This window comes from Sciurus carolinensis, chromosome X (genome assembly GCF_902686445.1).
Source record: "Sciurus carolinensis chromosome X, mSciCar1.2, whole genome shotgun sequence".
Taxonomy (NCBI): Eukaryota; Metazoa; Chordata; class Mammalia; order Rodentia; family Sciuridae; genus Sciurus; species Sciurus carolinensis.
The window spans coordinates 127891000-127963088 of record NC_062232.1 but is presented as its reverse complement, the minus strand read 5'-3'; the positions used below and the strand labels follow the sequence as shown (position 1 = coordinate 127963088).

The following is a 72089-nucleotide window of genomic DNA, read 5'->3' as shown; positions in this document are numbered from 1 at the left end:
GCTTCTTGGGACCACGAGCCATGGCTGCTCTAGGCACGGAAAGAGCTGTGCCACATTCTTAAAGATTATGTTTTAGTATTTTTTTCACTTACAGCCCTGACAGTTAATAACACCATCCTTTCACAAACCCAGCACATAGCTAAATATCAGTGCTGATTCTCATGCTTCCTGCTCTGATGCCATTTGCAAAATGAAGGATTGTGGTCACAATAACAAGAGGGATCTATTCCAATGGACTTTGTGAGTTGTCCAATTATGGAAAGGAATGTATCTCCTCATGTTCTCTACCTATCTGTACCTATTTTTGATAAGTGTGTGCATTGCTCCCAAATTGATATTCTCAAGAGTAGATTTAAATAGGGAAGGGATCAAAGCCACACCTGTGATTAAATCACTTTTCAAAAGTCACAAAGCAATTAAGTGGTCGATCATAGCATCCTACCCAGTGTTGTCTGACTTCCACAACTTGATTGACAGAGTCTTCTTCTCCCACCCTATCTGTCCCTGATTCCTCATTAGCCATACTACTTGCATATCTCTAAATCCAAAGAAGTTTGGAATAAAAAAAAGTAATAGCGTGGGCAGCTTTCTCAGAGCCCACCCAGACCTGCTGTGGGTTTTATTCCCAAGTTTTGAAGACTTATCTTCTTCCTCTGCCCCTTGACATCTCTTCTGAAATCTGAAGAGAGACCATGGCCTCTGTAGTTACTCCTTTCTGAGCCTCAGTTTCCCAGATTGTTGATTGAGGAAACTTGATTAATGATCTCAATTCCCTTCTGGCTCCGACATTCTGTGATTCTAAATGTCAAAGTAGTCAGGGCATCTGATTTGAATTTCTAAAACTAGAGAGGATTCACTGACCTGTAGAAGGCATGGATATTAGAAGATTACCTCTTGAAGAGAAAAAAAAACTGAGCAATGGACTTCAAAGATGGCAGCTGATAACTGAGGCCACCATTTGATTCAAGAGTAGGATTCAGTTTGGTCATGATCACAAATGACAAAACTACCTTTGTGCACTCAGAGCTAGCCAACCTCTTTGGCTCCTGGAAGGACTAGGTCTATTATTGATAGCTCAATGGCAAGCTGTGAAATCTTGCTTGATGGGTAGGAAAAAAACTCCATGAAGAGAAGGGTGGCATTGTCCACCTAGTCAAACTCCTTCAGAGACAGGTACCCTCATTCTTGCCCAGAGTGGCCTTTGATGAGGCCCCAGGGAAACAGGTTTTCTGTTTTGTCTGACATTCTTAAAATGGCATTCATTCTCACCAAAGCCTGAGGAATACTTCAGAGCAAAACTGAATAGGTTGATAAGATTTTCTTTGCTGCATGACTCATTCATTTCACCAGGAAACTCAAAATTAGATTACCAAAAACAAACCAGTTCCTCAAAAAGTTAAGCAGAATTAACATATGAACCAGTAATTCAGTACTAGCTACTGTAATTGAAATAAGTAATTGAAGAAAATTAAAAACACATATCCACATAAAAACATGTATGAAGAAGTCCATAATAGCATTATTCATAATAACCACAATATGGAAGAAACCCAAATATCCATTTGAATAATGATGAATGTATAAACAAAATATACTACAGTTATACAGGGGGATATTATGCAGCCATAGAAAGGAATGAGGTACTAATGCATGCTATAACATGGATTAACCCTGAAAACATTATGCTAAGTGAAAAAGTTCTGACATAAAAGACCACATATTAGATTACAAGGATTACATTTATGCAAAATACGCAAATCCATAGGAATAGAAAGTAGATCAGTGGTTACTGGTGACGGAGGAAAAGAAGACTGAGGGGTAACAATGAGTGCAGTTTCTTTTAGAAACGATGAAAATATTCTAGAACTAGAGAGTGGTGATGGCTGCACAATTGTGTGTACACAATCAAAATCACTGAAGTGCATACTTTAAACAGGTAGATTTAATGATATATGAATTGTAGCTTAATTTTTAAAATGGTCTAGAATTGCAACTCAATTTTTTTACAGTGACCAATGACATAAACTATTATTTTATTTTTAAAATAAATATTAAAATCAAATTATGTAGAATGGTTTACATTTAGTAAACTAATTTGCCCAGATTATATTAGACTTCTACATTTCAAATATCTCTCAAAATGACATCTATTGCTTGATCTGCTGCCAAATTAATTTTTTTGTTCTTTTTAGTTCTACATGACAGTAGAATGTATTTTGGCATATCATACATAAATCGAGTATAACTTCCCATTTTTGTGGTTGTTCACGAGGTGGAGTTTCACTGGTTGTATATTCACATGTGAAAATAGGAAAGTTATATCCAATTCATTCTACTGTCTTTCCTGTTCCCATCTTCCCTCCTTTCCTTCATGTACTTTTGTCTAATCCAAAGGGCTTTTATTCTTACTGTACCCCTCTTATTGTGTGTTAGCACCTGCATATTGGAAAGAATATTCAGCCTTTCATTTTGGGGGATTGGCTTATTTCACGTAGCATGAGAGTCTCCAATCACATCCATTTATGGGCAAATGCCAAAATTTCATTGTTCTTTAAGGCTGAGTAATATTCCATTGTGTATATGTACCACAATTTCTTTATGCATTCATCTGTTGAAGGGCACGTAATTTAGTTCCACAGTATAGCTATTGTGAATTGACCTACTATAAACATTGATGTGGCTGTATCTCTGTAGTATGCTGATTTTAAGTCCTTTGGGTATAGACCAAGGAGTGGGATAGCTGGGTCAAATGGTGGTTCCATTCCAAGTTTTCTGAGGAATCTCCATACTGCTTTCCAGAGTGGCTGCATCAATTTGCAACCTCATCAGCAATGTATGAGTGTACCTTTCTCCCCACATCCTCACCAACACCTGTTGTTGCTTGTATTCTTGATAATCTGCAACTCAAATTTTAAGGACTGGCCAAAGATCATCTACAGGTAAATCCAACTAAAATTCTAAATGTTGGTAAAAGGTAAGATCACCTCTACATTATAAACCATCATTTGAATCTAATTTTCAATTGTACAAAAAAGCACTTTGGAATAAAAAAGGAAAAGAGTGAAAATAACAACACAAAGTTAGCCTGAGTATCTCTACAAATATCAAAGTCCATATAATTTCTATAGCTGTTGTAATAAATCACTACCAATTTGATGAACTAAAACAATGCAAGCTTATTATCTTACAATTCTGGGAATTGGAAATACAAAATGGGTCTGTCTGGGCTAAAATGAAATCATCTATAAAGCTGTGTTTTCCCTTTACATTTTTCTTCCTCTTTCTTTCTTTCTTTCTTTCTTTCTTTCTTTCTTTCTTTCTTTCTTTCGTCTTTCTTTCTTTCTCGTGTGAAGATATAGTGGAAAACCCATTTCTCTATTCTTTCTAGTTTTTAAAGGATTCTTGTCATCATTTTCTTTTGTCCCATTACTCAATCATCAAAGTCATCAATGTTGAGCCCAGTTCTTCTCACACTGCCATCTCCCTGATCCTGTCAATGGTGCCTCCTGTTTCCACTTATAAAGACCTCTGTGGTTACATTACTTTCACCCAGATAATCCAGAATAATCTCTCCCATCTCCAGGTTAGTAACCTTATTTCCATCTATAACGTTAATTCCCCTTTGTAATACAATTAAATAGGTTTCCCAATTCATTTGATGAGGTCAAAATTTTCCTTGTACTTAAACGAAGACTTATGAGAAAAGAAAACCACAGACCAATATCCCTCATGAGTAAAAATTCAAAAGTCCTTAACAAAAAAAATAGCAAATAGAATCCAGCAACATATATTAAAGAATAATATAACATGACTAAGTGGGGTTTATGCCAGGAACATGAGATTGGTGAAGCATTCAAAAATCAATCAATTCTCCATATTAACAGAAGAAAAATAGCATAACATCCACTCCAGTTTCACAAACAACTGCATAAAATTCTGCATCTATTCCTTGTAACAGTCTATGCAAAACTAAGAATAACCTGATCAAGAACACCTAGAATATGATCTACAGCCAACATTCTCAATGCTGAAAAACTGAATGCTATCTCCCTAAGATCAGAAAAAGACAAGGATGTCCATTATCACCATTCTTATTCAACATTGTACTAGAAGTCCTGGTCAGTGAAATAAGGCAAGTAAAAGAAAGAAAGGCAAAAAGAAAAGGAAGAAATGGGATACTCTCTACTCACAAATGACATGTTTACATAGAATAATCCTAAAGAATGTACCAGAAATCCCTTAGAATTACTAAATTTTACAATTTGACAATAAAAGATCTACACATAAAATTATATTTTTCTTTCATGCATTGGTAAGGAAAAATTGGAATTAAAACTTTTTTAAAGTACCATTCATAAAAGCATCAAAATTTAAATAGTTAAATATAAGCCTAAAAAAGTATATACAAGATCCATAGACTGAAAAATCACAAAAGCTCTGATGAAATTAACAAAAGACATTCTAACTAAGTGAACTGATATACCAAGTCCATGTTTTGAAATACAATATTATCGAGAAGTCAAATTTTCCCAAAATTGATCTGTAGATGCCAAGTAACTGCAATAAAAATCCCAACAAGTTTTTAATAGGTATCAAAACCAAATTGTCATACTTATATAGATAGGCAAAGAAACTTGAATAGCCATTTTTTTAGAAAAAGAGAACAAAGTCAGAAGACTAACCTTATCTGATCTCAAGGACTCGTGGAACATATATTCAAGATGGAGTACATTCTGGACCATAAAACAAACCTTGAAATTTTAAAAATAATTCGTCATACAGTGTTTTAACAGACCAAAATGGAGTTAAACTAAATATCAATAACAGAAAGCTATAGAGAAATCTATGAATACATGGAAGCTAGACAAAACACTTCCAAATAAACCACGGGTCAAAGAGGAAGTCTTAGGGAAATTAAAAAAAAAAAAACACACACGCACACATTGAACTGAATGAAAATGAAAACACAACATATAAAAATTTATAAGACACAGCTAAACAATGGAGAGGGAAATGCATACATTAGAAAATGCATATATTAGAAAAAAGGGAAAAGTCTCAAATCAATAACCTAAGTTCCCACCTCAAGAACTTAAAAGCACTGGGGATGTATCTATGTATCTAAGTGGTAGAGCACTTGCCTAGCATATATGAGGCCCTCGGCACTGCAAATGAAAAAAAAAAAAAAAAAACTTTGGAAAAAGATCAAAATAAACCCCAAGCAAAACATAAGGAAGGAAATAATAAAAATGAGAGCAGAAATTAATGAAATTGAAAAAAGTAAAACCAGTAAAATCAATTTGAAAAAAGAATTTGTTCTTTGCAAAGATCGATAAAATTGACAAACCTCTAGCAAGACTGACCAAAAAATTAAAAAGACAGAAAACATGAATGCTCAAAAGTAGAAATTAAACAGTATATCTTGACAGGCCTGCAGACATCAAAATGATAATAAGAGAATAGCACAACTTTAGACATATACGTTTGATTATTTAGACAAATAGACCAGTTTTTTGAAAAATGCAAACTACCATGACTCGTTCAGTATAAAAGAGATAATTTTAATAGTCTCTAATACTAATAAATACATTAAATTCATAATTTTCAAACTCACATAAAAAGACATCTCCAGGCCTAGGTCATTTCACTTGAAAATTCTAATAAACTGTTAAAGAATTAACACAAATTCAATACAATCTCTTCTAGAAAATAGAAGAGGAAAAGCAAATTCTGGTTAATTTTATGAAGCTAGTTTACCAGTGAAACCCAAACCAGGCAAGGGCATTACAAGAAAAGATAACTATGAACCCATATCTCCCATGAGCAGAAATAGATTAAATTCAGCACCACATAAAAAGAATACAACACGACTAAGAAGGGAGAGAGTGAACCTATAAAGGAGGAAAACAGAATAGGGAAAGGTGTTAAAAAATAAATCTAACTACTTTTTTTTTCTTCTGCTTGTCAAAATTCTACCCTCAGTGCTATCAGATCAAGACCCGCCTTGAATATAAAGCCCCCATCAAATTGAGTTAATCTGATCACGTGAACTTGTCATCTTAATGCCTTAATTTCCACATCTGTAAAATGGAAATGATATTAGCTATTATATCACCAGGAAACTGCAAAAATTAAAGTGTTCCATCAATTGTAGTACATCCTATGAGCTAGAAATTAAGTTGAGGGTGTACTGTTCATATCGGTACAACTCACAGGACCTGTCATGGCATTAAGACTTGGAAGATACCTGCTAAATCAAACTCCATTTTATAGAACTGAAGGGAGTCCAGAGATCTAAGTTGCTGTCTGAGGTCTCACAGAGGGTTGGAGACTGAAGTGAGACTAAATGCCAGGTCTGCTATCTCCCGGTCTAGAAATGGCTTTTGCTACACATTACATACTAGGTGATGTGCACACATGTTTCTAAGAACACGACCTCTGTGCAGGGCAACATAAATATACATAAGTAAAGGTCCACCAGTACATAGAATAGGAAGGAACTTTTAGTTTCATTTGCTAGCAGAACCTCATAGCCAGGCCACTCCCACCTGCTGTTTTTCCTCCTGACAATTCTATGATCTACTAGTTTTGAAGTTTGCCTTTTAGTCTTTTAAAGTAAACTTTCATATTTTTATACATTCAATTTCATCTCACAATTCTCTATGGCTTCAGGCTAATTTAATTGTTAGAATTAGCCCCCTGAGGAGTTGACAGAGACCAGCAGTGATCAAGTTAAATTCACACTGCATGATCAGTGTTTAATTAGGTATTGTTGTGAAATCCTTGTTAATTACAATGTTGGTATCTTTACAAAATGATGATTCACTTTTTATATATCTCCGAGGAAATTAAGGCCAATGTATCTTGTGGCCTAGAGCCAGTTACAGCCCTAAATAGATAGGTTAAAGATCCAAAGAAGCCCACAGAATTATGCCCAAACTTCTTGGCAAAGGTGCAAAATTTTAACCAAAGAAATTGGACATCCCTGGGAAAAAAAATTAACATGAACCCAAACCTCACACTTTATATAAAAATCAACTCAAAATAGATCAACTCAAATAAATCAACTCAAGATAGAATTGCTTTTCATGTCTTTTGCCCATTTAAGAAAATGTGAGAAAGAAAATGTCCTTTAGTGTACTCATATGTATTTTGGCTATCAATTCTCTGTCAAAAACTTGTGCTATAGTGTGTGTGTGTGTGTGTGTGTGTGTGTGTGTGTGTGTATTAAACTCTATAAAATTTCGTCCCCTGGATGAGTACCCACAATCACCATCTAGACAGTGAACAGTCCTACGGTCCTTCCCTCACCACAAGGCTTCCTCATGTTGCCCTTATAATCACACCCACCTTCCTCCATGTTGCTGCTCTAGTCCCTGCTGGAATCCCTGGCCATCACTAAACTACTTGTCACCCTGTAATGTTGTTGTTTCAAGAATATTACATCTATAGAATCATACAGCACTGCAACTTTTCAAGATTGGCTCTCCTACTCAGAATAATTTTCTGCAGATTTTTCTGATCTAGGTTATGTATTGTTAGTTCATCCCTTGTGATTGGTGAGTAGAATTCCATGGTATGTCTGTACCTCAGTCAGCTGAGAAATGCCTACTGAACTACAAGAAACAATTTCACATCCACTAAATAGGCAAAAATGTAAAAAGACGACAATACCAGGTATTGATAGTGTAAAACTGAGTGCAAATACTTTAGCAAACAATTTGCTGACATCCAGTAAAGTAAAAGATTCATGTATTTTGTGACCTAAAAATTTCATTCCTGAATCTCTAACCTGGATAGAGGCTTAAAATTATTTTGTTTATGAGCCATTGTATGAAATCAATTTTACACTGTAACTCAATAAATGTTTATAATTAAAGCAAAAGTTCTCCAAGGACTCATATCCTGCATGCAAAGCCTTCTGATATTTTCTATTTCATTTCATTTTTAATACTTAAACATGACCAATTAAAATAATTTCATGATTTATTATTGCAGTGTTTCTCAACTTTGGCTGCATATCATAATTATCTGGGGTCATTCTAAATTCCATTATCCAAGCCATGACCGAAACAAATTAAATTAGAGTATCTAATGGTTCCTCACATGATTCCAATATGTAGCGTAAGCTGAGAATTATTGCATTAATGGGTCATAATATGAAGTCTGAAAAACAGTGTTCAAACTGCTTAAATTCCAATAAAGTCTGTAGGTTATTAGTGGTATTATGTCAATATTAGTTGGGGTTTTAAATATCATACAATAGTTATGTGATATTAATATTACAGAATGCTAAGTGACTATTTCATAGGAAATCTGTTATTTTGCAACTTTTCTCTAAGTCTAAAATTATTTCCAAATAAAAACATTTTAAGAGAAAAATGTTTAGAAAAATTTCTGCATTGAAAGACATATGAGAATATTCAGACCAAAACTTACTTATGAAGACAGAAAACAGGAAACACCAAAGTTCACCAACAGGAGATGAATGAATAGCTTGGCATGGTGGTGCATGCCTATAACCCCAGTGACTCAGGAGCCTGAGATAGGAGGATCATAAGTTCAAGTCTAGTGTCACCAACTTTGCAAGACCCTGGCTCAAAATAAAAAATAAAAAAGGGGTCGAGGATATGGCTCGGTGTTTCAGTGCCCTGGGTTAAATTCCTAGGACTTAAAAAAAATAAAAGGAGGTGAGTGGATAAACATATTATGGTAAATTTCTACAATGGAATACTATAAGGAGTTAAAATACAGGAGTCAAAAGTGCATGCATTAGCATGGATATATCTCAAGAACAAATGAGTGAATAAAGCATATTGCATAAGAATAATAAAGCCTAATTTCATTTTCTTAACCTAAAATATGTAAATAACAGGACATTTTTATGGATACACAAATATTGAACAAAAAATAGAGAGAGACATGGGAAAAAAATCACTAATTTCAGAATACCTGGAGGCAGAGGCAAGGGAATGCAATTGAGAGAGGGCAGATAGGGGCCCTCATTGCATTTGTACAGTTTAAATACTTAAGCTTGTTAGTGGGTTATGTAAGCACTGATTGCATTGCTATATATGATGAATGATATACATCATAATTAAAAATTAATACAATTGTAGCAAATGTACTATTCTTGTGGGTGATGTTGATATTAGGAAAGGTTGTACATACAAGTTGGGGAGGGAGCTTAAGGAATGTTTCTGTACTTTGCTCTTAATTGTGCTGTGAAGCTAAAACTGCCCTTTTTTTTTAAAGTTTAAGTCAAAGGACTCGTAAGCAGCTGAATTACAGAGCAAGTAAGTGGGCGCAGCATGCCACTCTTTTTCTCTAACCAACTGGGACATCTACCAATGTGCTTCACTGCGAATAGGCATGGAAGAGAACTGTGCCAAGTGAATGACATGGCCTTGGGACTAGTGTTTCATTAGTGATTGGAACAGGTGTAAGCTCAAATAGCAGTCCAGGTCTTCTCTCACTTTAAAGACAAACTCATCCATGTTGGTATTCTCTTGGCATAGGACCAAGAATAGTTAAAACATAGGAAATAAGACCCATGTATGCCATTGTCACCTTTAATTAACCACAGGCATTTCTGTAATATAACCTGAACTCTAGCGACTAAGACTGGGACAGGAGTACTGGAGGTAGCAGGAGGTAGCATAAACCGGACTGGGAGACATGCCTTCTTATTTGAATAAGAACCACCCACAAATAGGGCTGTGAACAGTCAAGTCAGACCTTTGTCATGATCATGTTTGGGATGAGCACTCACCATCCCACTGAGAGATTGAATGATGGAGAAGAGGAAGGAATTTAGGAATTTAATTTAGGATTCAGGGTCATTTTGAGAAGATGAGTCAGGGAGAAATCCAGGGTTGTGGACACCTACAATCAGTGTAAGGCCATTAAGCACCTAGGGTGCTTCAGAAAAGAATGAAGAAGGGATGGGGGAGGTACCAAAAAACTCCATTTACTTCCTAACTGAGCCTGAGGCCCTCTCCTGTTGCCCACTTTCTCCCAGATGGCACATGGGCGATGCCTTCCAAGGAGAAAGGAGTATTTTGGCTCCAACTCCATGTTCTCCTGGTGGAGTTCCAGGTTCTGGGGTGGAAGGGTACAGTATACCAGTACCATTCATCCTGCTGTCCTGCCACATGGCAAAACTTCTCCCTCCCCTTGCCCTAGACATCCCCCTTGTAAAGGAAAACGTCATTCTTCGCATCAGCTGCTGGGATGGCTCCAAGAGAATATCTACCTACAGAAACCTGGGAAGACCCACACAGCAATGAGAACATTGTGTGAATCCTGCAAAGCAAATGTGAGTCCCACATGGGTATCCCCTTGTTCAGGGCACAGTACTAAACAACTGCAGACATGAACATCAACAGGAGTGGAAGAATTGGCAAGGGATTTAGAAGATTGAGTTTACAAGTTTTGGTTACCGACATGGGAATGTTGTGAAGAAAGTTGTGGAGGATGAGAATTGAAGGATTTTTTCCAGAGCTTGGCAAGTCAATGAGATGCTAGGTAGTGGAAGGGAAGCAGGTTGGGTGGGATAGGATGATGGGTTAAGGAATTCGGGTGACAACTGAGCAGAAGGATGCCAGAGGCAGGTGGCTCCCCAGCTCTGGCATTCAGAGGAAAGGACTGGACCGAAGGCATGCATTTGGGCACTATTACCATCACAAACTGGGAAGCACACAGCAGTGCCTAGGACAGAGAACAGAAAATAACTTAGAAGACACAAAACTAGGGAACTTCTTGTTCAGTGCTCACCTTGCTACTTCTCTGTAACACTTCCTTTTTAAAAATTAGGTCTGCTTTTTAACCAATATATGCTTATATATATAAACTTAAAAATTACAGATAGCTTTGGGCTACCATGTGATGTTTGAATAAATGTATATGTTGTATAATATTTAGGTCAGGGTAATCACATGTATCTCCTCAAAAATTTATCAATTATTCATGGTGAAAACATTCAAAATTCTTTCTTCTGACTTTATGAAAAATTTAATATATTATTATCATCTATAGCCATCCTACTATGTAATGTAACTATTCTTTGAACAAAAATAACAACAAAAACAATCTTTGAAAGAAACATCAGTATTCCAATAGAAAATGAATACATTTGATTTAATTTCCAGCATATCTTTGGCACCACAACTGCTAGATATTTTGTACAAATTCAGGCAGTGGAACTTACTAAAGTGAAATTAAACTAAAAGGAATCCATGAGGAAGACACTGTACTTTGATGAGATGAAATGACATTTGTTCCCCATAACACTTTAAACAGATCTTTATCTCATTATCAGGATCAATCTTTTTAGACAAAACCTATTTTGGTCAAGTCTTTAAAAGACCCTGGATTGGAAAAGGCTCCCTAACTGATGGGCTTGAAGAGAATAATCAGATGGCAATTTTCTTGGTCCTAGTTGAAAATTGTGATGAGCTGAGCAGAGGTGCTTTGACCAACTATATACAGAGCATAATTTCATGTTCAAGCCACTGATGGCAGTACATATTTCCCATAATAGGCACTCTAGCTGCATGCAGTAATGAACTGAGAGGAGGTGAGAGGCTGTTGATGGACTAAAACCTTAGCAATAGCCAAGTGCTACTGATTAGGCAGCACGAAGAGCCTGCCTGACAGGCTTCAGCATTCTGTTCCTTAGCGCAGCCCCTCTGGCTCAGCACTGAATACCCTCCCCTTCGTGATGATAATATGTTAAGAAGCTTGTGCCAGGGAGGCACTAGTGATGTCGTGATGAATCACTGAGGTAAGGGCACTTGATGCCATCCCTATGCCAAGAAAGTGCTTACTGTCCTTTGATAAAGAAGCCCTTCATCACTAGCCTTCTCTCCCTCCTTCCACTTCTAGAACTTGTCTGAGAATAAGAGAAAAGAATGACCCCTGAGATGGAGGCTGCTTTGTCTGCTGCATAAGGTTTCTAGGGCTATTGTAACAAGGTACCACAAACTCTTGTGTGTGCATGTGTGTGTGGTATGTGTGTGTGTGGTACTGGGGACTGAACCCAGGGCCTTGTGCATGCTAGGGTGGCACCTAACCCAATATTACTGGTGTCCTTACAAAAGGGGGAATTCTCCCACAGAGAAAGACACATACACAGAGCCTAGAAAACCGATTTTAATTTGACTATTATAGACACTAACTCCAAATAAGGTCACATTCTGAGGTAATAGGGGTTTGAACTTCAGCATATCTCTGGAGGACTCATAATTCAAACCACACATCCACCAAGCATGTGATCTGGTCCCTGGGCAAAGCACCATTCCCATAGTGTAGGGACTACCCTGATAAGAAATTTTGAGGCTTATAGCCATGGACTTTCAAAGGTGCAAGGGCCAGTCCAAATTCACATAGCAGTGAGTGGCTCATTTGAGTCTACATCCCAGATTGTCAGAAGTGCCAGAAGCCTTAGGTAGAGGCCATAAGGAAGACAAGGTGAGTGCCCCTTCCTAACAACTAAATCACATAGTAGGAGCTTCCTCATGGTCTTATTCTAATGCTGTGGTATGTGGCACTCCTAGCTACATTTCTCAACAGCTCTCCTCTGTCCTCCTATTGACTCCTTCCTACTTTCAACCCATTTCTAGGTGTCCGTGAGGACTGACACAATCTGACTAGAGTGGGATTTTTGCCCATCCAAGCACATTTTAAATCCATTTCAAAACTAAAGAAAGGAAAATACAAGGAGGAAATAAAGAGATTTGGCAACACATTACAAAATGTGATTGGAAAGTGCATTCCCTTGGACACATGCTGAGCTTTCCCTTTAACAATAAAATGATCAAGTTTATTGCTCAAACTTCATGAGATTCTTTCTCTGAGGTTTGTAGACCAGTCTGATACCTCTCTTTTTTCCTTTTTTAAAAAAGTTGTGATAAATTATACATAACATAAAATTTACCATCTTAACTATGTGATTTTCTATGGTGCTGGGAGTTGAGCCCAGGGCCTCTCTAATGCTAGGCAAGTACTCTACCACTGAGCCACAACCCAGGCCCTTAGTCTTTTCCAAGTGCACTGTCAGTGGTGTTGAGCACATTCACAGTGTTGTGCAACCACAACTGCCATCCACCTCCAGAACTCGTTCATCTTGCAAAACTGAAACTGCACCCATTAAACACAACTCCTCCCAGCCCCTGGCAAACACACAAACTCCTGTTACTCCCTTCCAGCAGTCCCTGTCATTTCTTTTCTACTCACAAAAATAGATTCATAGTATGTGTCCTTTTGTGACTGGCTTATTTCAGTGAGCAAAATGTTCTCAAGTTTCATCCTTTTTATAGAATATGTCAGAATTTCCTTCCTGCTCCCCTTTATGAAAGGTTTATCTTATATACTTAGTTGTTGAGTTTTTAGTTGGAGGAGGCCACTAGAGCCAAAGATAACAGTGAGTGAAGTTTGGGCCCAGTGACCAAGGCTTGGAGAAAGGAGCAAGGAGAACTGACAAGTTAAGTGATGATCTCAGGGTGCCACTCCTCCCTGAACACTTGCATCTGTTCAGGACACAGGCCAAACATGCAGGGCAGGGCCTATTATCACTAGCCTTCTCTATTTAATTCAAGTTTAGTGAGCATTGTTAAACAAAGCTTTATTAGCCACGTAGAGAGAACTTCAGTAGCTTAAGGCAGACTACAGAAGTGAGCTTACCTAGAGAAGGCAGGAACAAAAAGGTGGGTGCTACAGTTTGAATGTTTGCTCCAAAATTCATATTGAGATTTAATTATCACTGTAACAGCATTAAGAAGTGGGTCTTTTAGAGACTGTTACATCATGAGGGCTCTGTCTTCACAAAGGGATCAATACTGTTACTGCAGCATTGATAAGAAAGGATGAGCTCGGCCCAGTTTCTTCTCTGTCTCACACATGCTCATTTGCCCTTCCACCATGCTATGGTGTACAGCACAAAGGCCTCACCAGATGCTAGTGCCATGCTGTTGGACTTCCCAACAGAAATAGGAATCAAATAAACTATTGTTCAAATTTACTCAGTTCATGGTATTGTTATAGCATCAGAAAACAGATTAAGACAGAAGAGCACCAAAGACAATTATCTATTTGGTTTTGACCTATTTTCAAGATCCTTGTGTACATGTGGCCCCCTCTCCCCAGTGTCTGGCATAATATCTTAAGAAACAGTGCTTCAAATCATCTTTGGCTACTGCAAAACTAGGTGGAGGGAAGCGACTGATGGAGGTCTTATTCACCCCCTGCCTCATTCCACAAAGGATTGAAGGGAACTATTGTGAGACATTGAATCTTTCAGTTTTCTATACCAGAGTTTCTCAGCCAGCAGATTACAAAGTAGTCACAAGCTTGTTGTAGATATTGATCTCGCCAGTCCTTCTATTGACTGAGCAGTGTCTTGGGCAGGGGCTCAGTGTGTAGGAAGAACACTTTGAACTGCAAACAGCCTCATTTATCTAACCCCAATGTACAGTACAATGTTATCATTTTCTAAGTAGATCTTTACGTGAAAAATAATTGGCAAGCCCTGAACTACATGTTGTGTTTGCTTCCTTTGACTGTCTCAAATTTATCAGTTCCTATCTCCTTGATGAAGTCTCCCTTGTCAAATCCAACCCCAAGCTCAGTACACATTGATTTCTCTCTTCTTAAAGGCTTACATGAAAATAAACTCATTAATTGCCTCTTTCTGAATGTCAGTTAGTATCCCATATAACAGAGCTTCACAGTACAAAAAATAGCCAACACTTAATTAGTACATACTAACTCTGCAGAAAAAAAAATATATACATATATGCACACACACACACACACAATCTCATGTCATCCTCACCATGGTGGTCACCATTATCAACCCCAATTGGCAATAAGAAAACTAAGGCTGAGATAATTTAGACTACCTTACCTGGGCTTAGGGCTATAACAATATAAAGGCAGAATTTGAACTCAGGGCTGTCTTGCTCCATCTCATACTTGACTGCATACCTAGCCATGTCTTCTGATTTCACCTCTTCAAGTCAGAGGATCATTCTTACCTTGGCAGCCCTCAGATTGTCTACCATGATGCTACAGCACATAGTAGGTACTTCTTGGATGCCTCTTGAACTTGTTTCTAGTTTACTGTGTCTAGCTCCTTCCTTGGGCCTGATGAGGCAGTATTGTTTTGTGGCATAACACTGTTGATATTCAATACGAGGTCAGGCTTCTCCTTACATCCAATGACTGATCTGACTTCATTTCACCAACTCTATAAGTTTCTCACTGGTTTTAATGTCTCCCAAAATGTGAGCAAAGAGTTTCAAAAATTATCAACTGAAAGTTATAGTGGAAAATTTGAAAGTTAGCACACCATATTTAGATTTGTACCCCAATTTTAACCCACTTAGTCTCATGGATCCATAATCTCTTTAATTAACTTCATGATTTTTGATTCACTTTTTGCATAAAGTTTTAAAAGATTTTTGTTTTTCACACAAAATCAGTTCATCCATTAAGAGCTCTTAAACTTTCCATGACAGTAGAGCATACAGGTATAGCCCTATTTTCTATGACATTGAAAATGTAGTGATTTCAAAATATCACACTGGCAGAAGTTGACTGACAAGACTTAAATCAAAACCTGTGGGGAATTGTGATGTTGATGACTAGAGCATTTAACCTCAAAATAAATACTTAAGCTTCATGTGAAATTAGAAGAAGAGTTGAACCTATTTTCAAGATCATCGATATTCAGAAAATCTTGAAGTATTACCAAACAAATTGGTGCTGAGAGCCTTTATCACAACGATTTCAGTAAGGCTGCTGAAGAGGAGGAAGGATGAGGCCATGAGATAAGACTCCCTGGGTGACACTGCATGAGGTCACTTCTCAGTCCACTTCTCAATCTACAAAATGAGGGGACAGTACACTAGTCAATCTCAGATGCCATCAGGCTCCAAAATTACTACTAGTTTTTTGTTGCTATTGGTTCAAGTATATTGTAATCAAGACAAGTAGTTCTCATAGTTTTGCATTCATAGTCTATTTTTCTTATTGTAGCATTTGTGACATAGCTTAGGGGACTAAAATACTAAAAACAATACTAAGCAAGCAAGAAAAAATTACAGCATACCACTTCAGTATCATAATCCCTCTGTGTCTGTAAAAGAATTCCTCGTCATCACTCCAGGCGTCTGGTTGTCCTTTAGCCCTGAGTGACCATGAGGAAAGCCTTTTGCTTCCCTGACTCGAGTCTATATACCTAGGAAGCAAAGGTCAAAAGCCACTGTCTTACTTTGATTCATGCCTGATTTTAACCCTCCATGTGTGTTACTTGTTCTTTAAAACACTTTGTTTCCTCTCTTCCAAACTTTTTCATTCCAGTGCAAGGGAGAGAGTGGGAGACAAAATCAGAGAGGTAACAGGAAATGGGGTGGAGTGACTGAGAGAAATAATATGTAGAACCTTTGATTTTACACTAAGTGAACATTTTGAGCAGAAAAATAACATAATCTATATTTTTCTCCAGAAACATCCCTTTGACAAGTATGTATATAATTGAGTGGGGCAAGGGCAGAAGCAAGAAGAATAGCCAGGACGCTACTGCAGGGATTCACGTGAGAGAACACGTGATGAGTTGTAGTGAGAAGATATATTTAAGAGGAAATATGGACAGAATTTGTTGATGTATATGTTCTGCGGTATCAGAAAGTGATGTCCAGTTAAACTCCATGGTTTTTACCTGAACAGCTAGCATTTGCTGAGATGTGGAAGCCTTCTAATGGAGAAGATTCAGTAGAGAAGATTAGGGATTTGATCTGAGGCATCAATTGAACACCTCAGTGAATATGCATAGTTTACTGTTCAATATACGAGTCCAAGGTACACGGGACATGCTTGGACTGAAAATGCAGATTTGGAAGTAGCACATAGATGTTTTTTAAAGTCATGAGTTTGACTAAGATCAGAGTGTAGATAGAGAAATGGGAATGACCAGGGGATGAGTTTTCTGACTTACCATTACACGTGGATGGGTTGCATTCCATTGCAACACTGTGAGGCTGACCTAGTAAGAGCAAGACATTGTTGGATGGCATGGCTGAGTCAAATGTGCTCCTGGCCCAGAACTTGGCACCTTCATTTAAGATGGTTCCAGAATCAGTGAGAAATCATTGCACAATACTTATTTAGTGGTTCATTTCGTGACAGAACTGCACTGGTGATGTTATTATGCCTGTAGTTTGGTTTCAAGACAGTAGACTGACTCAAAAATTTAACCCAAACTATATTTTGATAGTCTTTATCCTTAACTAGTCTTTGATAGTTAAGTCCCAGCTTTCATTAATTAAACAATGCAGGCCAAACACTTGGACTGAAGCAGACATCAACTGAATTCAGTTAATAATGTCTCAGAAATGAACTAAAAATAGCACACCTCCAGTATCCAAATTGGCTCCTTTACCAACCAAACAGACCAGATAATGCTGAATAAATGTCTTTGAAATATGACCACACCGCTCTGCCAAAGCTTCTAAATTCCAAACAGTTGTGAGAAATTTAATTGAGATGACCAAAAGCATTTGGGGCAAGCACATATGGCAGAGTTGAGTTATAAATGCATTTTCCTTACTGAAAAATTTGGGACATTTTACCAGGTCTTAAATTATGTTTCTATTACAAAAATGGAGAAGTTATTATTAATAAGGAAGGAGTTGTAAGCTACTAGGCTTCCTTTCTGGAATAAATATTACTAAATTAATCAAGGACAAAAGGACCACAGATCACTCATACCCAACATGCAATTCTGACTGGGTCCATATGTATGTCAGAAAAGGGAAGCTTTTACCATCTGAAATGTGAAGCTAGTGACTAATGATTGAAATACTCTTTCCTAGGCAGGCAAATTTTGCTCAATAAAAGAGGCCAAAGAAAAAAGGTAGACATCCACAGTTAAGCTCCAGAGCCCTGTTTGGGAAGCGGGGGCCTGACCTGGGGGACCTAGCTCTACTGTGACTCTGGTTTGACTGGGCATTCTCAAGCCAAAAGTTTCCCATAGAAACTATGCACTTTAAGTTTTGCTAGGAAAAGAAATTCTATTTTTATAATTTTAAGAAACTTCTAGGCTCATCAAGCTCTAAGTTTTTATCTCTTTTGTAGTGTTGTTGCTTTCATATTCAGATTAAAAGTCAGCGAAAATGCAACTATATAATAAGAATTTGGGAGACAACTGCTTTTGTTTGGTTTCAATTTTGATTTTTGGTCCAATTTGTTTTCACAATTGCCAATTGTCTCTAGGGCTCCCTGGAATAAAAACAAAACAAACTTCTCAGGTAACAGACAGTCTGACACTTTCATATTTCTGATTCACTTGATATTAGTCATATATTCCCCACTGGAAAGAATTCATGTTTTGAGACAGGTGCTTCATATTAATTTAAAGAGTGGATTCAGTGATGTCATAATTTCTCATTTTGTTCAGACCTGAAGCAAATAGTCATTCCCTGTAGAGAAAGGAGATGCATTCCACTAGATAACTACTGTTGTTTATTACAGAGGTAGAAAAAACAATAATTTCTTTTTAGCATATGCCCTTAGTTCATAAATGAGATGAATAAAAGATTAAGGAATAATGAAGAAGTAGTTCTTATGCATGAATCATTCTTTTATTTACTGTTTGTAGGTATGTGGTAAGAAAGAATATTGAACATGGGGAGATAAAGTCTTCTTGGAACATTTGTAGTGAATCTCTAATATTCAGTGACAGTTATGGACCCTAACTTAGCCTGAGGTGGAAGTGAGATTCATTAAGGTGAAAACCAATGTCAGGGCCACTGGAACTCTACAGTCATGAGAAGGACATACATGAAAAGATAGCACAGGTGCTGAGGGCCAACAAACATAGAATGAGGAATGTTCTTAGGAAGAAATGTCTGAGGATGGGAAATATTGGGTTTCTTTCAATTTTGCTTGAGAAGTGACCAATGGAAATAAGAGGTTTCTGCTCTCACATCCATATGTTGGACCTGGTGCAGTGTTCTGACTTAGATGTGTGTGTGTGTTCCCATGTCTATGGTTAATAAATGTTAGTAAAGAGCTCAGAAGGTAATTCAGCTGGAAGGGAATGAAATGGGTACAGACTCAAACACAGTTTTAGTTGAGGCTCATATTTTTAAATTGTAGTTATTTTCCATGGAATGTAGCCTGAGGGTGAAATCTATAATTTCACGAAGTAGAACAGTGGATTTTCATTTTTTTGGAGTGGGGAGGATGCTTTTCCAGGATCAATTTTTAAAAAGCACATTAATCAGCAAATACGAGTGATAATCTAAATACGTACATCTTGAATTCACCCCTGCTGAGTGCAAAACAGTTCACAGGTGTCATCTGACAATCAAAAAAGAGAAACATATGTCTAAGTAGAAGTTTGCTGATACCTACTGGGTGTTATAAAGACAAAGATTAAACCAGTGCTGTCTTATAAAGCAAACTGAGTAGTCTGTGGTCACTCCTATCAATCACTTATCCACCATCTCTCTGGGGCCTCTTTCTCTTTTTCTCAGTGAAATTGCTAGCCCTTTTCATAGCCAAAGGAGCAAAGTATGCCATAACAAAGCAACACAATGAACTGGATGCCCTTTAGTTGTTGACATCAAAACCTGATGTGTGGGTAGAGGTTGGGGTTCCTTGGGGTTGGTGGGGAAATTAAGAGAGGGGCAGCGACATATTCCAGCAGATCTGATTTGATGACTTTCTGCAAAAACAAAACAGAAAAGGCTGCTTGAACACTTTCCTGACACCCACTGCCAGTAGAAGCACTCACCTGGCCCATACTTAGCTCAAAGAACAGATTTACGGCAATGCCACAATGTCACATTGATGTGACCACAAGCATGAAGTTTCCCTTAGTTGAAAGTCAATCTGCCAAAGTCCAGAAAGATGGCCTGAACCCCCAATCACCCTTCCTTTCATGCATGTGTCCATCCTTCCTTCCCCTAATCCCACAGCAGATTCAGCATACATTTCTTACGAGTCTGTTGTGTGCTACATACTATGTCCCCAACTGCTGAAAAGTTTCAAATTATAAAGTAAAAGTGAATGGCAAAAAGACAATTTACTGCAGGATATTATTTCTGCTCAGGATGCTCTGCGCCATTTAGCCACACCTTGTGACATAATTTTTCTTTCCCCTATTCACCCACTGTTCGGGCTGGATGGGCTCTTTCCTATTCCTTCAACATTCCTTCAGGACCCATGCATGATTAAATAAAAAGTTCTTTAGGGACCCTGCCACCACCACCAAGCATCCTTCTCTGTCAGATGATCACACCCATGCATCCTGGAACTCAAAGCAACCTAAGCCACCACCACCACCACGAGGCAGCTCAGTGGATCAGAAACTTTCTTTGAGTTGTGCCCAGGTCTCCTTTCCCTGTACCATTTACACAACTTGAGAGATGGAGATGCAAGTTTTCCACACTGCTGTGGAGAACATCTGGTACAGAAAGAAAGGAGGCAACTTTCTCCAAACTTGTCAAAGAAGTAAGCAAAGGGCCATTTTCTTCATTTGTTATTTCTTCCTTTCTTTTACTTTCTGTATAAATCACATTTAAATTACCTGCTGGGGAGGAATATAAATGAGACTCAGTCGGACCTCATGAGTCATCACTGCAGTGGGAAACAAAGCAGACTTGTTGCAAAAAGCAATTTAATTAATTTTGTTATGTGCTGTGGAAATAAGCTTTTAAAGATGAATCAAAACAGTTGCGTACATTTGTCTAAAAATAAGTGAACAACGCAAATTACTGTCTGGTTTGAAGGTATAGAAATAGTTGAAAAATAGATATTTTTAAAGGTAAAATAACAAAGTTTGCGTACAATATCAAAGAGGAACAAAACAAAGTGGGATCTTAGCTAGGAATGTATCGAGGATAAACAAAAGCAAACTTGTCACTCTTTAAACACAATGCTTTTGAGTAGAGACAGTCCTGTTTCTGACCTAGAAGGAGAGGACACGTTTCAGGCTTACCTTTGAAGTTTCCTTCTCTGTGTCTCATTTTTCTCATCTAAAAAATGCAGATGACTCCTGTTGTATCTATTTCCTAGAGTTGAGAATCAAATAGAATAAGGGCTATGAAAACAATTTCCAAATTGCAAAAAATTCTGGGGCCATATATGACACTGTTTCACTTAGTCATGAATAACTCTACTTTTCCAGCATAGAAAAAAAAAATTCTTGAACTATAGTTTTTTTATACAAAAACATTCTGCTTTATTTTTATCACCTCCATATTACTTGAATATATGTCAGAAAAGTGAGGAAACTGAAACTGACTTCTCACCTTTAGACCAAAACTACAGCAGCTCCACCTTGTTGGGGGTCTCAAACTGTCATTGAATGACACCAGTTGTCTATGTCCAAACTTTGGATTCCTGCTTTATTCAACTCTTTTCCTCCAGCACACATTCCATTTGCCTGTCCTTCAAGACACAAAATTCAACAATCCCTTCTCTGTACACCACCCCTGGGTCATGTCCACATCATTTTGTCACTTCTCTTCCAGATGATGGCACTCCTAAATGGTCTCCCCACCTCCCCTCCCACTTCTTCCGATCTAGCCTTTATATGTTGGGTTTTGTGTGTATGCATGTAAGTGTGTGGTGCTGGGAATGGAGCCCAGGCCTGAGGCATGCTAGGCTAGTGCTCTAAGTCTTTGCAAAAGCAGCCATATGCAATACTTAAATTTATGGACAATGAAGTTGGAATTCCATATCATTTTCACATATCCCAGAATATTCTTTTGATTTTCTTAATCATCTAAAACATTTTTAAAAATCATTCTCAGCTTACAGACCATACAAAAACAGGTAGCAGGCCAAATTTGACCCACCACAGAACACAACTCATCAATCCCTGAAGGGATAAGTTTAAAACCTTCCCTTAGGGCTCTTTCTTATTTATTTATTCTGGTGCTGGGAGGTAGAACCTAGGACCTTGCACATGCTAAGTAGGTGATCTATAATTGAGTTACTCCTCAGCCCCACAGCCTCTTTCCACTTAAAAAAAGTTTGGAAATATTTCACACACCAAAAATTTTTTAAAATAATTCAATAGGCAGCTATGCCCCGATTTTCAGATACTTGAAACATTTTACCATACATGCTTCAGCATCTCTTCTGTCTCAAGGAATTAAAGCCTTACTGAATACCTAAAGGCCACATCCTACTGCCATTGTCTCCCCTGACAGAGACAGCCATTACCCTTAGGTATGTGTGTACACTTGTGTGCACTCTGAGTTCTTGCATGCATTCATATATCCACAAAGAATTATATTGTCCTATTGTCTTATGTATTTTATAGTTACATAAGTAGTTTGCACTGTCTCTAGCCTTTGGGCTCAGGGAGACTGTTTGCTGCAACATGATTCATATTGGCAAAATAGTTGAAAACCCAAAATACCTTGACCCTTCTTCCCAAGGTCATTGAGGGAGCTTTCTAATAGTACAGGTGTAACCATGTCCATCTATGACTCCTAATGCCTCATCTCCTGCCCCTCAGCCCTGTGCTGCTGCCCTGTGCTTCTTTGCCTTGTAATCTCAAAGCTCTGCTGCAGACATTATGGAATTCCTTTCCCTTTTGGTCAAGAAAAACAGTCACAGGACCCTTTGTATCCTGGCTCTGCCACATCCCCAACCCCAGTCCTTCTCCCTCTTTATTATCCCAATATCTTACTTCCTGGCCTGCTCTGTGCCTAAAATGCCCTTCTCCCAGCTCCAGCCCCACCCCTACTGTCCACTGCCAACTCCTGTTCTTTCCCCACACAGCCAAGTGTCACATCACTTTTGAAGCCTTTAGTGAATTCCTGACCCTAAAGAAATTAACTCCATGTGCCCCCCACCCCAATAAATGCCTGTCCACACGCCATGTACAATAGGCATCTATTGGAACACTTCTAGAAAGGGAGGGTCCTCACTTTCTTATCATCTGTTCTCTCCAGTCTGGGAGCTATTTGTGTTCATGCGCCATGCCCTTCTGGTCTCTCTGTCCTCTCAGCATTTGGTACTTGGTTGTACTCACTAAATATTTGAAAAATATTTGGATTAATGAATAAAAACCTGATCTTTACAGCATCAGCCCCCAGAAAAATGAGCTCAAGAATTACGCAGATTGAGATGAGACTGACAGGATCCAACTGAATTAACCCCTCCCATGGATATTTGAAACCAGTAAGTACTGCTATTTATAGCCGCCCAAACTTCACTTTAGTCTGATGATTCAACCAATTATTGTATTGCCCCAAGTTTTCATTTTAAACTATTCTGAAACATAATACTCAAGTCAGTTACTTACCTTTAGTTCAGGCAACCTTCTTCTGAAAGTATGTAAAGTTTTAGAGAAAAGAAAACGCAAATATGCTAGGAAATCAATTTATTAAAAGGTTGACCAGACACTACCTGGCAGCTTTCCCCAGAATCTGAGAGTGAAAGTTGCCTTAATTGCCTCCCTATTCACCAGACCTATCTGTTCCAATATTACACATTAGTGGTTTGACTGGGAGGAAAACGCTTCCTTAGTACAGTGTTTATAATCTAGCAGAAGCCCTTGCATGGTGTTCCATGAAGTTATGACATTAAATTTCTCATGTCTCTTTAGGAATCAGTCTTGCCAACTTACAAACTTAATGTGAATTTAAAAGCATCTTGTTTATTGGAGATCAAAAGGAGCTATGGAAGGAAACGTTTAAAAAATATGTTCATTTACCCCCTTTAAGTTCAAGCATTTATATACTGGGACCATTTGTGATAGAAATGTTTCTAAATATTCTGTACACTTCTTAGATAACACAGAATTACATTTAACATTCTCTAGAACACACAATGTTATCCCCAGTGTACCATTGATGCCAAGAGGCAACTGAGATATCAAGAGGACCAATTTGGGAGTTAGAGAACTCAGTTTTTCATCCTGGCTTTTCCATCATTTTTCCCTTCTAGATCTCATTTGTAGAATGAAGATTGGACTAAGTGATTTTAAGATGGTTGCTTCTAACCACAGGAAGTATTTATCAAATTTTCAAGTACATATAACGTTATGTTGTAAACTTATTGGACATAAGGTTTTAAACTCATTTAATGTGGGCACCAAACAATATTGATATTATTTATTTTGCAAAAGGAATATAAGCATTTACATCCTCTGAGTGTGTGTATAAGGATAAATATATATATATATATATATATATATATATATATATATATATGAAACATCCCTTAGAGGGATTTATATCCATAAACTCTGTATAAACCAAGAACTGTGCATAAAACTTCCAGAATCCAAAACAAGTCCCCCAAGCCCCTTTGAATTACAAAGGCAATGACAATTAGCAACTGATTCGATGGAAAATTAATTCATGCATTCAAAGCCTGAAATACTGCAAAAATGAGAGAGAATCAACAAGATAACATAGTCAGGCTACATTGAATCCACAGGACATATTACAGAAGAGGCACTTAATGAGTTGGACAAAGGATGCTGCTTGATCACCAGGTGCAGCTAATAAAAGACCCTTTGCCCAAACTTTCCATGACAATGCTCTGCTAATTTTCTCAAAAAGAATCCGCTCATGTGGTGAGTCACTGCCCTTTTACTGGCATTATTTTAATGATATGAGATAGAAGAAAAGGTCACAATTTAGATCAATGCCATCTTTGGATGACAGAGTGGGTGAGTCACTAAATGAAATTAACACTGAAGCGTGGTTACCATTTTTGCTGTCTATACTTTCCCCTAATACTCTCTACAAACGCATTCGATGAGGTATTTCAAGAGAGCTGGTTGCTAGGTTTCAGCCTCATTCAAAGATCCTCATTTCAGCCTTGGCAAGAAGTATGGAAAATTTTCAAGATATATTAAATTTACCATGAGACCATCAAAGGGCTTATAGGTCTGTATGTTGACAGTGGCAACCCTAGTGATTGACATAAAATACAAAAACAAAAGAAATCCAATGCTTTAAGAACTTTAGAAATCATCTAAGCCACCTCTCTTACTTTTTAGAAGCCACTGAAATTCAGACAGGAAAGTGAACTCCTTAGAAGACCAGACACTTATAGGGAAGAGGAGGCCAGAACCCAGGCCCTCTGTCTTCTTGATACATATATTCAGTTTTAGACTTTAGATTTTACAAAATGTGTCTTATTACTGTCTAAAGTCCGCTGAAAAGCCAACTCTAACTGTAATCTTAATATCCCTGCCAAGTCAGGTAACCCATTTCCAGGTTCTGGGGATTAAGATGTGGACATTTTTGAAAGGTCATTATTCTGTCTCCCACTCCCTATAACGTAATTGTTAGGGGTCAAATTGTGTCCCTCCTCCAAATTCACATGTTGAAGTCCTCACCCCGAGGACCAGAGAATATGGTTGTTTGGAGATAGGGCCTTTAAAGAGATAATGAAGGTAAGATGTGATCATCAGTGTGGGCCCTAATCCAGTGTGGCTGGTATCCTCATAAAAAGTGTTTAGGACACAGAAACATAGGGACCACCATGAGAGGACACAGGGGAAAGGCAGTCATTTAAGAGCCAAGGAGAGAGGCCTCAGAAGAAAAATAACCTACTGACACACTGATCCCAGACTTCTGGTGTACAGAACTGAGGCAATACATATCTCCTCTTTCTGCCACCCAGTCTGGAGTGCTTTGTTACAGGAGCCCCAGGAAACTTGTAGAGTCATGTAATCAAGGGAACTACTTCCCAATGTGTTCACAGATTCATGGAATATTCAAGACAGGGAGTGAGAATCTTAGGGGCATCTTAGAATTATGCTTTAATGTGGGCGGCATCCCATCAGATTCTTCTGTCAAATCATTTAGAAAAACTGGTTTCACTTTTCTTGCTTCTTCCATTTTACTGAGTTTTCTATTCATTTACCACTCACCTTTTAATCTTTCTTCTGGTTCATTGGTTTAAGGTGGGTTGAGAGGGAACAGTGGGTAAAGAGTGGAGGATGAGGACAATGTCTCTAGCTAGAAGCAGCATAAATTCCACTAACTCTCCACAATTGTGGGTTTTGCATCTGTGGATTCAACAGGTGGGGGAAAAATGTGTCTGTGCTGAATACCTATAGATTTTATTGTCATTTCCCCCTAAACAACATGGCTTAACGACCATTTACAAAGCATTTACATTATATTCAGTACACTAAGTAACCTAGAGATGACTTAAAATTACAGGAGATTATGCATAGGTTCTATGCAAATACTGTGAATTTTACAGAAGGAACTTGAGCATCTGCAGATTTGGGTATCTGAAAGTGGGTCCTGAAACTGGGCCCCCTGGATATTAAGGGGCACCTACACTGAAAAAAAATCCATAATGTTCTTGTCCTGTCTTACATCCAATTTTTAAGGAAGAAATAGAATACAAAATGTGCACAGATTTCATTTTTCACAGATCCTAAACATTTTCATTTTCTATTGTGAATATTTTTAAAGCAACAAAATCTGGCTATGCAACCTACATTTTTAAAGAAATATATATATTTTTTTATTTATTATATTTATATAAAATATATATATATTTTATAGTTTACACATAGCTGAGAGAATCTGATTCTGTTTTTATCTTCATTCTTTCTTCTTATATGCATGTTAACAGACCAGAGCTGAACTTGAACACATTGTTGATATTTGCAGAATTGCAGCAGCAGAGTATGAGGATGAGAACTGGCAGGTCTTTTCAATCTGTTCATGGGACACATCTTGAACAGAATACTAGCTGAACGATCACAATTGATACCTGCAATGAAACCTTGTTATGGGGCAAAGCCTGGACACCGCACCCACAAAGAGTACATTCAGTTGCTCTGCTGCTTTGCTTGTGTGCAAAGAACTACAGGTCCTGTAGGAGAAAGGTGTGGTGGTGAGGGGCAGTTATGAAAGAGGATGTTTTAGAGCTTCAGAGCAAAATGCAGTCCTAAGAACAGAGAGCCAGAGACACAGATGGGAATAAGACTTTGAATGACCCTCTCACCATTTTGGTCTTCTTCCTACAGCACAGTCCACAAAATTTGGTACAGGAGGACTGTGTTCGGATCTTCCCATTTACTATGACTAAGCCCTCATGCAGTTGTAAGGCTGGCTGGAGAAGGGCCTCAGCCCCAGGCATGACTATGTCCCCACATTAACATTTGTTCCATGATCCACCATGCAAACCTCTAACCCCTCCATTCATATTCATATCCCATGTCTATGTCTATATCCATATATTCATTGATATCCACATCCATATTCATATATACTTCTACACAGTATGTTGACTTATCCATTTAACAAATCTATTGAGCCCTGCAGCAAACATAGCTGGCAACCTCACCAGTATCAAACTCATCCCTCAGGAGTAGGCACGGACACTTAAGTTAACCGGTAATTGATTTGGGGCTGGTCCTTAGCCAGGCATAAACCCACCAAAGCTTGGCATTGTCTGGCTTATGGAATTGCTTCATAGGTGGTCAAATGATCTTAGTTCAGAGTAACACCCAGGGCTTCTTTGGTAGTTGAACAAATGTTTATGGTATGCTGACTGAAGCCCCAGAATGACTATAGACATTTTGTCATCATGAGGGAAAGACTGAAGTTGTCAACACATTGAAAAGATGCAGGGGCAGAGAGAATTGCAATGGAACAGGAACCCTAGTTAAATTGTGGATATGGATTGGTCTCATTTCTGGCCTTTTATGTTTTTTAAGTCAATTTCAACTTCATTTTATGTTATTTGCAACCAACCTAGATTGTCCCTACTAAGAAAAGTGCTAGGCATTGGGGATTCAGTGGTGGTAAATAAGACAAAGTACCTATTCTCCCATGCTTATGTTTTATTAAAGGAGGTAGAGAATAAACAAGATCATTTCATTTCATCCAGCAGTAAGTGTTGTGATGGTGATGGAGGACTCATTACAATTTTCAGGGGAGGTCTCTCTGAGGAGGAGACATAAGATTTGAGATCTGAAAGTTGAGAAAAGAGCCATCCATGGAATATCTGGAGGAGAGGATATCAGGTAGAGGGAGTAGCTAACAGCAGTTAATTGTGGGATATTCAGAAAATAGAAGTCAAGCAGACTGGTGAGTGTTGAGCACTGAAGCAGGGGGCAGTGACAGGGTGGCAGATAAAATGAACGTAAGTGACTTGGCTTATAGGTAGCATGTGGCATCTGAATTTCCTTAGTGAGATGAACTATCGGAAGACTTTGAACAGAGGCGTGGCACATTTGATCTACTCTTTTTCAAGGAAACTTCTAGTTGCTAGGTGGTAAAATGACCACAGGAGTAAGAGGCCCAATGAGAGAATCCAGGTAAGGCATTACATTACTTTGACCCCAGTTGGGAGCAGTAAAGGAGGAGAGAAATGGACAGATACAAGTTAATTTATAATGTCTGCTCACTTGGAGCAGTTGGATGCTTTTATTGGAGGGAAGCATCAACTGAGTTGTCAAGTGTGTTTACATTGGTCTCTACCTTCATCCTGTTATAATTAAAAAGTTCTAATCTAAATGCATATTTAATAGGTGAAACAGTGGTGCATATTTGAAATGAAGTGCTGATAGGTAAGAAGTGAGAGAAAGGTATTGGGGGCAGGGGAGCCATATTTATTTTGTTGCACTAGGGATGCAACCCAGGGACCTCATAGATGCTAAGCACATGCTCCATTGCTGAGCTACTCTTGGCCCCATAATAATGGAACACTTTTCCCAGGAAACCATTTTTTTTCTCCATTACTTCATTTAATTTGAAAATTACAAGTTAACATAAACTGTTAGGTTTTCCCTATCTCTAAAAACCAGAAGAGTGAAGACTCCAGATAAGAGGAAGGCATCACAGGAGAGCTGCAGTGACCGTTTCTGTGCACATCTCAGTTATTTCTAGGTAGGACGTTCCCCATACTAAAATTTTCAGCTGACAAATTAACTGTAAAGTCAATATGGATAGTCAGGGACCAATAAGGAGCTCTGCATTTTAAATTGTCTTTGAGATATAAAATAGGCAGTGGAGAGCAGAGATGGGACGATAAAGGTCGACAGGAGGGCAAGCACAAGGACAGGCATTTTAACATGCCCCAACATGTTTTAAAATGCTTCCTGTTTCTCAAACGGTATAAGTTTCTATCTCACAGAGTGACTGCGGAATCCATCATCTGGCCCTCACCTGAAATTGAAAAATCAAGACCATTGAAAAATCAAGACAATTGAAAAATCAAGAACCAATGAAGAGCTTATCAACTTCCCTTTACATGCCTTAAAGAAGGAATGCTGGAAGACTTAAACAACACTCCTGCCCTCCCAGGTGTACTGCCCCGGGGGGTTCTCAATCTTATGTTTTAAATAAAATCCCTGCTCACTTGCATACCTTGGAGGTGTTCGTTCTTCAACTCCATGAACCCAATCCAATTCCTGCTGGTAACACCTTCAATGTATCACAATACAGGATTCTAACTTTTCCTAATGTTATGGTTTCAAGTTGGTGATTCCCCCCCAAAAGCTCATGTGAGACAATGCAATAAAAGTTCAGAGGTGAAATGACTGGGTTATGAGACCCTTAATCTAATCAGTATATTAATTCCCTGAAATGGATTAACTGCATGATAAGCATAGACAGGTAGGGTGTCACTAGAGGAATTAGATCACCGGGGTGGGCTTTGGGGTTTTACATTTTGTCCTTGGTGTGAGGCGCTCTCACTGCTTTCCTCTGCCCTGCCATTCCACCATGATGTTTTGCCTCATATTGGGCCCAGTGCTACAGAGTTGATCAACCATGGACTGAACCTTAAACTTGGAGCCAAAATAAACCTTTCCTCCTCTAGGTTTTTCTTTTTAGATCTTTTAGTCTCAGTGGCACAACGCTGCCTAAAACACCTATTTCAGGTCTTATAAAAATATCAAGTCCAGCATTAAAAACATATATTTACTATGTACAGAGAAACAACATGTATCCCATTTGTTTACAATAAAAAAACATATTTAGAGACATAAATCTAAATATCTGCCAGTGGGTCTCCATCTGTCTGCACGCAGGATCAATGCCTGTTGCAGACATTTGTAGGCCCTGCATCCAGAGATTCTGAGCCAGGTCTGGTTAGGGCAATCTACAGAGTTTTTACTAAGTCCTACAAAATGATTCCAGTCAACTTACCACTGCTTTTCTGTGGTTTCTGCAATGCCCTTACCTGTGTCCTGAGTTCCTGGGACATCTCATTATCTCTATTTTTGAATCTAAGATATCTCACAAATGTTATCTGGAACAAGATACTATTGATTAGTAAGAACCGACTGGAGTTCTCAGAAGCACAGAAAGGAACTAGAGTGTGTATGATCAACAGATGGTTAGAGGATGCAGGACACAGAGCATTGGTCATAAGTGGGTGGCATGGTGAACATCTCCAGAAATTCTCCTAGCCTAACCACAAGTATTTCTCAATGTTATCCCTTAGTGATAGTGAAGACTGTTTGTCCCCCAAATCAATTTTTTAAAAAGCTATGGGGCAAGCTTCTTTTCCCCACTGCCTTGCCAATTCTGATGGGGCCTACCTTAGATGGCACTAGCCCTTCCCATCCTGGCACCCCATGCACACCTCAACCAGTCTAAGCACCTTTGGGATATGTGAACTGCATTAAAGCTTATCCTTGAAGCTCTGTGCATATTCTACATGGCACAAACAGAAGGAAAACAAACACAGCCTAAAAACAATTCTTGCACATGTTGTACCTGTTATAGAGAATAAAACAAACAAACAAAAATCACAAAATTTTAAAAAGGAGAGGTTAAAAACCTTACTGTTAACTGAATCAGGACACATCAATGTGGCATTATGGACACTTTTTTAATGACAACAGATTGCAAATTTATACAAATGACAGGCTAAAATATAATGAATACAAAATCCATCCAGATAAGGGTAGGAAAAGCATCACTTACAAAAGTCAATCTGATTCAAGTGGCTAAAGAACTCACACCCTCTACTGCAATAATGACACATGGCATGAAACCAGGCACACTGACATCCTCTCCCTAGTCAGAGCACTAGTCAACACTATGGCATAGCCAATGACACTGGTGACTTAAATATTCTCACACTCAGTATCGACCTCAAGAGACATCTTGTAACAGGTTCACTATGCAAAACTCAAGAGAATGTGTGAATGTTCTTTGCAAACTGTAAGGTGCTGTGCAGATGTTGTTAGCTATTGCTATTATTCCTGTTCAGTGAGATCTCACCAAACAAGGGAAAAAGGAAGACTAGTCTGTATAACCGACAAATATGACTTATAGAATATGTTAAAAGGAACTCAGGTATTCCTTTAAAGTACAAAGCAGTGACACAGGCAAGGAAAGTGTGGCCAGGAGTGATGTTGAGGAATTTTGGTCTATTTTAAGGAATAAATAAAAGACCAAACTATTTATAGATTACATGTCATATTTATGGTTAGGTTGCCTAAGTCCCTGAAAATAATTTTAAGTTTATTCTTTATCCCCGAAAAAGGGGAAAAAAAGTCTTGTCAAATTATTAATGTATACTTTAGCACAGCTTTTGTAAAAACTATCTTAAACACAGGAGCAGGATATGAATTAACAATTGTGCGACCCTGGTGGATGACATGGAGTGCTTGACAGCAGAGAAACCTGCCACTGACCTAAACCAAGAAACAAATTCTGTGTCACAGTTGAAGCATTTAACAAATGGGCTTGACAACAGTCCACAACTTCATGTGGGCACAAATTAACAATAAACATGAACTTGTCTGGGTTTAAAACAGAATTTAAATATTTTATGTACCTTCAGCTATAGTCTGTTTGGGGGTATACCCACTTGGTTGAACTGTTTTTACTTGTCTCCTTGGGTACACTAGCTATATGTAAAATTTATATGAAGATGTAAAATAAACATGAAACAAAGTTAATCAGTTGTTTCTTTTGATAAAGCTGATGTGATTTTTATGATAAAAACATTCTAATTATTATAACTTATTTCTGTTAAGATGCCCATGAAACACAGGGCTTTTGTTTGTTTGTGTACTAGGGAATGAACCCAGGAGCACTCTACCACAAAGCTCTATCTCTAGCACATTTTTATGTTTATTTTGAGATAGGGTCTGGCTAAGTTGCCCAAGCTGGCCTTGAACCCATGATCCTCCTGCCTCAGCCTCCCAAGTAGCTGGGAATACAGATGTGCACCATCTTGCCTGGCTGAAACACAGGGTTTTATTTTGTTTTTAATGGCAGGTTTAAAATACTTCATTAACAACTCAAAATTAACTTCTACTGTTATACAAAAAATGGTATCCATCTGAAAAGCTAATGACATTCTCCAGCAGATCTGCCATTTTTTAGCTCAGTGGGGGAAAAAAGGATTACATTCTGGAGAGTAAATCAAAAGGTTTAGAAGGTATAGTTACAGTAAATGGGATTAAATCAGCAGCTTGAACTGATGCTTCAAGTTACACTTCCTAATTGAGGTTATTATTACAATCAGTTTTCACACCAACAGGGAACATATTCCTAACTTAAAACAATGTATAAGGGCTCAACTGTAGCTTTCTTACCTATATATCTTGAAGTATATACATTATACAAGTGAAAACGGGCAAAATACCTTGAAAAATAAACTTATTTGTCAAATACCATATGCTATTTAACACAGTTATCAGCAGCAAACTAGTGAGCTAACAGTTAAAACTCTAGGAAAAATAACTGCTTTGAAAAGTCTATTTAATAATAATTCTAAATAGCAATATCAATCAATCCTAAAATCTGATTTTAACTTTTAAACACTTGGTATTTTCCCAAGAGAAAATGATGTGTTTGCACATATCCCTGGTTTAAATACTTACAGAAAAATATACATATCATTAGCTACTCAGTAAATGTCTAAACTCAAAAAAATTATCTAACATTGGACATTTTATTTTACAAACAGCCTAAGATTCCAAAAGTACAAGAAAAACCATGGCATTATGTAAAAAATCAGGTGAATAATTCTAAATACAGCAGGCGATCTAATGAGGAAAACATTTAGAACTCTACAACAAAACACCCTAGACTCAAATGTCATTATATACAATTGTAATATTTACCGAAAAAACTTTAACTTTAGAATAGCTGCTTAAAGATATTTAAACTGTAGACAGCATTTACCTTTAAGCAAGAATTAAGAACAATCCTATCTCCACACTGATCTTTTACTTTGCTCTACAAGCACCAATGCATGGTTGACTTTTATGCCTAATCATCTTTCTTTTCCTTTTGACCAGTTTCACAACATAAAAAATCAGTAACAGTGAACAAATTAATAATGGCAAGCACTTAACCAAGGGTCCTTGTAATGGTATCATCAGTTATAAGAAATTTATATTTTCTTTTACTTTCTTAACTAATACATAAAAACATAAATATTGTACATATTTGGGGGGCATGTGATATTTTGATACATATATACATTGTGTAAGGTTTAAATTAGGTCACACATATTTATCTCCTTACATATTTATCATTTCTGTATGGTAAAAACATTGAGAATTTGAATTTTAAAAGTAAAAGCGCTTTATAAGAAAATGGCAAATTATCATTTATCTGAAAAAAATGTAAATAGCTATCAGATACAAATGGCAGGATCTGAACTTAAACCAAACTTGCAGTATGTATGGAACTAGCATTGAGAAATAACTTTCAAAACTGCACACAGGATACAAACCAAAGTAGTGATTATCTCCATGTGGCTAGATTACAAGGGAAGTTTTTGCTGTTTTCCTGTTTGAATATGTATTTTCCATATATTTATATGGTTCTATAGTTAAGAGACAAACATCTGAAGGATCAGTGTTTTTAGATTGCAGACAAACAGTACCAGATGGCTAGAAAGAACAGACTAAAAGTATTAAAGTAAAATCACAGGGATGTTTTCCCCATTAAAAAGGATCTTGAGGATTATTTATGTGTCTATATATTGAATGCAACTAAGCTCTCATTAAAAAGACCATTAGACCAGAAATCCCTAGAATACTTCTTGGATAGTGATAAAATTAATATTTTCAGAATTGTTTACACTGTGAATGTATGCAAATATGAAGAGTTTATGAAATACAAATTCATATACATTATATATTTTTTTAAAAAGTAGGAATTATAATTTTAAATGGAATTTCCACAAACTTTGTAATGAAGCCTAAGTTTCATGTGAACTAGGGAGAGAAGTACATTGTGATAAATTGCTCTTAAAAGCACACAGCGGACAGTCACTTTTTCTTTGCTCTCTAGATCCTGCAATAAATCAAATTCCTTTCCATGAATGGGGTGTGACTTATCTTAATTTTCCCATCAAATAATTGTAATGAGAGATATACTCTGACTAGGAATTATACTTTTGTGAAATTTGTCAGTGACATTCAGATTAATACCAGTGTCCAAAATTTAAGCAGTTTTCCACAGGAAATTAAAATCTCAAATCCAAGGACCTGATATTTTCATGATAGTTAGGGAAATGCTCCTGTGTTCAAGTTTAGACTTGTGTCACCATGTACATCTTAATATATGCACAGTAAAACTTAAAAGCAACTTTTAAGACAAAAAGTTATAAAACTTTCTTTTTGTTGTAAGATAATCAAACTGTTCCCAGGATAATGTGAAACTCATTTAATGTATTCATTTATACCAATTTAACATTTTCAATTCTCCTTTCCAAATGGGAAATTCATGAAGTTAAACCCAATTATACAAAATACTATATTAGATGAGTTAAAATTTACACATGGTCAAATGTGACTCCTTAAGTTTGATTTTAACATGTTATTTCAACTTTATTCAAATAAAATTTACTCATTACCAATGCTTCAGAAAGATTTACCATATTAAAAGATCATTTAAATTGCATGAAAAGGCGATATTCACTTTAATCTTGCTTGCCTTCACGCCACTGCCGTGAGCCTTCATTCCAGGCCACATAGACAAAGAGGGCCAGCACCACATGAACTGCAACGACAGCAACAATTGCTGCATAAAAGTAACTGTCCCTGTTGGACATCCCTAGGGCACCTATCAAAGAAAGAAAAAGTTTTCATTTTATTTTAAAATTTACCAAGGTATAAAACAAAGTATACTAATGCTTATTGGTTGCATATTTATTTAACTAGTCAAGCAATTAAAATGTACTATTTTGGATGGTAGTAAATTGAGTATTCAGTAAGATCTGACTATCTTCTACATATTCAGAATCTTAATTGAAACGAAATCATCATTATAACTTTGTTTAAGGTCTTTTTTTTTTTTTTTTTGGTACTAGGACCTGAAGTTAGGGGCACATTACTAGAGTAATACAGCCCCAGTCCTTTTTTTTTTTTTTTTTTTTTTTTTTTTTTTAATTTTGAGACAGGATCTTACTAAGTTGCACAGGTTGGCCTCCAACTTGCAATTCTCCTGGCTAAGCTCCCCAAGTGACTAGAATTACAGATGTGCACCACCACACCTGGCTGCTTAAGGACTTCGATATCAAAAAGGAGATTTAATTTTATCTTCCTCCTAATGTTTGAAACAAAAACACCACCCCACCAAATTCTTTACATGTCAACCAGTCTTCTGAATCACATGAGATGCAAGAGTGCATTCCATGAAGATTCATATTAATTTTGAAAAGCAAAACCAGAGAAAAAATAGCAATACTCACTTTACCAATAAAAAGAGTACAGAAACTAAATAAAAAAACTCTAAAAGTACAGAACTTAAAATATGTAAGGGGAGAAACGTCTGTTTATGAGTTGAGGATTACCTTCAAATATGTAAGATTTAGTTGCGAAATATAATCCGATCGGAACCGTTATCATTAAAGCCGTGAAGAACAGGAGCGTCTTCAGTGTGGAAGCTAACGAACTTTCACTTCTAGAATGAAGTAAACGAAGAAAAATTGAGAATCTTCACAGCCATATGAAAATAGTTGTACATCTAACTCTATAAACCACACAGATCAGATGCTGGAAAATATGCCCCTGCCCGGGAATCAGCGACCAGAGAGGACTGTCGGAAAATCGGAAGATCCAAAAGACCCAAGGTGGGACGTGGCAAATAGCAGTTAAGTCTTTAAGTGAAGCAAGAGATGCCTGTCAAGCCCTGTCGAGAATTTGTAAGATCATGGCGCGGTTGCTCCACTTCAAAATGACGCAGATCCGTTTTGCAGAATCAAATCCAGCTTCTTAAATCCATACAGTGTGTTCGCTCTGCCCCGCCTCCAACAGGAAAGTCCCACCCTCCCAGCACCCAAAAATCTTCATCTTATTCAAAAGAAATCATGGCATAGTGAAATTTAAGATGGATTCTGAGTCTGTGCAGACCTTGTCTAACGTGATATTTTTAACAGTTTAAAAAGTAGAAAAAAAAACCTACAGAAAGCAGAAAAACAAAATATATTTGGCCACCACTGTAATGCACCCCGTGTAATCCCAGTGTCGTAATGCAGTGTCGTGAAAGGTTGAGACATGAAGTTCCCAGTTCAAAAACAACCAGTCCCAGCAACTTAACGAGGCCCTAAGCAACTCAGAGAGACCCTGTATCCAAATAATATACAAAAAAGGGTTGGGGATGTGGCTCAGTGGTTGAGTGCCCCAGGGTTCAATCCCTGATAACATAAAAAAAAATCCTTATACAAGATAGAAAGAAAAAAGTGTGATTCATAACATGAAGAGACCACAGAACGTTTCTTTTCTCTCCTTCCTTCCCTTGCACTATTTCCTCTTTCCAGTGTTGGCAATGGAACCCAGGATTGCTTTAATATGCAAATATACTCCAGGCCCTTGTTTATTTATTTATTAAAGTTTAAAAATATACTTTCCATGAAAGGAAAACAGAGAAATAAGCACATCCGCGTGTATCAGTTTAGAAGTCAAACAGCACTAGAAGCCTTGTGATTAAAACGCGTCTCTTATCCCTTTGCGTTACCACCCTGAACTTCTTTGGTTTCACTGACATTTTTCTCCATACCTTTAAAAAGCTATACGCTTATATCCATTTTTCTTTTATTTATTCATTTTGGTGCAGGAGATGAACCCAGGGCCTTACACCACTTCAGCAAGGACTCTATCACTGAGCTACATCTCCAGCCCCTTGTACCGCTATTTATTGACCTGTCAACTTTATTCCTTGTCCGTTGACTTCCCGCCATGGTGAGAAAACACTAAATATCTCTCCCCTATCTCAGTAATTCATTTTTCCTACCCACACTCTAATTATATAGATTTTTTTTGTTAAACACTGGTCCATGTTATATTAAGCCAGTATCAATATTATTCACAATACATTGCACTCTCTTTTCTTCCACATTCTTTTTTCTAAAGTTAATAACAGCCTCATTATCTTATTTTTTATCTACCTATTAATTTTTCACAATATTCCAGAATATCTCCTATAAACGAACCATTTTTCGGTATAAATGGCTACAATACCTTTATTTTATTTATTTGTTTTTATATGATACTGAGGCTCAAACCCAGTTTCTCACACATGATAGGCATTTCCTCTACCACTGAGCTACAACCGCAGTCCCATTCTTTATCTTAAAATTTAAAAATTTGACTATTTTTCTGGGTTAAGATTTCACTGACTTATAAGGGCACTCATGCATCACTTAACACCAGGAATATGTTCTGAGAAAAGTGTTTTCAGGCTATTTTTTCATTGTGTGAACCTCCCAGAGTGTACATAAACTAAGATGGCAATAAATATCACTAGCCACAAAGCTGTCATTTACCAAAAATCCTTATACAGGCATGACGGTATAAGATCAAAGTGTACAAAATTCGAAAAACTAAGTTAAATCCTCCTGGTCTCCATAGCATATTTTCTCCTTGGTTCCCAGCCTCACCCAGCCCACTGCAGTTGTCCATTTTACTTTATTATAAAACAAAGGCTGATATAATTCAATTGCTTTCTTTTGTATCTCTAATCGGGGCTTGCTGAGACATGTTAGAAATGAGGAGTGAAGGTCAGAATTAAAGTGGCACCACAAGGGAAATTCTAAATCAATCTTAAACACCATTGCTCTTACCACCACCCAGTTTTCCAACTCCATGTAGGTTTCTTCAGTGAATACTGAGAGAAAGCTTCCCACATTCCTTTTTGTGGCAAGCAAAACTTAAAAGAACTTTTTTCATCCACTTCAAGATGTTGCTGCAAATTCTATTAAGAAATGTAGTAGGTTCCCCTCCTCCACAAAGAATCATAATTAAGTCTCTCCAGAGACCCTCACCACAATCGTTCTTATTAACAGAATATCTGCAAAAAGTTCTGAAAAAAACTCAATGTGGGATAGGACTTCCTATTTTGAGGACTGAGTTGCTCTATCTTGCAACTGCCAAGTTTGGTCGCAGACCTGAAGATGTTATTTCTGCTTTTGTGGTCAAATTTGTAAAACCTCTGAGTAATAAAAAAAAAAAATGGGACAAAATGCACTTTCTGTGAACACAAAAAGAAAAAAATAATAATACTGCTATGTAGACTCCTACAAAAATGTAAACCTCCAAGCACCACCCTCCACTGGGCATTAAGTTAGAAGAATTTCCAAACTAAAGGTCCATTGAATCTTTCAGGCAGTAGCAACTCTGGATCCTGCAACCAATAAACCTGCTTCCTGAAAATTCCATGGGTGTCCAGCCTCTCCTGTCCTACATCATTTGGCGACCCAGACGGGACAGTGGAGGAGAAGACAGCTTTTCTGCCTCTCTCGGCCCCAGGTCCGGCTTCCCTGGGACGCTGGAGGGCAACACTTCTCCTTGGTGTACCACAGGCGACTCTTTGCCTGTAGGTGAGGCAACTCACCCCACATCCTGGAGTGGCCGCCCCAAAGCACCAGGGAACCCATGAGGAGCAGGAACCAGGAATATGGAAGTTAGACCACCACCAGAGTGAAACAGGTAGGACCCAGTCCATTGACGGTGCCCCACCTGACTTCCCCACAGAGGCCTAAGCAGGGGGACGAGAGGCTGGATCAACCTCTGAGTCCTGAGTAACCTCCTCAAGGAGCTGGAGCTGAAAAGAACCCGGGAAGTCCCCCAAGTAGTCTGCATTCAGGGTCAGCGAGCACAGGGGCGACACTGATGCAGGGTGGAACGTGGGAGGCACAGGAAGGAAACGGAGTCCTTTGAAATGTCTGTTCCAAAACTCTGAGAAGACTTTTAATGGTAACTATGGGGTGAAACTCGCTCCACAAAGGTTTAACACTCTCTGCAAACTACAGTGGCCAGCCATTGGTGTGGAATGGCCACCAGAAAGACCTTTAGACAAAACTGTCATTGGTGAGGTCCTTTCAATAGAGTCAGAACCCCTGGACACCCAGTCCAATTCCCTTGTATTGATTGCTGGCAAGAAACTGTACAGAAACAGCCCCCTTGGTGGAGAGCCTGTCTAGGAGGGCAGTCCATGCTGATGATCGTGGGAACTATAATGGCCTGTAAGACCCAACCAAAGGGAACTAAACAGAGAAAAACCTGACAAAGAAAAGACAGAAAGGAAACCAGCACACTTAGGACAACCCTCCCTTCCACCATCTCCGGCTGTTCTCCTCGTGGGGACTCAGGGTCCTCTTAGCCTTGTGGTAGGTATCAGCCCCCAACCTGGAGCTTCCACCTAGATGTTGGTCGGTGGAATTCCTCCCCAGACTGTATGAGGCACCCCGGAACCACGAACTGGGGACTCCACCACACTCCCTTGGGTCCTTTGGTTGGGTCAGAACCCTTCTTTGCTCCGTCTCATTCACACACTTCCACACAGATATGGCCAGAGCAGAATTTCTATATCGCCCCAATTCCAAAAATTCCAAATCCAAAGAAGGAGTCCCGGTTTCCCCTGTGCTCGCTGACCCTGAATGGAGACTACTTGGGGGACTTCCCGGGTTCTTTTCAGCTCCAGCTCCTTGAGGAGGTTACTCAGGACTCAGAGGTTGATCCAGCCTCTCGTCCCCCTGCTTAGGCCTCTGTGGGGAAGTCAGGTGGGGCACCGTCAATGGACTGGGTCCTACCTGTTTCACTCTGGTGGTGGTCTAACTTCCATATTCCTGGTTCCTGCTCCTCATGGGTTCCCTGGTGCTTTGGGGCGGCCACTCCAGGATGTGGGGTGAGTTGCCTCACCTGCAGGCAAAGAGTCGCCTGTGATACACCAAGGAGAAGTGTTGCCCTCCAGCGTCCCAGGGAAGCCGGACCTGGGGCCGAGAGAGGCAGAAAAGCTGTCTTCTCCTCCACTGTCCCGTCTGGGTCGCCAAATGATGTAGGACAGGAGAGGCTGGACACCCATGGAATTTTCAGGAAGCAGGTTTATTGGTTGCAGGGTCCAGAGTTGCTACTGCCTGAAAGATTCAATGGACCTTTAGTTTGGAAATTCTTTGAACTTTATACCCAGTGGGAGGAGGGGTTTGAAGGTTTACATGACAAGTGCTTTTTGTCCCATTTTTTAGATTAGTCAGAGGTTTTACAAGTTTTACCACAAGAGCAGAAGTAATATCATCAAATCTGCAGCCAAACTCAGGTATTCAAGACAGAGCAATTTTGTCCTCACAAAAAAGAGGAAGTCCTATCCCACATTGAGGTTTTTTCAGAACTTTTTGCTGATATTCTGTTAAATAGAACAATTGTGATGAGGGGCTCTGGAGAAGCTTAATTAAGCTCTTTGGTGGAGGAGGGGGCGCCACTGCCAGAGAACTGCTCCTGTAGCGGGGGAGACTGCAATTCAAACATCAGGAGGGAGTCCTGGGCAGAAGCAAGAGCTGAAGGCCCGCTGGCTGTCTCCTGGCACCCTGGATCCCTCCTTCCGAAGCGCTACGTTCGGGACTCTGCAGACTCTGCGGGGTCCAACCTGCTCCCCGGCTCCCCCACCCCGTGGTCACACCCTAAGGGTCCGGATCCCATACCCACAGCAGTCCTGCTCGGGCCTTCCCTCAGCCCCACCGCAGGCCAGAGCCCGCCCGCTTTGCGGACCGGGAGTCGCTCGGGGCTACCTGAACTCAGGTGGCTGCAGCGCGTTCAGTGCCGCTTTATCGAGGCGCTCCATTGTGTCCCCGTGCCGGCCGCAGCACTCGGCAGAGGGTTGGGCTCAGCGGCCCCTAAGCGAGCGACACAGTTCCAGGCCGGCTGCGCCGGAAGTGCCCGGGAAGTCCGTGCAGGGCGCAGTACGCAGGCGCGGCGCAGGGTGGTGATGCAAGGCTGCGGCGGGCAGCGGCTGGGGCTCGGCGTTGGAGCTCACGTGACTTACCCGCGGAGGTTGCGCGGCGTGCGCCCTGCCAGGAGCGGCTTGTTCTGGAGGAGCAGGCCGGGCGAGTAGCCCAGCCACTCCACGTTGAGCCGGGACTTGCCTCGTAGCATACTCCTGCCGGGCGGGTGTCGTCGCCGTAGCCCCCTGAGCTCGAGCGAACGCCTCTCTCACCGTCTTGGTCCGGATCGCCGACCGGCGGCGCAGCAAGGCGACCACAGCACAGGAGCCGCGGGGAGGACAAGGAAGCAGGCGACTGTGGTGCTAGGCAACTAAGCAGTTTCCGACAACAACACAAAAAAGCAATGCACATTATTCCACCAGCCCCGGAGCAAACGGCTCGTTAATTACTGCCCGCAGTGGAAGTCCTGCCATGGGAAGCGGGAAGGAGTTGCTTCACAACTCACCAGAGTCCGTAAAACTAGGGAACCGCCGCTGAAATCAGAGTCCTTGCTGGGAGGGACTGTTCCAGTCCGGTAGCGGTGACCCCAACTTCCACTCAAAGTTAAAAACATTTTGCAGCTGCTCAGAAAGCCGCCAATGAGACAACAGGGACTCAAATAGTAAGGACAGATGGCAACCCGAGAGAGATGTAAACGAAAAGGGTGTGGAAGCTCAGGGTCAGGCTTGTCAAAATTAGGTTGCCACTGGCTGCTAATAAGAGGACAGCCCTTACATGGGCGACGTCTGGAAAGGGCCGCTGACCACACATCTATTTTCTGCACCACGGGGACATAAAGACCACATCTGAAATCATGACTAAACCAGCAGCTTAAAGCCTGAGAGAGGGCAGCAGACTGAGCAGCAGGAAGCCTGGGCTTCAAACTTAAGTTCAAACTTAATAATCCCTCTATGGGCCTCATCTTGATCTTTAGGTGGCTGAGAACCAACTAATATAAGAATTTAGGGAAGAGCTACAAAGAATCTAGGCCTGGGGTTGACAAATTGTGGCCAGCCAAATACATATAGCCTGCTGCCTGGTTTTCTATAACAAACGAGCTAAGAATCTTTTTTTCCACTTGTAAGTGGTTTTAAAAAAAGTCTAAAGAATAACATCTCATAACACATGAAAATTATGAAATTCAAATGTCAGTGTTTATAAATAAAATATATTGGAACCGAGTCACAGTCATTCATTTGTTTTGTCCACAACTGCAGTGTTTAGTTGTACCAGGTGGTATGGTCCACAAATCCTAAAATATTTACTATCTGTCCCTTTACAGGGAAAGTCTGTGGACTTCTGCTTCAGAGAATCATCCAGGAGAGACCATTACCCCCTTGAATGTAGTAATGGAGAAATACAGAGAACAATTTTCCATATAAAATTCATACACACTGGGGAACAAACTCGGGGGTGGTATACCACTGAGCAACATCCCTAGTCCTTTTTATTTTGAGATGAGGTCTCACTAAGTTACTGAGGTTGGCCTCAAGCTTGCAGTCGTATCTCAGACACCCCAGTCACTGGAACTACAGGCAGGTACCACCATACCAGGCCAATTTTCCGTATTTTAAAAAACTAACAATTGAAATGTTTACATAGTATAAGGCATCAAAACCTACTTAAAACATCACCTTTCTTTGATATGGGGCAATAATTAGATTGATGACCTAATCCTGGTTATTTCATGAGAAAACACATAAAGTATTGCTAAACTAAAATAAACCTTAGTAAATCTGTTCAAACATGGAAGGAACATGGAGGAAGGAACATGTGCTCCCAATTCCTAGAATAAGGCCTGGTTTATAGTTGGCACTCAATAAATATTTGTTAAAGAAATGAATATTGTCCACAAGGGGACAAAGAGCAAAAGGGTTCTTGGTAATAAAAATATTAGGAGCCGCTGATGTGGTTTTATTAGTTATCTGGGGCTGCTGTAACAAAGTATCACAAACAAAGTGGCTTGAACAACAGAAGTTAATCATCTCTCAGTTCTGGGGCTAGATGTGTGAGATTAAGGTTAGTTCCTTCTGAAGGCTGCAAGAGAAGGATTTCTTCCATGCTTCTTTCTCTTAGCTGCTTCTGGTGGTTGGCTGACAATCTTTGGCATTTGTGTCCAAATTTCTACTTTACAAAGGACACCAGTCATATTGCATAACGTGGCCTCCCTTTTCCCTTATGAAATTTTCTTAACTAATTACATTTGCCACAATACTGTTTCCAAGTGAGTTCACACAATGAGCTGCAGGAGGCTAGAACAACACAAATTTGATGGGGGTAAAGATACAATTCAATATATCACAATAATCTAAACATCTGTTTGTACAGATGTGGAATCTGTAGTCCAGACAGGGAAGGAACTTACCTATCTATTGAGATCTCGCGTGACTTGAGTCCCAGGTGGGCAATTCTACAATCTCACGTTAGCCACCTGTGTGACAGTTGTGTGATAAACAAGAGCCATTCATATATGAAATCTCACATGGAAAAAATGGTCACTCATTCTGGTTTACATAAATTTGTTTCTTATCAACTAAAGCCCTCATACCTTCTTAATTTTTATTAGAGCATTATGGTTATACATAATGGTTGGATTCAATTTGACAAAATCATACATGCGTGGAATTTGATCACTCCATTTCAGTCTCAGTTTTCCCACACCTTTCCCTCATCTCCTCCCTTCCCATATTTTCCTTCCTCTATTCTATGGCCCCTCTTTTAGCTCATTTATTTATTTATTTATTTTTGATTGGTGCTTTCTACATACACTTAAAGGTAGAAATTCCTGAGATATATTTACATATGCATGTGGTATGATTTCGTTAGGTTCATTCTGCATTTCCTTCTCTTTCCTGTACCTCCTCCCTCCCTCTCAATTTCCTTCTACTCCACTCATCTTCCCTGTATCTTTATGATATCCCATCCCCCTTTTCTCCCTTATTTTGCTCTAGTTTCAGCATATGAGAGAAAACATTTCACCCTTGATTTTCTGAGTATGGCTTATTTCAGTCAGCATGATTTTCTCCATTTCTATCCATTTGCCAGCAAATATCATAATTTCATTCTTTTTTATGGCTGAGTAGAACTCATTGTGTATATATACCGTATTTCCATTATCCATTCATCTACTGATGGGCATCTGGTTTCATTCCACCTCTTATATTCTTGTTAATTGCCATTCTGACTGGTATGAGAAGAAATCTTAGCATAGTTTTGATTTGCAATTTCCTGATTACCAGAGATGTTAAACTTTTTTCTTATATTTGTTGGCCATTGTGCTTCTTATTTTCAGAAATGTCTGTTTAGTTATTTTGTTTATTTATTGACTGGGGAGGTTAGTGCTACATTTTTGAGGTCTTTATATACCTGGGTATTCGGGGCGATCCAAGATGGCGGCCTAGAGGGTAACTGCACCCCCAGTCGCTCCAAAACCCAGGAGTTAAGAAGGGGAGGCATTGAGAGACTCGGACTGAAATAGAGCCACAGGTGAGTCTGCCCACTGGGTAAAGCTCGGCCCGGGTGGCAGGCCCAGATAGAGGTGGCTTATCGGAGCCGGGCAGGGCAGCTAGAGTCATCCACAGGCAGTCCTGCGCACTCCGGCGGTGGGCCCCGCCCACACAGCCAGCTTCTCCAGGTTCTCAGAACGGAACTTAACGGACATATACAGAATATACCATCCAACAAAGAACGAATACACTTTCTTCTCAGCAGCACATGGATCCTTCTCTAAAATAGACCATATTTTATGCCACAAAGCTACTGTTAGCAAATACAAGAAGATAGAGACACTACCTTGTACTCTATCAGATCATAATGGATTGAAATTAGAAACAAATGACAGAATAAAAAACAGAAACTTCTCCAATACCTGGAGATTAAATAATACACTATTATATGATGAATGGATAACAGAAGACATCAGGAGGGAAATAAAAAAATTCTTAGAAGTAAATGAGAACAAAGACACATCATATCAAAATCTCTGGGACACTATGAAAGCAGTACTTAGAGGAAGATTTATTTCATGGGGCGCATTCAAAAAAAGAAGTAGAAATCAACAAATAAACGACTTAACACTACAGCTCAAAGTGCTAGAAAAAGAAGAGCAGACCAACACCAAAAGTAGTAGAAGACAGGAAATAGTTAAAATCAGAGCCGAAATCAACGAAATCGAAACAAAAGAAACAATTGGAAAAATTAACAAAATAAATAGTTGGTTCTTTGAAAAAATAAATAAAATTGATAAACCCTTAGCCACACTAACAAAGAGAAAGAGGGAGAAAACTCAAATTACTAAAATTCGGAATGAACAAGGAAACATCACAACAGACACGAGTGAAATACAAAACATAATTAGAAGCTATTTCGAAAATCTATACTCCAACAAAACAGAAAACCTCGAAGACATCAACAAATTTCTAGAGACATATGAATTACCTAAACTGAACGAGGAGGACATACACAACTTAAATAAACCAATTTCAAGCAATGAAATAGAAGAGGTCATCAAAAGCCTACCAACAAAGAAAAGTCCAGGACCAGATGGGTTCTCAGCCGAGTTCTACAAAACCTTTAAAGAAGAGCTCATTCCAATACTCCTCAAAGTATTCCATGAAATAGAAGAGGAGGGAACCCTCCCAAACTCGTTCTATGAAGCCAATATCACCCTGATACCTAAACCAGACAGAGACACATTGAGGAAAGAAAATTTCAGACCAATATCCTTAATGAACATCGACGCAAAAATTCTAAACAAAATTTTAGCAAATCGCATACATATTAAAAAGATAGTGCACCACGATCAAGTGGGTTTTATCCCAGGGATGCAAGGTTGGTTCAACATTCGGAAATCAATAAATGTCATTCACGATATCAACAGACTTAAAGTCAAGAATCACATGATTATTTCAATAGATGCAGAAAAAGCATTCGATAAAATACAGCATCCCTTCATGCTCAAAACACTAGAAAAAATTGGGGTAGTGGGAACATTCCTTAACATTATAAAGGCAATCTACGCTAAGCCCATGGCTAATATCATTCTAAATGGAGAAAAACTGAAAGCGTTCCCCCTAAAAACTGGATCAAGGCAGGGATGCCCTCTTTCACCACTTCTATTCAACATCGTCCTTGAGACTCTAGCCAGAGCAATCAGACACACCAAAGAAATTAAAGGGATACGAATAGGAAAAGAAGAACTCAAACTATCCCTGTTCGCTGATGACATGATTATATATTTAGAGGAACCTGGAAATTCCACCAGAAAACTTTTAGAACTCATAAGTGAATTCAGTAAAGTAGCAGGTTACAAGATCAATGCTCATAAATCCAATGCATTTTTATACATAAGTGATGAATCTTCAGAAAGAGAAATTAGGAAAACTACCCCATTCACAGTAGCATCAAAAAAAAATAAAATACTTGGGAATCAATCTCACAAAAGAGGTGAAAGACCTCTACAATGAGAACTACAGAACACTAAAGAAAGAAATTAAAGAAAACCTTAGAAGATGGAAAGATCTCCCATGTTCCTGGATAGGCAGAATTAATATTGTCAAAATGGCTATACTACCTAAAGTGCTATACAGATTCAATGCAATTCCAATTAAAATCCCAATGATGTACCTTACAGAAATAGAGCAAGAAATTATGAAATTCATCTGGAAGAATAAAAAACCCAGAATAGCTAAAGCAATCCTCAGTAGCAAGAGCGAAGCAGGAGGTATTGCAATACCAGATCTTCGACTCTACTATAAAGCAATAGTAACAAAAACGGCATGGTATTGGTACCAAAATAGACAGGTAGATCAATGGTACAGAATAGAGGACATGGACACAAACCCAAATAAATACAATTTTCTCATACTAGACAAAGGTTCCAAAAATATGCAATGGAGAAAAGATAGCCTCTTCAACAAATGGTGCTGGGAAAACTGGAAAACCATATGCAATAGAATGAAATTAAACCCCTATCTCTCACCCTACACAAAACTCAACTCAAAATGGATCAAGGACCTCGGAATCAGACCAGAGACCCTGCATCTTATAGAAGAAAAAGTAGGTCCAAATCTTCAACTTGTTGGCTTAGGATCAGACTTCCTTAACAGGACTCCCATAGCACAAGAAATAAAAGCAAGAATCAACAACTGGGATAGATTCAAACTAAAAAGCTTTCTCTCAGCAAAGGAAATTATCAGAAATGTGAAGAGAGAGCCTACAGAGTGGGAGAATATCTTTGCCAACCATACCTCAGATAGAGTGCTAATTTCCAGAATCTATAAAGAACTCAAAAAACTCTACACGAAGAATACAAATAATCCAATCAACAAATGGGCTAAGGAAATGAACAGACACTTCACAGAAGAAGATGTACAACTAATCAACAGATATATGAAAAAATGTTCAACATCCCTAGTAATAAGGGAAATGCAAATCAAAACTACCCTAAGATTTCATCTCACCCCAATTAGAATGGCGATTATCAAGAACACAAGCAACAATAGGTGTTGGCGAGGATGTGGTGAAAAAGGAACACTCATACATTGCTGGTGGGGTTGCAAATTAGTGCAGCCACTCTGGAAAGCAGTGTGGAGATTCCTCAGAAAGCTTGGAATGGAAACACCATTTGACCCAGCTATCCCACTCCTTGGCCTATACCCAAAGGACTTAAAATCAGCATACTACAGAGATACAGCCACATCAATGTTCATTGCTGCTCAATTCACCATAGCCAGATTGTGGAACCAACCTAGATGCCCTTCAGTTGATGAATGGATAAAGAAACTGTGGCATATATATACAATGGAATATTACTCAGCCATAAAGAATGATAAAATTATGGCATTTGTAGGCAAATGGACGAAATTGGAGAATATCATGCTAAGTGAGATAAGCCAATCTCAAAAAACTAAAGGACAAATGATCTCGCTGATAAGCGGATGAGGACATATAATGGGGGGTGGGAGGGGTTAGCATTAGGTTTAGGGTTAGGTTTAGGGTTAGGAATAAGGAGAGCGGTAAGAATGAAGGAAAGAAGGACTGTATAGAGGGAAAAGAGGGGTGGTAGGGGTGGGGGGTAAGGGAAAAAAAATAAACATCATTGCCCTATGTAAACGTATGATTACACAAATGGTATGCCTTGACTCTATGTACAAATAGAGAAACAACATGTATTCCATTTGTATACAATAAAAAAAAATACCTGGGTATTAATCCCATACAGAGGAGCAGCTGGCAAAGATTTTCTCCCATTTTGTAGGCTCTCTCTTCACACTTTTGATCATTTCCTTTGCTCTGCAGAAGCTTTTTGATTTGATGGCATGATATTTATTCATTGTAGATGCATACAATACCTTTACTTTATGTATTTATTTTTATGTGGGGCCAAGGATTGAATCCATTGTCTCGCATGTGCTAGGTAAGTGCTCTACCACTGAGCAACAACCCTATCCCTAATTCTTGATTTCATTTCTTGAGTTTTAGGGGTCTTGTTAAGGAAGTTATTGCCTGCACCAGTATGTTGAAGTGTTGACCCTATATTTTCTTCTAGCGCTTGCAAAGTGTATGGTCTAATTCCTAAGTCTTTGATACATTTTGATTTGACGTTTGTACAGGGTGAGATAGATGTAGAGATCGTGTTTTATTCTTGTACATATGGATCTCCAGTTTTCCTAGCACCACTTATTTAAAAGACTGTCTTTTTTCCAACACACATTTTTGGCACCTTTGTCAAGTATGAGATTCATATGTAGGACTTCTCTGTGTCTTCTATTGTGCTTCATTGGTCCTCCTGTCTATGTCGATGCTAGTACCATGCTGGGATTTTTTTTTACTATAGCTCTGTAGTATAATTCGAGGTCAGGTTTTGTGCTGCCTTCAACCTCACTCTTCTTTCTCAGGACTTCTTTGGCTATTTTGGGTCTTGTATTCTTCCAAATGAATTTAAGAACTGTTTCTTTTTCTAGTTCTGTGAATAATGCCATTGGTCATAACTTCTTGATGACTTTGACACTACAGCAACTTATACTGTGCTCACTGAGGTACAGAAAGAACTTTTAAAATAAACTGAAAAAATGTAAGACAAGGAAAGAATTTAGTCAGCACGTTGCCCTTTAAACAAACCCCTGGTACTTCCTACATGAACCAGGTCTAAAGAATTAGATAAAAGTAGAGTCCAAACAGGGCTTTTGCTATGGATACAGAGTGACATAAGGGGGCATGGTCACTACAAAGGAAAACCTTAGTGTACCTCCATTATTCCTGGGAGGATCAGAAAATGATTATCAACTGAAAGAACCACAGGTTTGACACTTTTGCTTTGGTTTGGAAAACTGAGAACTAATAATGGGAAGTGACTTGCCCCAAATCCCTAGTCTTAGAGAATTTATAGTCCCTAAATCTCAGTCTAGTGTTTTCTCCACCATATCATTTTAAACTGGTGTGCTGTTAACCGGATAACATGTAAATTATGCACCTAAAGTCAGATCTCGAAACACCCTCTGATTTGCCTTACTGACCCACAAAATCATATTCTGCATTTCCTTTTTGGATAATGACTGTGGGGTTTGGATTAAATTACTTGAAACACCACCTGGTACTTTTGAAAATTTATCCTTCACAGTCTGGCATTTTAAAACTTTAGAAATAAGGAAAATGGAATTAAATTTCACCAATCAAAAAACCTTGTGCTGAATACATGAGAGAGACAATAACTGTAGTTTCTTTATAATATAGAATGTGATTTTTTTTCTCAAAATACAAACTAGTAAAATGTGCTTACTGGTGAAAAAAAACATGTACTTCCACTTCTAGGGGGAGAAAAAGAGTAAGGGTTCATTATAGTAAAAACTCCACTGTCATAATCCCCTGGTCAATGAATTGCATGTTTTACTCAGGGTCTACCTCACCTCATGTCATATCAGCTTGTAGTTACCAGTGTTGCCATGAAACATGATTTTTTTGCATTATTTTACAGAGCCAGTTTATGATGCCTACAACTTCTATGCCACCCATATTTCATAGGTAGAAAAATTGAGGCTAAGGAAAATGAGCTTGGTGAAGTTCTCACAGCTCCTCTGATCCCTTGAGTCTTAATCCATTGACCTAAAATTCATATCAGGTTATGCCTTCCAGCCCTCTGTGCCAGATAGTTAAGCTCGGATTTTAAAACCAGTGAGGGCACAGTGCTAATGCAGCCTGGGAATACTCAGTGTCCACAGATGAGGACTGTTTTTACCCAGCTGACTTCCTATAGCACACTATTAGATCCCTTGGAAAGATAAAATAGGCACTGGGAAACCCAGAAATGGCACTGCTGCCTGCCCAGCATGGTATGGGATCAGCCCAGACCCCTCATGGCCCCTAGAACACCAAAGTTTTGATACAAGGAGAGGATCCCTGCTTGAGATGTGGCAGGGACTTAGCTGCCAACTGCAAGTTGGCCCAAGTACTCTCCAAATTGGCTTGTCACCATAGGCTATCGTACAGAAAAAGGGACTAGGACAAAGGCCCCTGAGGTTTCATGTGACAGGGCCACACCCCAAGATAAGCACATGTGTTCAGCAAGAGCCCAGTTTGGAGGAGATTTGAACAACCCATTGACTGAATGAAATGGTAAGTATCAAGCAGAGCTCAAGGACTCCGGAAACAATGTTCACCGAGCAATTTGCATGTCCAGCACTGGTTATCTCGAAGAATGGTTTCCATGCCATCTTCCCAAACTCCAAGAGCACAGGACAGGGTAGCTCTGATTGATCCAGAGCAGAGTTTCTTTTTAGCAGGCCAGGGACAGGGGAGGGAAGCTGTGCCCACTCAAAGCCCAATCTGAGCAAATCAAAACACTACTGTAAAATTTCATCTCACTCCAGTTCGAATGGCAATTATCAAAAATATAAGCAACAACAGGTGTTGGCGAGGATGTGGGGAGAAAGGTACACTCATACATTGCTGGTGGGGCTGCAAATTAGTGCAGCCACTCTGGAAAGCAGTGTGGAGATTCCTCAGAAAGCTTGGAATGGAAACACCATTTGACCCAGCTATCCCACTCCTTGGCCTATACCCAGAGGACTTAAAATCAGCATAGTACTGTGATACAGCCACATCAAGTGTTTATAGAAGCTCAATCTACAATAACTAAACTATGGAACCAACCTAGATGCCCTAAAACAGATGAATGGATAAAGAAAATGTGGTACATATACACAATGAAGTATTAGACTCAAAGAAGAATGAAATTATGGCATTTGCTGGAAAATGGATGGAACTAGAGAATATCATGCTAAGTGAAATGAGCCAATCCCAAAAAACCAAGACTGAATGTTTTCTCTGATAAGTGGATTCTGATGCATTGTTGGGGGTGGGTAGGGAAGAATGAAGGAACTTTGAATTGTGCAGAGGGGACTGAGGGGAGGGGAGGGGGTACAGGGGTGGGAAGGAAGATAGAATGAGGCAGACATTGTTACCCTATATACATGTATGAGTATACTACTATGTGACTCAGCACCCTGTACAGCCAGAGGAATGAGAAGTTATGCTCCATTTGTATGTGATGTGTCAAAATGTGTTCTACTGTCATGTATAACTAATTAGGACAACAACAACAAAAAAGCCCAACCTGATGGATGTGGACCTGACAGGGGACCAGCAGCTGTCTAGGTGCCCCTTAATCAAGGTGACTCCAGGGTGAAATCTTGGACTCCAGCTCCCCATCCAACAGAGTCTGCCATGCTTACCCTGAACTGCACTCCAAATGTTTTGTGAATAAATAGACACATAATTGATGAACGAGTGACTGAGTTGAGAAATCTAAGGGGAAACCCAATGTGTTTGCAGGATCACAATGCCAAAGAGCTATAAATCCTTTTTTGGGTTTTTTTTTCCTTCTCCATTTTTACATTTTTCATGATTGAGTTGAATAAAAGAAGCAACAGAGAAAGGAAAAAATGCATCTATAGTGGGAAAAAGAAACTTAAGAGAAATAAGACAATGTGGAGCTTGTGGTTTGGTTACAGATAGCAAGATGGGGCTGAGGATGCAACTCAGTGGTAAAGAGCCTATGTAGCATGTGCAAAGTCCTCGGTTACATTCCAAGGGTAGGGTGGGGGACAGGAATAAAAGATGAAGAAAGTGCTCAAGGCCGAGGCTTGTGGCCTTTGTGTTTTGGGTTAGCAGTCCCAGGCTGCTCCTCTGGTTTCTGTCCTAGTTAGAAGAGATCCATTCCCAATGGGGCAAAGTGAATGGGGTGTGCACATGCATGTGTGTGTGCAAGTATGTGAGTGTGCTTCATCAAGTGTGTAAGGACATGGGTGACTGTCTACGTGTGCCTGCCTGCATGTGAACTTTGTGTATATTGTTGGTGGAAATATAATTTAAAATAAAATTCCTCCCAGCCCTAAGAACCTCTTTCGTAACAATGGAAGAGAAAGAAAATGTTATCAAATAAGCACTAATCCAGAATGTGGTCTGAATCACAGGTAACAAGCTAAAGTGACTGCAAAGATAGGAAGAGTCCTATGGCTCAGCCAGTACAAGCTGCTGTTCAAAGCCCTTGAGTGAAGGCCCCAGCTAGGGTGGGCCCAACAGACCAGGTGTGGCTACCTGCCCCAATCAAAGAGACAAGCAGTGGTGAAGGACAATAAAGAGGCTTTAATCAGTGAGGTCACACTGGAAGAGAAGGGCAGATATAAGGATACAGTGACCAAAGATCTGTGTTCAAGGGACTGATAGAAACTTTGAGGATTGATAGAAAAGCAGGATGAGAGCAAAGGTTGGATGCTTGCATGACTGAAGGTTTTGTGTAACTGGATGAGTAAGTCATCCTGGTCAGGCCATGATCTGGTGGATCATTATCTTAGAACTGGTTCTGTGAAGTTCTGGGAAGGTCACTGCTTGAAGGAGTAACTCAGTTCCTACTGTGAGATGATTTCTCCTGCTTTGGGGGGGACAGTCTTTGCTTCACAATGGAGTATGTGTGGGGCAATCTCATCATGGGGTGGCCTGCTCTGCAAGGCTCACCATTGCTTGAAAATAGTTTCAGTCCTTTATCATGAAGATGGTTATCAGTTGGACTCATTGTTCTTGAAATCCTAGGTAATTGCAGAAGGAAGTAGCTCAGAGGGAAAAATGTTAAAAGAGACAAATGCAGAGAGGGACAAAACACAGTTGGTTAGCTCAGTGACTGGGCCCTCCTTCAAAGCCACTACATTTTGCAGGCTTCACAATTTGGAGAGAGGCAAAAGCAGAAGTTAGGGCCAACACTTCCCAGGAAAATGGGAGATCAGACATTATCTTCCTCAGTGATTCTGTTGCAGAAAGATGGCCCTCTTGTCCAGGAGGGAACATTCTTCACTCCTGAGAGTGGCAAGACACTCATTTGGTCATTGAAAAGATTTATGTACATTTAATAACAACAGAGAAATTTTGAATAAAAAGGAGAGGAGGAAGCTCTTATTTTTCAATGTAGAGAATCAAATCTTAATTTGTATTTGCCTTTATAACATAAATGTGCTAAAAGCCCAGAAGCATATTCACGTGTGTGTGTGTGTGTGTGTGTATGCAGGCAGCACATGCATGGGTTCATGCTGCTAGGTCAGGACCTGCCCACTGTGGCTCTCGCTGCCATGCCTCTCCTCCACCCACCCCCAGCCTGGGAACCTGACCCCACCCAGCTAGGACAATGTTGTTCTTATTCGTGTGTGTGTGTGTGTGTGTGTGTGTGTGTGTCTGTGTGAGTTACATAAACATTTATGTGCTATGTATATAGCAAAAATATATATAAACAAAATATATCAAAAAAAGAAATAACATTATTATATTTGTCAAATTTGTTTTAAGTAATTTCTTCCCATGAACCTGCACAGTAAAGAAGAAAAAAATCTTACATTTTAAGTTACCGATGAGTTTTTTATTTGTTCTTTTTATACATACATGACAGTAGAGTGTATTTTGACATATTACACATACATGGAATATCACATATTTTAATTAGGATTCCATTCTTGAGGTTGTACATGATGTGGAGTTACACTGTTGGTGTATTCATATATAAACATACAAAAGTTATGTTTGATTCACTCTGCTGTCTTTTCCTATTCCCCTCCCCCCTTCCCTTTATTCCTTTTTATCTCATCCAATGAATTTCTATTCTTCCCCTCTCTACCCTCCCTTGCTATGGGTTAGCATCCACATATCAGAGAGAACATTCAGCCTTTGTTTTTTAGGGATTGACTTAATTCCCTTAGCATGATAGTCTCCAGTTCCATCAATTTACCAGTATATGCCATAATTTCATTCTTCATGACTGAGTAATATTCCATATGAGCACATATACCACCTTTTCTTTATCCATTCATCTGTTGAAGGGCACCTAGGGTGGTTCCATAGCTAAGCTATTGTGAGTTGAGTTGCTATAAACATTGAAGTGGCTGCAAGCTTAGACAACTTTGTAGGACAACCAAAACATGCTGGTCCTCAATGGTCTCATGCTGTGTCTCCACTGGAAGTGCTGCCATTCCCATTTTTTCCACCTCCCAAGTGTCATCTCTTTTCTCAACATCTCCTGATTCTTGAAGGCACTTTGGGCTTTCAAGTTAGTGCTTTAACTCTTTAACTCATATGGCAAGTATTTGCGACATCTCATCTCTCCCTCTCGAGTGCACACCAGAGAAGAAGAGGACTTGGCTGATGACCTCATCTTTGTACTGCTTGCAGTACAATGTCTTGAACATGTGTCTTTAGTCAAAGTTGTGGCATCGAGCTGCACTGAGAATCCTGCTGGGCCACCTCTGTGACTCTCATTATCCACCTTCTTTTTGTCTGCTCCCTAAATTGCTATGAGAATATTGAAGCCAGAAAAATGAAGATTTATAAGATGTGTTCCTGGAGTGGTTCCTCATAAGAACCCTTGAAATATATATCTAGTCTAGTAAATGGGGAAAGGCCAAGCTTCGTGACTCCCCGCTCTGCTACCCAGCCCCCAGGTTCTGAGGTCCCCATTGCATTAAGCCCTATAGAATCTAGGTTTCCTTGAGAGGAACTCCGTTCTGCACTGCCTTGTGGTTGACAAGGTAGTACTTTAGGCCTGAGGAAGCCAGAGGGCAAGTCAGGTAAGAGAGGAGCCTGCATCCTGCAGAGGCAAATACAGGCAGGCCTGTCAACAGGTATTTGTCAACAGAGTCCAATGTTTGCACAACAAAGTAGCTACTCCTTTGGAAATCTGATTCACAGAAGTCATGTGTGCAGGCCCCCAATTCCAGGTTAGACTGAGATCTGACTGCTGGAAAGTTCTGTGCCAAGAAAGCAGCCTTGGCTCTATTGCCTTGCTGCCCATCTGCCATCACTTTACCTTGGGAGTAATGCCTTCATTTTGGTGGCATATGCTTTATTTGGGCACATGGCCCAGTTACCCCACTTTACACATGTCTCAGTGCTGGATCTAGACAGCCAGCATTCCCTACCTCTCCTTTCAAAACACCTCTGAGTCCCACAAGGCAAGTTGGAGCAAGCATTGCCTCTGGCTATGCACAGGGTTGCAATCTTAGCTACTCTGGAGGCTGAAGCAGGAGGATCACAGCTTGAGATCAGCCTCTGTTTTCAAATGTGCATCCCCTCGATGGTCACTGTTGCGTCTCACCTGTATGTCCACAAGGCAGACACACAGGACCCGCTGAGGAAGCAGCTGGGTTACAATGGACAGGTACAGACCTGGAGCTGAAGGTCTGGCACCAGGCAGTCAGATTGCAGAACTTATTGTAGGCTGGTGTCTGAATGGCAGGCAGTTTTGAAGTAGGTCACATCAAATAGGTGGCTAAGATAAGAATAGGAACCAACTGCAGAGTGGAGTAACTCAGATCCCACAACTGTGTGTTGAGGGGGGGTGCCAGTCTTGGCAATCATTTGCTATGAGGATCTCATGACCTAATGGGTGCAGTGTTCCCTTGTAAACTGCAAAGTCCTAATGAAAGAATTAGCTTGAACCATGGGTTAGAATGAGCCCTGGACTAGGGTTAAAAAGATCGGATGCAAGTGTGACTCTGTGCGGGGCTCCAGTGTCACTCTGAACGTGCCTCTTAATTTTCCCATCTGCCAAGCATCAGAACTAGATGCAGGTGGGACCGGAGGGACTCTAATGGCATTCTACAGCACCACCTTCTAATTTGTAGACTTGTAAAGTAACTGTACAATGGGATCTGTCCCCTTGGTGGGCAGCGGGTAGAGCAGAGGGGTCCTCACTCTGGGGCTGAGGAGTAGGGTGGATTATGCTACATGACTAGTTCCTTCCTTCAAAACTCTTATGGTTTTGTGTTCTCTCAGGCTGTGGTGAGATCAGGCATATTTTTATAGCACCTAGTACAGATTTGTGTACACAGTTGGGCTCAGCTGAATGAGTGAATGAATCTTTCTTTCTTCATATAACAGGGAAGGCCTGTAATGGGGTGTTATCCTTGGCCCCTGACACCAGAGTAATGATGGTGTCCCTCAGTAAAACATTTTTGCGTGTAAATATCACTTAAGTCTGCACAGCGGTTGTCAAACAGTGAGGCCCTGACAGAAGCCAGTGCACCAACCTGGAAACATTTTTATGGTAATCATTTTCCTACAGAACTCAAAGCTTCAAAAGGAGGGCATTCAAATACTCCCTAGAATGCTGCAGCTGGAAGGAACTTCCAAGATCATAGAATCCAACCCTTTCATTTTCCAGATGGCAAAACCAAGGGGGTGAGGAGGGAGGTGCTTTCCATGGCCCAAGGCCTGGCACATAGTAGGAACCTACTAGAGGCGTGCTGCTGCCTGTCTGCTTAACAGCATGCCAAGCAGGACCATGGCAGAGTGGGGTGAGAAAGTAGCCACCATATGGGCAAAACAGCACCCGCCAGGGTGGTCAGAGTAAGAGAGTAATATAGCCAGGAGCTGGAAATGAGATCCTGTGCACATAAAGGGAAAAGAAAGAAAGGAGGATTCAAATAAAACAGGAGAGAGGACATGTGGGCAAGAGACCCCATAGGTTCCTGTGAAGAACAGCAAGATGCCTGCCAGCACAGAGATCCCTCAGGGATGACATGAGAAGAAGGTTGGGAAACACTGAGCAGCTCCCACAGGTCACAACTTCATGACTGCTTCACGAGTCCTCCTCCTTCACTTGGAATACACATCTCACCGACAGCTTTGGAAACCCGGGCTTCTAAGAATCATTTCTTAATGGTCAAGTCCGAGCTCATCACCCGCTCGGTGCTTCTGGTAGGGTCCTGCTATGTGCCAATTACCCCCTTCGTCAGCACTTGTATTCATTTGCTTCGTATCAGAGTTGGGTGGTGCCGCTCTGCCTGCTCATGGCCTCTCTTCATATCGTTAGTCTATTGTGTTCAGAAAATTTGTTTCATGCATACTTGTGCCTTTTCCAGATCTTGGCATAATTTTAGGGGCTCAGAAAGTATTTGTGTCCCAGAGGAAAGAATGACTGGAGAGGGGCCTGGCTGCCTGTTACCTGGGAGAAGAGGCAAGGAAGAAAGAAGGAGTGAACAGAGGAAGGAGGGGTGAGAAAGAAGGGAAGACTTGTGGAGACACAGGACCTCTGGGGTTGGCATGAAGGACTTCATTTACCAATTTAGTCTCATATTGATTTATTGAATGCCTACAGTGTGCAAGGTACTAGTTTGTTTTCAACTGTATACACTAGTGGTTAAGGGTAAGCCTGTCTTCAAATCCTAATTCTGTCATTCACTAGTTATGTGACCTTGAATAAGTCACTTAATTCTCTATGCCTCAGTTTCTTTATCTGTAAAATGGGTATCATGACAGTGCTTTCCTCATACATTATTGTGAGAAATAATTGATTTTTGTGTTTACTAAATTAAGCACATAGTAAGTGGCATATGAGCATTGGTGATCATTTTAGGCACTAGGAATAAAGATTTTGTTCACATCGGTAAGTAAAATTGACAAAAAATGTTTGTCAGTATTGAGCTGAAAGCCTAGAGGAGGGAGATGAACAATTCAAATAACAACAAACGAGATCTTATTAGGAGGTAGAAAATGATGTGGGGAAACAGAGCAGGTAAGCAGGGCTGCGAATCAGAAGAAGGGATTTTGATTTTCCTTGTGATGTTCGGAGGGGTCTAAGGGAGAGGAATCCCTCCTGTTGACAGCTCGGAGCTCGGAGATCGGCTGCTCATCATCCCTCCAACATTCGCCAAGGCACCCGAGTTTGCTCATGAGCATTCTTCTGGGACAGGAGGAGATCCTTAGAGAGAGAACTTCTAGAGATCAGGTGCCATGAGGATGAAAAGCTATTTGCTCTGGCATACAGAAGGTGCAGAAGCTGGCGAGGAACCGGGGCCTTTGCCAGCACAGCAGGGTAAACACTTGCAGCCGAGTCTGGCAGATGCACGGCCTCTGCGGAGCAAATACGACCCGTGTGGCTGGCACAGAAGTGGCAAGGGGAGCCAAAACCCTTCAGGGATTTTAGTTAATGAGGGCCTGCAGTATGAAGCTTGGTTCCTACCTTTCCGCTGAATGGGACCACATCACTTTTTTTCCTAAGCCGAGCTTCCTCTTACCTGGGAAGGCTGATGGAACAGACTGGGAGTGCCCTGAATTTTTAATGATGCATAAAGTCTAGAAGGTATTGCTGTGGGGCATGGAGTGAGAGTGTTTTCCGAGTTTCATGGGAGATGACTCCAGAAGCGCTATAAGATCGAGATGCATTCTGGGGAAATAAAAGCTATAAAATTTATCCTAAATCTCCACCCTCACAAGCTCCACTTATACAAAAACTGTATTCATAATCTCAGATGCTCAAGAAGCTGAGACAGGAAGACCACTAGTTGGTGGCCACCTGGCAGCTTAGTGAAACCCTGCCTCAAAATAAAATAAAAATACCTGAGGATGTAGCTCAGTTGTAGCATGTGTGAAGCCCTGGATTCAATCCCCAGCAATGCAAAAAAATTAAGAGAAAACTATACTCAAAAGTCACTTGCCAAGTTCATTTCTTGACCCATCCCTCCTAACCCCCATCATTCTGGTGCAATGCTGTTTCTAGTGATTTGGGTGGTAGCTGTTTCATCGTGGAATTGCAGCCTTGCAACGTGATTTTAAGTTTCTCAAAACAATGAAATTTTTTGAGGAAATGAAAAGTTCCAGAAGAACCACTCTGGAATATGTGTTCAACCATTTAGTCAACCAACACGTACCTTGCATTGTTCTCAGTGCTTGGGAAACAAAACAGACCAAGATTCTTCCTTGTAAAGCTCATATTCTACTAGGACAAATGGACAAAGATTATAATACCTAAGACAATGTCAGGCAGCAATTCTGGCAATGAAGAAAAATAAAGCAGATTGAGGAGACCAGGAGTGATGAGAGTCACTTTGGTTGGTTTAGAAAGGGAAGACTTCTTCTAAGTGATGTTATCTGAACCAAACCTGAATGAAGCTATGGGCCAAGACTTTGTCCCAGGCAAAGGAATCAGCGAGGAACAGCAAGTGCGAAGGCCCTGAAACAAAAATAGACTAGTACAGTGCTGTCACTTCACCAATGTAAACATTAACATCCAAAAAGGCAACACGTGAAGAAGGGAGTGAATGAATGAAAGATCCTGACAACCATGGGTAATCACTGTTAATATGTTTATGGATTTTCTGAGTGGCTTAAAAAACAAATCTTTATTTCTCACAGTTTTGGAGACTGGAAGTCCACCATCAGTGTGCCAGCATGCTGGGGTTTTGGTGAGTCTCCTCCAGGTCACAGACAGTTTTCTTCTCATTGGATCCTTATATGGTGGAGAGAAAAATCATCTTTCTACTCTCTCTTTTTTTTTTATAAGTTACTAGTCCCATTCAAGAGGCCTGTGCCTTATGTCCTCATCACCTCCAAAGGACTTCACCTCCTGATACCATCATATTGGGGGTAAGGATTTCAACATGCCAGTTTGAAAAGAGCACACAAACATCGAGACCATAGCATGGAAACATAGGACTTTCCATTAACTGCTGTTTTGCAAATTGTTCAGTTAACTATATTCAAGGACAATATCCTATGTCCATAAACATTGATCTATATTGTCATTTTTTTCAACTTAATGTTTCCTTGTATCAATAAAAGATTTATTTTGTGTTTACTGAGGCATAATTTACTTACAGTAAAATTCATCCTTTTATAAATTTTGTTAAATTTAAAAATTCATCCTTTTAGGTATATAGTTCTATGAAATTTGACAAACTTATGTAGTCATATAATTATCACCATAATCAAAAAGAGTAATTTTTTTCATTATCCCAAATAGTTCCCTCATATTCCTTTGTAGTTAATTGCTGTCTCCCACCCATAGAGCACAGGCAACCAATGAACTGATTTATGTCCCAATAATTTTAATTTGCCCAATATGTCATATAAATGGAATCATATAGTGTGTATCCTAGCTCATTCACTTAGGATAACAGTTTTTGAGATTCATTCCATTGTTGTGAATGAGTAATTTATTATTTTTACTGCTGAATAGCATTCCATTGTATGAATATATTGCAATTTGTTTATCCATTCACCAGTTGAGGGATATTTGGATTGTTTCCAGCTTTTGATCACGGATAAAGCTGTTATAAATTCATGTATAGATCTTTTGCTGACATGTCTTATTCCTCTTGGGTAAATACCTTGGGTGGTATTGTTACAGTGTATGGTAAACATGTATTTAATATTGTAAGAAACCATCAAACTGGTGTCCAAAGAGACTGTATAATTTTGCATTCCCATCAGCAAACTATGAGAATTCTAGTTGCTCCACATGGTCATTTATATTTTTAAATTTAGCCATTTGTACTTCTGGGTAGTGCTATCTTATTGTAGTTTCAATTGCTTTGCATTGTGACTAATATTTTTTAAATTTTTTGTTTGTTCTTTTTAGATGTAATGACAAATAATTTTGATCATCTTTTCTTTTTTCTTTTTCTTTTTTTTGTTTTTTGTACTGGCGATCAAACCAAGGGGCACTCAACCACTGAGCTACATCCCCAGCCCTTTTTATATTGTATTTTGAGGCAGGGTCTTGCTGAGTTGCTAAATGCCTCGCTTTTGCTGAGGCTGGCTTTGAACTCACGATCCTCCTGACTCAGTCTCCTGAGCCGCTGGGATTACAGGCATGCGCCACCGTGTCCAGCTTGAGCATCTTTTGCGTGTTTTTATTTGCCATCCTGCTCTTGTCTTTGATGAGGCGTCAGATCAAGCCTTTTGCCTGTTTTGTAATGACCCTGTTTGCTTCCTGCTGAACTCTATTAGTTTTCTGGGGCTGCTCTAACAAATTGCTGCCAATTTAGTAACTTAAAACCACAGAAATATTCTCTTATAGTTCTCAGATCCAGAAGTCGGAACTGTCTTTTTGGTACCCATCAAAGTGTAAATCAAGATATGGGCAGAGCTGGTTCCTTCTGGAAACCCCAAGGGAGATTCCTTGTCTTTCTTCTTCTGGTATTTCAGGATTTGTGGCTGCATCACTCCAAACTCTGCCTCTGTGGTCTCATTGCATTCTTTCTTTTGTAGCCAAATCTCACTGCCTCCCTCCTTTTAGGTACTTGTGAGGACATTTAAGCCCTGCCTGGATAATTTCCTCATCTCAACCGTTAATTAAATAAATCGCATCTACAAAACCTCTTTGGGGTATATAGAGCAACATTCTCAGGTTCCTGGGGTTAGGATCGGGATAACGTCAGGAGAAATTATTCAATGTACCACATTAGAGTCCTTCATAGATTTTGGTTAGAAGTCCTTTATCAGATATGTGCTTTGCAGATATTGAATTTCTGTCTGGGATTTGTTTTTCGTTTTCTTTACAGCATCTCCTGAAGAGCACATTTGTTTATTTTGATGAAGTTTAATTTTTATGTTTATAACATTTTTACTATGTTTTATACTTTCTGTGTCCTATCTAAACAAGCTTTGCATGAGACAAGGTCACAAAGATTTTTCTCCTATGTTAACTTCCAGAAGTTTTATAGTTTATATTTTCAAGTTAAGTGTATGAGCAGTTTTGAGTTAATTTTTGTAAATGGTGTGAGATAAAGGTCTAAGTTCATTACTTTGCACCATCTGTTTAAAAGAAGTATACTTTCTCTGATCTATTGCCTTTCCATCTTGTCAAAAACCAAGTGACTATGTTTGTTTATTTCTGTTCTTTGTCATGTCCAACTGACTTATGTGTTAGTCCTTTCACTAACACTACCTTGTCTTGTTTACTGTAGCATTATAGTAAGTCTTGAAATTTTATAGTCAGAGTCCTCTAATTTTGTTCTTCTTTTTTTCTAAAATTGGTATTTCTTACAATTTCAATTTGCAATTGATTTTTGCTAGTATATCAAAATATAACTGACTTTTTATATATTATACATTGGCCTTGTATTCTATTCAGATTGTATTTTCATAGATTCCTTGAGATTTTTATATAGACAATCATGTCTGTGAATACAGAGAGCTTTGTTGTTTCCATTCCTACCTGAAAGCACTATATCTCTTCCTTGCTTGTTGTATTACCAACCTCAGTATGATGTTGAATAGGTGTGGACATCCTTCTTTCGGGCAGGAGAGCTTTCAGTCTGTTATCATTTGAAGTTTAAAATCTTAGAATCATTATCATTTGTGAGGTGTTTTATTATGAACGACTGCACAATTATCTTCTTTTCTGACATTTTACTGTTAATGGGGTGAATTACATTGCTTTGTGTTTGAATGCTGAACCAATTTTGCATTCCCAGAATCAATATCACTTGTTGGTGATATATTATCCTTTTTTATATATTATTTGATCAGTTTGCTAATATTTTCTTAAGAATTTTTACACTATGTTCATGAGGGATACTGGGTTTTAGCACACTGGGTTTTTTCTTACACTATAGTTGTCTGGTTTTAGCATCAGAGTAATACTGGCATTATAAAATAACCTAAAAAATTCATCATCTTTATTTGGAAGTCTTTGTACACCTGTTAGTAGATATTCATTAAGTGTTACATAGATGTTGCAGTTGAAGCCTAGAGTGAGACTAGAGCTTAATTTGTGGGGAGATTTTATTTTTGTATTGTTTTTTAAATTTATTTTGATTCATTGTACACAAATGGGGTACAACTGTTGCTTCTCTGGTTGTACACAAAGTAGAGTTGCACCAGTTGTGTAATCATACATATACATAGGGTAATGATGTTTGTCTCATTCTGTTATTTTTCCTTTCCCCCACTCCCTCCCACCCCTCTTTTACCTCTATACACTCCATCCTTCCTCCATTCTTGCCCTCCCTCCCACCACCTGTTATGTTCCAACTTATCAGCAAGATCTTTCAGCCTTTGGTTTTTTGGGATTGGCTTATCTCACTTAGCATGATATTCTCCAACTCCATTCATTTACCTGCAAATGCCATAATTTTATTCTCCTTTATGGCTGAGTAATATTTCATTGTGTATACATATCACAGTTTCTATATCCATTCATCAATTGAGGGGCATCTTAGGTTGGTAACACAATCTAGCTATTGTGAGTTGAACAGCTATGAACATTGATGTGGCTGTATCTCTGTAGTATGCTGATTTTAAGTCCTTTGGGTATAGGCCGAGGAGTGGGATAGCTGGGTCAAATGGTGGTTCCATTCCAAGTTTTCTGAGGAATCTCCACACTGCTTTCCAGAGTGACTGCACTAATTCGCAACCCCACCAGCAACATATGAGTGTACCTTTTTCCTGTGGGGAGATTTTAAACTCAGAGTTCTAATAAATTCATTTAATAGATGTAGGATTTCCAGTTACACAGTTTTTACTGGATGAATATTTGTAGTTTCTTTCTTTCAAGGAATAAGTCTATTTGACCCAAGTTGTGAAATGTATGGACCTAGTATTGTTCATAGTTCATTGTCCTATTAGTGTCTGTGGTATTGTCATTTTAATGAATGTCTGATATGATGTTATATAAATGTATAATAATGTATTAGTCATTCCATTATTGTTGAACATTTGTTATTTTTATTTTTCACCATGATAAATATCTCCGTGTTGAACATCAGTGTGCACACATCTTTGTAGAGATGTTTAATTTCTTTAAATAAATTCCAAAAATTAATTTTGTATTTGTTCTCTATTGCTCCACAGCAACCACCAGAAAAACAGTGATTAAAAAAAAAACATTTATGATCTTGCAGTTTGTGTGGGTCTGAAATCTAGTGTGACTTTCCTGGGTCCTTGGGCTGGACAACTCCCATGAAGCCACAACCCATGTATTGGCTAAGGCTATGAGCATCCCAACGCTTTACTGGGGGAGATTCTGCTTCTCTGCTTACTTACGTGATCATTGGCAGGATTCAGTTCTTCCACAGCCATTGAAGTGAGAGCCTCAGGTCCTCACTTCCCACATTTTGACCAGAGTCTATTCCCTCCCTTTTAAGAGGCTCAAAACATAGCATCTGGCTTCTGTAAAATGGATAAGACACCAATGGTGAGCAAATAAGACAGTAAACACAGTCTTCCTGAAATCTAATTCTGGTAGAGGTAGCCTATCAGAAAGGAGTCACTAGGTCTAGTATGCACCTAAGGAGAAGGGACACAAATTCTGGAAGGTGAGGATCTTGGAGGAAGCATTTTAGAAGCTGCCTAACAAGGGATATTGGTTGAAAGAGTATGTAGAACACTTCCATGGTAAAGAATTGTGATCATGGGTTCAATTCCAACTCTTCTTTTCCCTTTCCTTTCCCTCTAGGGGCTAATCATCATTCCATTTTTGTTATTCCCTTGATTTTCCCATGATATGCATGTGTATTTTTCAAAATCATAGTTCTTCATTTTGTTTGCTTTTGAACTTCATATTACACCACATGCATTATTCTGAATTGTCTTTTTTACAAGTGATGCTCAAGATTCATTGATATTACTGAATACTCTGCAACTGTATTTCATTTATTGTCTCTGTTAGAAAGAATCCCATTGTGTGCATCTACTATAATGCTTTCCCCTGGTGATGGACATTTTCCATAGGCAACATGTGGTTATGAGGTGTTCCTGTGCCAGGCACATAGGTGCTTGTGTTGCAGTTGGAGATAGACATTGCCATTCTCGCTGGTGTGTGTTAGGATCTGAACTGTCTTCTGCTCCACCTCCACCATGTTCATACATTGAAGTGCTAACCCCAATACCTAAGAATGTAACCGTGTTTGCACATAGGGCGAGATAGGTCTTTTCTTTTTCTCTTGTGGTGCTAGGTTTGGAACTCAGGGCTTCACACGTGCTAGGCAAGTGTGCTACCACTGATCTACACTCCCAGCCCTGAAATAGTATTTTTAAAGAGGTAATTGAAATAAAAATGAAATCATATGGTTGGGCTCTAATCCAATCTGACCAGTGTACATTGTATGCATGTATGAAAATAGCACACGGAACCCCACTATTTTGGACAATTAATATGCACTAATAGTTATAATAAAAAGAGAGAGTGAGAGAAGGAAGAGGAGACTAGGAAAGAGATCATACACTGACCAAGGGCTGACCATCTGCACGAGTCCTCAAAAGAAACCAAATATGTCAGTAGTTTGATCTTGAGCTGCTGGCCTCCTAAAATGAGAAAATGTGTTTCAGTTGTTTAAGGTATCTAGGTTGTGGTATTTTGTTATGTTGGTGGTACTAGCAAACTAGCAAAATGTGGGTATTTTGGTGTGAACTTAATTTGCTTTTATTTAGTTTGAGGATCTTTTCATGTTTATGGCCACTTGGGCTTCCTCCTCCATGAAATGCCTGGTAATGTCATTTGCCAACATTTTGTTAATGTTCTTGTTGGGTTATTTGCTTTTTCTTTGTTTGTATTTTACACTTTAAACATTTGGTGATGTATGTATTGTAGACTTTAACTTCTCCAATGTGTGACTTGTCTTTTTAATTTTTCACCCTTCTCACTGGCAGGTACCATAATATGTTTTATTTTTAATAACAATAAATACTTGCGAACCCACTGCCAATCTAAGAACTAAAGCATTAGTAAGAACTTGAATTATTCTGTCACCTGTTCCATCCCTCTGCATTTGTTTCCTCAAAATAATAATAGCTAACACTTCAATGGCTGCCACTACATGCCAGGCACTATCTTCTGTCCTTCAAATGTATTAGCCTGTGAGTTAGCTCTGTTATGCACACAAGGCCACTGATGCATAGAGAAGTTAAGTTACTTGCCAAGGTCACACAAACATTTAGTGACAAAGCTAGAATGTCAATGACCCCCAACAATCATTTTACTATTAATTGCTCATTTTTTATCACTACACTGAAATTTGTTTCTTATTTAGTTGCTTTTGAAAACCTTTTCTTACATATTTATGTATACTTAAATAACATACTCTTTAGTTTTACTTGTTAACTTTATTAAAAAGCCACCATGACATAAACTGGTCCAAGAGACAAAGTATGGGGCTTTTTGTTTTGTTTTGCTTTTCATTTTCTTTGTGTTACTGGGGATAGAACCCAGAACTTTGCACATGTTAGGAAAGTGCTCTGCTACTGAGTTACAACCCCAGCCCCATATGGGATAATTTTGAACCGAAGTTCATGACAGTGTCTTACATTCCCCTTCTGGTGTGTTTTAGGAACCCAAAGTCATAAGATATGAATTTATATTGACTGCTAAGTAATATATAGCTTTACCTTTCATTTTTCCAGTTTTTAATTTTATTTTGAAGTAATTTTAGACTCATATAATTTTTTTAAAAAACGGTACAGAGAGTATCAGCTTTTTTGAATAATAATCCTGACCCAACCGTAGTACAATGATTATAACTGGGAAATTGATATTGATATACTATTACTTTGAGGTCTTGCTCAGATCTCACCAGTTTTTACACACACACCTCTTTATTTTGGTGTACAGTTCTATGAAATTCAATCCCATGTATACATGTTAAATTGCCACCACAGTCAATCAGTGTAGCTCCTTGTGCATGATAATCATTGAAGTGATTTTTATTATTATAGTTTTATTATCTGGAGAATGTTATATAAGTGGAATAATAGAATATGTAACATTTTAATACTGGCTCTTTTTCTTCATCAGAAGGCCATGAAATCAATACAATTTTTTCATGTATCAATTCTATGTTTTCATTGAGGAGTAGCATTTCATTATATGGATGTATCTCAGTGTGTACTTCACACACTGAGAAGTATTTGGGTTGTTTCCAGCTTTTGACTATCATGAATAAGCTGCTATGAACACTCTCGTATGGGTTAATGTGTGAACACAAGCTTCATTTCTCTGGGATAAGTACACAGGAGTGGGACCGCTGGGTCATTTCATAATGCATGTTTAACTTTATAAGGAATGACCAAACTAAGAAGCTGCTGAGCTGATTTTGGCAGAGGCAGTACATTTTACATTCCCACCAGCCATATATGTAAGTGATCCAGATTCTCCACAACCTCTCAGTACTTTAGTTATTGTTTTTATTTTAGCCATTTTAGTATATACTGACATCTGATTGTGGAATTTTTTTTATTGTGGTTTTGACTTATGTTTTCCTAATGGCTAATGCTAGTGAACCTCTTTTCATGTGCTTATTTGTCATCTCTATTTCCTCTTTTGTGAACTATCAGTTTCAGTCTTTTCTGCCCCAAATAAATTATTTGCTTCCTTATTGCTCAGTTTCAAGGGTTTTAAAAATATATTCTGGATACAAGTCCTTTATAAGATATGCACCTTTAAAGTATTTTCTTCTTGTCTGTAGCTTGTCTTTTTGGTGTTTTTCAAAATGTCTTTAGTAGAATTGGTATTTTAATTATTTTTGAACTGGGGATTGAATCCAGTGGCACTTAACCACAGGCCACATCCCCAATCCTTTTATTTTTTCTCTTGAAACAAGGTCTTGCATAGAAGTTCACTGGATTAGACAAAGGGGAATGAAGGGAAGGCTGATTGGAATAGGAAAGACAGCAGAATGAATTGGACATCACTTTCCTACATTCACATATGAATACATCATGACCAGTGTAACTCCACATCATGTACAACCACAAGAATAAGAAGTTATACTCCATGTATGTATGATATGTCAAAATACATTCTACTGTCATGTGTAACTAACAAGAACAAATTTTTTAAAAAAGTTAATAAAAAAAGAAACAGAATCTTGCTAAGTTGTAAGACTGGCTTTGAACCTGTGATCCTCCTACCTCAGCCTCCCAAGCCACTTGAATTATAGGTGTGCACCACCATACCTGGCTAGTGGTTTAATTTTGAGAAAGTTCAGTTTATACATTTCAAAAATACTTAAGCTTTTGATGTCGTATTTAAGAAGTCTAGAATTACCCTATGCTTTCTTCTATATGTCTTGTAGTTTTATGTTTACAACATAATTTTTGAGTAAGGTGGGGCCAGGTGGGGAAAAGGAGGCACACCAGCTCACTAGAGCAGGGTAGGGATGGCTAACAGGACTCTGGTAGGACCTGGTAGGAAGCTGGTCCTAGTTTCTTTTGTGGTGTGTTCGCCTAAGAAGAGCAGGTTTAATCAAAAGAGTTCTGTCCTATAGGGCTGCACTCATCCCAATCATGAGAGAATAGGTTTTTCTTAGGACTTCTTTTGTCCACACCCATAGTGTTCCTGGGTTGTGAATTGCTCTAGCACCTGAACTATGAGGCAAAACAAAATAAAAACATACCCACTGCTTGGGCATCCCTTGAGTCTTGAGATTCCTAGCTAGACCTCCCTCTTTTATCAACTTCCTAGAATCTTCTATTAATCATGTGTTTTGGCAAGAATTTTTCTTTGTAATTAATGGGAGGAATAGGTGGATGTATTTCCTCTGTTTTATCTGAATCTGAAACCCACATTTTAGCCTTTAATTCACTTACAGTCTATTTTTGTGTATGATGAGAGGTAGGGATCCAATTTCATATTTTAAATATACATAGTTGTTTTTTCATAACCATTTTGTAAAGTGTCCACCTCCCCTTTACTCCACCTCAACAATGCACAAAGACAGCTTTGATGTCTGGTAAGGGCAGGGTTCTCACCTGGTTCTCCTTTAGAAATGCCTTGACTTTTCTTGGACATTTGTTCTACCATATAAATTTGTCAATCTGCTTGTAAGTGCTATGGAAAAAGGTGTTGGAACTTTTATTACGAACGCATTAAATCTTCAGATCATTTTGAAAAGAATGAACATTTTTACGTAGTTAAGTTTTCTAATACGTGAACACACTATTTCTTAATCTACTTAGGACTTTTATAATACCATTGTGCATCTCTTCTTTGATTTATTCCTACTTAGTTTATATTTTTAATGATAGAAAAGTTCACTGAAAAATTATTGGCACCCATGTAAGAGTACAGTAAAGTGAGTGGACACAGACTAAAATGCACAAATATCCAAAGCTTGCTGATATTATGATTTGGCAAAAAGTAGTTTGAACACATAATTGAAAATTCTCCATCACAATATAAAATACATAAGATATCCAGGGATTAAGTCGCTCTGAGAGCTATAATTGATGGTCAATGTTTGCAACAGACATTATAGGCCAAGGGATAATACCCTAAACATAAAAGAGTATCACAAGTCAGTAGTGACAACAATGACCTCCCAAGAGCTACCTGGGTAAAGGATTGGACTAGAATAATTACACAGAAGTAAAATAAAATGATTTGTACACAGAAAAAAAATCTCACTAGCAAAGAAAGAGATTATAATGAAATTTTTAACCATAAGCATGCCAAATATTTTCAAGTGTGCTTCACACAGTGTGACAGGGAAAGGGAAACATTATTCTGTAAAACATTTGGTTCTGTTTCTGGACACTTACTCAAAAGGAGTCATCTATCATGCCATACTTTCCTCAACAGCAAAGTGGGATGATAGTGCCTCCTAATGTATTTCTGAGCAATAATGCGACAGTCCACTTAGCACTGCTAATGTGTATGATGCTTTGGAAAAATTCAGAAAAAATGTCCCCACTCTGCTATCAATTGCTTCTTTTCCCAGCAGATAACCTGGCTTGGCAAATGGACAGAAACTTTATGTACAGTAAAAGGCTACACACCCTCTTCCAGGTGGATGCAGAACTGTATAGCTGGTGTGTGGAGAGTGGGCTTGATTTCTGTACCCACTTTGGCCCCCAGTGAGCAACTCTGCTCAGAATTACTATATGGTAGCCCTGAATCCATGTCAACTTATTTTCAATAGGAAAGACAGTGAAATTAATCTGACATAACTCTCCTATGTGCATATATGAATACACCACAGTGAATCACAACATCGTGTACATCCACAAGACTGGGATCCTAATTAGAATAAGACATTCTCCATGTTTGTGTAAATATGTCAAAATAGACTGTACTGTCATGTATAACTAAAAGAACAAATAAAGAAAAAGAAATGCCTAGCATTTGATCATTAAATATTATCTATTATTATGTTCAGGTATATTCAATAATGGTGAAAATTTGCAAATGACCTCAATGTACAATAATATGGGAATAGTTATACATGCATATAATGGAGTTGTTTTAATCCATGTTTTAAGATATTATTGAATGATATTGGTAAGTTCTTGATATTAAGATTTAACAATCAGGATCTAAAGTGGATAGTGAGCATGACATCAATTTTGTAAATATCCCCACATTTTAGACACACACACACACACACACACACACAGAGTCCATATAAAACATTGACAATGACCTGCAGTGGTTGGGAAAATGAGGGATGGGTTTTAGTTCATATTTGACCTTTTCTCGTGGCTTTAAAAGTTGTCTAGAAAGTGTATATATTACCTTCACAGGCAAAAAATAAATAAATAAAGGTCCACAAACTGCCTTTCCTTGTCATAGAGATGGGGAAGGCAATCCTGGAAGGCAGATGCTCTGGCTGTGGGCTAGAACACAAGAGTGGTTGCTTTGTTTGACCAGGCTCTGAGACCTCTTCCTTTAACCTCACCCAGCCTAAGCAAGCTGCATATCAACTGACCATGCCACTTTGTGCATCCTCACATCAATACGCTCAGGGGACATCTCTGATGGGGTTACCAAGCTCTGAGGGAAGGTGTCCAGGGACTGGGAGCATACCAGGGCCACCCAGCTCCATCCCACTCTCCTTCCCCCTCAGGAGGGAAAACTACATCCAAACCTGTCTTATTTATTAATTAACTTAATAATTTAAGTTCCTTAATTATTTATTAAGGAACTAGGTAACTGTTCTTTGCTCTAGGCACTCCTTGCCAATTGCACCAGGAAAAAAGTGGTCAAAATCCATTCATGCAACAATACTGTCCCTAGATTTCCTCTGTAAGAAACTGGTTCCTTCTGCAGGAAAAACAAAAACAAAAACAAAAACAAAAAAGAAACAGAAAACTGTCTCCAGTATATAAGGCATGCTGGAATGCTAGGTCTTGAGAAAAACAAATGACTGGCCTGGGGCAACTGCCTCCCTTCCCCAGTTCAGTTTCCCCCATAGGGTTCTCTCATTTTAAGTCCTATGAAGCCTTCTCAGAGGAAACCAGTTGGGGGAGTTTGTATTGGAATGACTTAAGGAGGAATTACGAAAACTTAGTGGGCTTGGGAGAATAAGGGTCCAGCACAGATGAGAGAATTGAAATAGAAACAGGTCAAACCAGCAGACAACAGAAACAAGGGATTTGTAAAGAACATTCTAGAATTAGACAAGTTGGATTCAAGTCTCCTCAACTTGATAGCTATGTGACTTTGGGCAAGATACCTAATCTCTCTATGCTTCTGCATTCTTTTTGTGAAATGAACAGCATAATATGCCTACAAATACCTGGAGTTGAAAGAAAAGTGTGTTTTACTCCTGCTCCTCATGTAGTGCTAGGGAGGAATCAGCCTTGGGCTGGGGGTGGCCTGCTTCCTAGGAGACAAATAGCCCTCTTCCTCTCTACCACCCACAGTGAGTTCCCAG

At 39.1% G+C, this 72089-nt stretch overlaps 1 protein-coding gene and 1 pseudogene across 3 annotated transcripts; both read right to left on the bottom strand.

The window, feature by feature from the left end:
* The window catches only part of LOC124972109 (40S ribosomal protein S4, X isoform-like), an 864-nt pseudogene extending 836 nt beyond the window's left edge, over nt 1-28 (bottom strand).
* Nucleotides 29-32139: 32111 nt separating this feature from the next.
* On the bottom strand, nt 32140-41733 carry Vma21 (vacuolar ATPase assembly factor VMA21). Of its 3 annotated transcripts, XM_047536997.1 has the most exons (4): nt 41648-41733; nt 41244-41512; nt 35782-35891; nt 32140-35051 (listed from the first exon to the last, which is right to left on the bottom strand). In XM_047536997.1, the coding sequence occupies exons 2-4, from the start codon at nt 41351-41353 to the stop codon at nt 34909-34911; spliced, it is 363 nt and encodes a 120-aa protein (XP_047392953.1). In that variant the 5' UTR covers nt 41354-41512; nt 41648-41733; the 3' UTR covers nt 32140-34908. The 3 variants fall into 3 exon arrangements, with proteins under 3 accessions (XP_047392953.1, XP_047392954.1, XP_047392955.1); XM_047536998.1 differs by lacking the exon at nt 41648-41733 and having other exon boundaries at nt 41244-41631; XM_047536999.1 differs by lacking the exons at nt 41244-41512; nt 41648-41733 and adding an exon at nt 40990-41143.
* Between the last annotated feature and the right edge of the window lie 30356 nt (nt 41734-72089).

What these genes read in the sequence shown, in the direction of transcription:
- Vma21 (XM_047536997.1), bottom strand. Translation starts at nt 41,353, where the DNA reads ATGCTACGAGGCAAGTCCCGGCTCAACGTGGAGTGGCTGGGCTACTCG. An exon ending in ACGCCGCGCAACCTCCGCGG is followed by an intron (nt 35,892 to 41,243) that starts GTAAGTCACGTG and finishes ACTTCATTCTAG; the next exon opens with AAGTGAAAGTTCGTTAGCTT. An exon ending in TAAATCTTACATATTTGAAG is followed by an intron (nt 35,052 to 35,781) that starts GTAATCCTCAAC and finishes TTTCTTTGATAG; the next exon opens with GTGCCCTAGGGATGTCCAAC.